Source organism: Sciurus vulgaris (genome assembly GCF_902686455.1).
Source record: "Sciurus vulgaris genome assembly, chromosome: 1".
NCBI lineage: Eukaryota > Metazoa > Chordata > Mammalia > Rodentia > Sciuridae > Sciurus > Sciurus vulgaris.
Genome location: NC_136461.1, coordinates 31,138,684 through 31,209,247, shown reverse-complemented (window position 1 = coordinate 31,209,247; position 70,564 = coordinate 31,138,684). Strand labels below are relative to the sequence as shown.

At 54.9% G+C, this 70,564-nt stretch overlaps 1 protein-coding gene across 1 annotated transcript; it reads right to left on the bottom strand.

Annotated features, from left to right (window-relative positions):
- Window positions 1-36,212: 36,212 nt before the first annotated feature.
- Window positions 36,213-57,326, bottom strand: FOXO6 (forkhead box O6). Its single transcript, XM_079139012.1, has 2 exons — window positions 56,315-57,326; window positions 36,213-38,413 (listed from the first exon to the last, which is right to left on the bottom strand). Exons 1-2 carry the CDS (start codon window positions 56,726-56,728, stop codon window positions 37,145-37,147), a joined length of 1,683 nt encoding a protein of 560 aa, XP_078995138.1. The 5' UTR covers window positions 56,729-57,326; the 3' UTR covers window positions 36,213-37,144.
- Between the last annotated feature and the right edge of the window lie 13,238 nt (window positions 57,327-70,564).

Sequence of the window (70,564 nt, the reverse complement as noted above, 5' to 3'; positions counted from 1 at the left end):
AGGTTAAGAACTTGCCCAAGGCCACACAGCATCCAGTGAGACCACTTCGGTCCCAGAATCCACACTTCCCTACCTGGACTATTTCCATGAGGGAGCTCCTGGCCTCCTCCCCCGAAGTCCACGCAGGGTTTCCCACCAGCTCAGGTCCCCAAAGACCTCACCCAGAGGGAAGACAGACAAGGCACAGAGGGCACGGGCAGCATTATGGGCCTGTAAACACAGACTCCTGATCAGCAGCACGATGCCATCGCCACTCGAGACGGCCGTCCCAGGAGTCGAGTAAGAGGGCCCGTCAGCCTTCCAGCAAGGACGCCCTCAGCCAGGGCTGGCCCTCCCCTCCCGCCCCTCACTCCTCACCCCAGACCTGGCGCCTGGCCCAGACTTCACCCTCGGCGTTCCCAGCACCCGCTGACACGCAGGGCCCCCTGCTTCTGGGTTCCGAGGTCCCCCAGCAACCTTGCCCACCTCTGCACTCTGTCCAGCCGTCCTGCCCCTGCCACGCCCTGGACACGACCTCACTCTGACTCCTGCCCCTCCGTCCCCCCCTCCCAGCCTTGGCCCTTCACCCCGACCCCGTCCCAAACCTCGCCTCTCCTCTTGGGGGCACTGGCCTGTCTCCAGCCTGGACCACTGGGGACCTTTCTGCAGCCATAGTCTTGAGCACCCATGCTGGCCCCCCAAATGTCCCACCCTATCTCCCCAAAATCCGACCATGGGCCCGGCTTCCCTCCCGCTCCCTCCTCACCTCTGCTCCCCTTCATCAAGCAACGCCCCACCTCTTGGGACGACCTTTAAAGTCTCTCCTTTACCAGCTCCCACCAGGCCATCCTCTCTTCCCAGAGACACTTCAAGCGCCACCCTGGGCCCCGTCTCCCTTCACCTGCCATTGCTTCCTCGGCCCCCTGCACAAGGGCTCTGACCCAGCCACCCAGGACATCCTGGCTCACTCCAGCAGCCTAACCAAGGCCCAGGAAGCGCTCAGTGACGGGAAATGCCCGGCTTCTCCCCGAGGCTGCCTCCCTTCCTGAACCTCATCTCTAAGAGGGGGCTGTTGGAATGTCCAGGCCCTGGGAGCACTGTGGCCAGGCCCCTCACTCAGCATGGTGGCCTTTCGGTATGTTACCTATCAGAATGGCATTGATTTATAACCCTGCGTATTGGACATAAATGCACCATTTTCCAAAAACCAAAATAAAACATCAAGACGCAAAAGGCCCAGGAGTTTCGAAGATCCCTGCAGGGTCAATTAGGGCAAAACAGCACCTCCTGATGGGACCCTGCCCAACCCCAGGCTGGCAGCTCGGGCAGGAGCGCTGTGGGAGCTCACCAAGACACCTCCAGGACAGCTGAGAGGAGGAGGGACAGGACCTTGACCCCCTGGCCGTGTGCCTCCAGTCAGCCCGGGGCCCACTCGGAGCTGCAAAGTCTTCGTCTGGAGCTGAGGTTTCTACGTATTACTCAGGCAGGTAAGTTCAGGTCCGTGGGTCGAAGCCGAGGATGGCAGGCAGCGCTTGTCATCCCCTGGGCACAGGTCCCAGGATTGGATCTCCATAACAGTGGTTTCAGTGGTTTCTGGAAGGGGGTGGGGCATGACTCCCGCTCCACCTCCCTGGAGGCAGCTCCGTTCCCTCTTGCTTGGACAGGAAGCAGGTGGAGGCCAGCTTCAGCCTCTGCCATTGCTGCACTAACTAGTCCAGCTGACCCCACTCTCCAGGTGAAGGGACGGAGACAGCTCCAAGACCCAGCATCCTAGCTTCTACCCGTGCACATGACCCAGGCCCAGCCTTGCCTATTCTGCCCTGCAGGGCAAGGCCACATCCCTGCCGGAGGCCCCATCTGCTCCCTCCATGCCCTACTGCCTGGCAGAGATCTTGTAGCCAACAAATCCAGTCTCCACTTACAGCTGGATGGCAGGAGGAAACCTGTATCCTTTCTCTGAGCCTCAGTTTGCCTATCTATAAAATGGGACAGCAATGGTAGCTGTCCCTGTGGCCTTGGGCAGATACATACTTACATAAGATGACTCAGGTACAGCACAGGTACAGTGCAGGGCCTGGAGTGAGCGCTCCATCAAATCTAGGTTGTCTGGATCCTCACGATCCATTCATGAGACGGGATGTATTAGCCCCAGTAAACTGAGCCGCAAACATTTAACCCTTTAGCCAAGATCGCAGAGCTCTGGAGCAGGGGAGCAGAGCTGGGCTCAGCCTAGGTCTGCCAGCTCCAAGAGCTGAGACGGAAGTGGGAAAGTCAGGCTAGAGCCCCAGGCAGGGAAAGCGAGACAAGGGGATAGAAGGGAGGGAGGCGCCAGGGCCCAGAGGGTGTCAGGACAGAGGTGAGCGGCTGCCTCGGGCAGAGGGTCAGTGCCTGCCGGTCAGTGTGGCCACTGTGGGTACTCTCACCCTTCCTTTGTTCCCAGTGGCCTTGCCTCTGCCTGCGTAGCCACTGGCATCCTAATGAGGTGCTGCGGGCAGAGGTTTGGGGTGACACTCTCACGTGACAAAGGCTCGGCAGAGCCTCTGGTCCCTGGGGCTGGAGCCAGGGTTCTGCGTCCCTCCCCTGGTGACCAGCAGCAGTTTGGGGTCATAGGAGCAAGAGGTGGAGCCCTGAGCAGCCAATAGCCCTAGATGACCTCTAACCAGCCCTGGTGACCTGGGGCACCTGCAGGGTTGTGGGGCCCACCCACAGCCCCCAGACCCCCTGCACCGCCCCGTCCATTCCTCCTAAGGCCCCAGCAGCTGGGAATTCCTGGTCCATGACAGAGTCGGCAGGCAGGGGCTTGGGAACCTGGCCTGGCAGCCAGGCTGGTTACAGCTCTCCTCCTCTCCCAGCCGGGGGAGGCAGGGCAGCCAGCCGCCTCCCAGCCAGAGGATCTCAGGATCTGGATCCCAAGAAGCCAAGGGTTGGCAGAAACCTGGGCTGTGGTTTCCTCCTCCTGGTCTGCAGCGGGCGTCAGAATCGCCTGGGAGAGGGGTGAAAATGTAGACTCGGGGCTCCCTGCTCCCCTGCTCCCTGAAGCTCAGGGTCCTAGGCATATGCCCATTTAAAGCAGCAGGATGCATGCGTTCCAGGGGCTTCCTGCCACTTCCTGCTGTCCAGAGACAGATGCCAAGGGATGGCTGAGCCTCCCCAAGCCCCTGTCACTCCATCTCATGGGTCTCCTCAGCACCCCTGGCCGAGAGCCGGGTTCTGGTGCTCAGCCCCAGCAACAAACCCCAGGTCCTCTAGCCAGAGGAGGCCCCGGCCCCTGCCTTCAGCCTCCCCTCCCACCCAAGACAGGAGCCTGGTTTTGTTTTCCTTTTCTTGCTAAAGGTGCAGTCTGCATACAGGGCCTGCAGTATTCTGAAGTGAACCTGGGTGTGCGGCTGCCTCCACAGCCTCCCGTCTCCTTCACTCCAGAGTATTCCAGCAGACACCGCGCCTGCCTCCCCGCCCCCATCGTTCTGACCTCTGTCCTCCCAGGAGGGGTGTGAGAGGCTTGTTTCTGGGATGATCTTTTGTCCTCATCAGGCCCCTAGACTGGGGCTTCATGGGATGGCAGAGGTGACCCTCCTGTACCCTGGTGCCACCAGGCACAGAGCAGGTGCTGGAGAGACTGTGGGAGGGACAAGAAGGCTAGAGGGTGTGCACCTGCCCCAGGAGCCCCTGGGATGAGGCGCAGGCTCCTCAGTCTGGCATTCAGGTCCCCTCTGGTGTCTGTCCCACACCTGCCAGATGTTCCCTTCCCCCACTTCTCCTTCAGCCCTGGTCTGCAGAGACCATGCTGGATCCACGCACCTAACTCTCCCAGCCACGCCCATCCCCAAGTTCATGCCCCCTTCCCGCCATGTCCCCCGACCCCACACATTGCCTCCCATGGTTGCATGGCCTTCTGGAGTTCTGGACTCACACACACCGAGGACAGAGTGTCCACTGCGGCCTCCCTCGCCCCAGGAAGCTACCGGGGCTCTCATGACCTCTCTCAACCCTGCTTCACAGACCCGGCTTAGATAAGTCAGCACAGTGACCTGAAGTCACATATTTGGCTGAGCAAGGAGCCAGAAGATTTGCTCTGCCATACAGCCACACACTCACAGGTGTGGCCTTGGGGCGGTCCCTTCCCCTCCCTGAACCTCCGTTTGCTCCTCTATAGAATGATACAATCAGGCTTGGCGGATTCTGTGCTCCTTGGGCTCCGACGTCTCCTGCAGGTGTAAATAAGTATTTGTTAGATCAACAGCTGGCCCCAAAGAGTGAGTTGTCATCGGCGGTGGGATCCCTGCAGGCACCTGCTGGAGGTGTTCCATGCAGGATCCAATGGCGCCAGAGCACTGGCTGCGGAGCACTTTCTGGGCAACACCTGGGTCTCGACTCTCTCCTCTGTAAGATGGAGAGCATAGCCGGCTGGCGAGACAGAGAGAGAGTGCACAGAAGCAGGTGCGAGAGTGCTTGACACATACTGGGCGCTCAGTCTGTAGAGTTTAGCTCCTGCTGGCCCTCTAGTGCCCAGGGTGGCTCTGCAAAGCCCTGGAGTCAATGCCCGGGATTAGAGGGCGGAGCAAAGTGGGGTAGCAATGTCTGTATCCAGCCACCAGAGGGCGCTAGGAGGCAGCCCATGCTACCCAGGTGCAATCAGGATTTCCTTACAGAGTACCCAGAGACCATTCCTGCCAGGACAGCACCAGCAGAGGATGGTCCCCCTGCCAAGTGAAGACGGAGCCTGGTTCCCTGTACAAGGGAGATCACATTAGCCTAACATTCTACTCACTTCTATCATAATCTGTGACCAACTGCAGCCCAGAGGGCACTGAGACCTTCCCACCAGAACCATCTACACCCATTTAACAGATGGGGAAACTGAGGCCCAAAATAAGGAGAGACTGGCACTAAGTCACGAAGTAAATTTTGGTCTCCCTGCTCAAACTAACCTCCTTGTACACCCCCAATAAATAAACGTCTGTGGTATTAGCCCTGAGCAAGACTGGGGAGACAGCACCCCTGCCCACCTCCAGGACTCCTTGGCTGGGAGAAGGGAAGCAAGTCTAACAGGGAGGTCTCAAGGATGGGGATAGAGAGAGGGACACAGACAAAGAAATGGGGGGAAGCAGAGGAGCATGGAGGAGAGAGGCAGGTGGGAGAGATTTGAGAGATCTGGAAGTGAATGGCAAGGGGGAGCCCTGGGGGAGAGCTGAGAGGCAGGGGCAGGGAACTAGCTCTGGAGAAGGGAGAGTGATCCGAAGGCAGGGTCGGCCTTGAAGAGAGGTAGACAAGCAAGAAGCCAGAGAGCAGGGAGGTAGACTCAGACAGAAGGAGAGCCAGGGTGACCAGAGGAGACGCTGCCTGCTGCCCCGGGCCGCCCGGGCTTCACTCTGGACTGGAGAAGGGGGATCACCACTACTCCTTCTGGGAGCACAGCCCTAGCTCTGCCCTCTCTCCTCCGCTGCACCGGCTTCGGCAGGCTTGTGGGCCAGACACCCCCTCCAGGGGATGGCGGTGGCGCTGGGCTCCCTGGGGCACCCGAGGCAGACGGGGAGGGTCCTCAGGGCCATGTTGCTAGGAGATGAGGCCACAGGGCCCCAGCCGGTCTCCTGAGCCTCCCCCAGGGCGGGGCTTGCAGCTCACCTGGGGCCCAGGCTGTTCCAGCTCCCACCTCAGCCCTGTCAGGGCCCTGGCCTGGATCCTCTGGGCTCCTGTGCAGCCAAGAGGTGGTAAAGGCAGAGGGACTTCATATCTTCCAAGCGCCAGCTCTTTGCCAGGCCTCACCAGCTCCTGGCACCCTGTCCTGTCCCAGGTCATGGGGTCTGGTGAATTCCTGAGAAACATTTAACCCTCAGGTTTGGGTTTATGTGTAGGGAGGCCTGGTTCAAATTTCAGCCTGCTCTTTACCAGCTGTGTGACCTTGGGAATGTCACTTTCCCCCTCTGAGTCTCAGCAACCTCATCTTTAAACAAGGACAGAATCTGTCTCACAGAGTTGTTCAGACGGGGAGGGCATGCTGGGGTGCTACAGGGATAGAGAAGGCTGATTTTAAGCCTGTTCCTGTCCCTGAGTGAGCAAGCAGGGGCTGCAGTGGGGAGCACCTCCCTGTCCTTCCTCCACCACCAAGTCAACCCTGTGCTGGCCTCACTTTGAGGCCATCAATTCACAGCAGACTCTAGGGAAGGCCAGACCCCTCCCCTGGGCACTTGGAGACAATGAGAAGCAAAGCCTGGGAGAAGGTAAAGCCACGCCCATGTCCCCATGTCCCTGTGTGCTGCTTGGGGGCTTCTGGTTAGAGCACATTACCTACCAGGCTGTGTTTTAAGCACCTCAGCAAACACTTTGACCCCTCCCAAGGGCTCATGGTGACCCTTATCCCCAGGGCCCCCTTAACCAGGAATGGGGAGATGGGGCTTGGACCAGGCTGGCAGCTTGAGAGTCCCCTTTCCTGCTTCCTATTCTTAACCACCAGACCCCCAAGCCTGGCAAAACCCAGAGATTCCCCTCAGGTGGAGGCCAGGCCAGGGCCCCTCCCTGGTGCCCTGCTAGCTCCTGGCCTGGCTTGGCAGGGTGGTGAGAGGCCTTGAGGGCAGTGGGAGGGCCAAGCTGAGGCCGGACTGGAGCCTGATTTACTGTCTGTGTTGCCTGTGGGCTGCGCGCTCCAAGCAGGCTGTAAATCTCTGGTTCCAGCACCAGCCACTGCCCTGGCAGGCTGCAGTGGGCAGCACCAGGAAGCTGCAGAGCATGCCACCAGGGCAGAGCCTTCCCTCACCTGGCCCTGGAAGCTGCCTTGTGGAGGAGATCTAAGAACTACCCCCAGCTAAGGTTTGGTGTCCCCAGCATCCTCTGGGCCAAGGACCCATGGCCGTGCACAGGGCTCCAGCCCAAAGCCCCTGACTCTGTGCCTGTGTCTACCCTCACATCCCCTGGGCGCTCCGCTGGGACAGGAGAGGCAGGGTGGGGGTGGGGGCTACTATTGACAGCTGTGCTGGGGCCACTCCGACCTCAGCACCTTCCAAACCAGGCCCGTGGCTATGAAAAGACGCCTAAGGTCAAGGTCAGCCCTCTCCCACCCGAGCCTCAAGGACCTCACAAGCGCCTCGCCCTTCACTTAAAACTTAATAAGATGAAAGTGGCCAGCTGGCACAAGGCACTCAGAGCCGCCCCTCCCGATGCCAGCTCCATCCATCCTCATCCTACCCGCGAAGGCTGGGTGCACACAGGCTGGTCTCGGTCCACTTCCTAGGGCCCCTGGCCCTCGGCCAAAAGCTCCCTGCCTGGTCCAGGCAGCTGACAGGAGAGAGAGAACCACAGGGCAGGGGTGGGCGTCACACATCTGGTGACCTATGTCGGGGTGGCTCCCTGACGGCATCAGCCCCCTCCCTGGGGGTGCAGCCCCTGGCCTCCTGGATCCACCTCCCACCCCTCCACCCCTCCACGCCCTCCCAAATGAGTTCAAATCCTGACTCAGGCCCTCTCTAGCATCTTATGACGCTGAGCAAGTCACAGGGCTGCGTGTGACTGATGTAAGCGTGGAGGAGCATCCAAGGTGCAGTTATGGCCCGGGGACGTGTGTGGGCTTGGGTCTCAGACTGTGGGAGAGCCTGGGGGAGCATGGGAGGGCGAGACCAGGCCAGGCGCAGGCATATGTGCACCACATGCCGATGCGCGGGGTCTCGTGTGTTCGCAGATGTGCACACACATGTATGTACATCTGTGCAGTCAAGTGTGTTTGTGCACACACCTAAGTGCGCGTGCTCCCCCGAGCCCTCCTTCCTAGACTCCTTCCCTCCTTCTCCCTCACGCCTCCTCCTCAGGCTCTGGCTCTCTGCTTCCTTCCTCTTCCCAGGCCCACAGCTGGGTATCCAGACAGCTGGGCCGGAGGCAGGGGTCAGTGGAGCTGATCACACTGCATAGCTTACAAGGACCCTCTAATCCTCTTAGCGCCCACTTAACCCCAGGTCCCCGGTGGACACAACCCCTGCCTGCTCTCAGCTGCTCCCGAGGCACCATGGCCAAGGGCTAATGGTATCCCCAGCCAGCACCCACCCAGATTCATTAGTAGCAGTAAACCCCAAACCCTCAAAGGCATTGGGAGGGACACTGCTCAATCAATGAGGCTTTTGCTACTCATTATTCCTTTGATCCTCACAGTTTCCTGTGAAGTGAGAGTTTTAATGTGACAGTTTGGGGCACCGAGGCTCAGAGAGAGACAGAGGCCTCCTTGAGGCCACCCAGCAGATCAGCCGCAGAGCTGGCTTAGCTAGGTCCCTCCCACACCTGGGGCTGCAGGGAACAGGGTGCTCCCTGCACTCTGTCCTCTCCAGGTTTCTCTGCCAGGCTCTGCTTGGCTCCCAGGCCCCAACTGCTTGCGCTGCCTGCTTTCCTCGTGGCTGCCTTCACCCACCCTCTGAGTTTCCTGGTGGCAGCCTCCTGTCTGCACTAAGGGACCTGCTGAAGCCGCCTGGGTGGTATCTGGTTGGATGCCCTTCCCCCACATTCTTCCTTTCCAGAGCCGGCCAGGCTCCTTTGCTATGCAGTGGTCAGGCTGAGACCACTGGTCAGCTCGGACCAGAGCAGTTCAGCTGAAGCCTCACCGCCCCAGTGTCCCCCTCCCACAGACCACACACTCCGAGGTGGGGGACAGGGGTATCCCTCATTCCCCACTCCACCCCATTGCCCAACGCCACCAGCCTGAGCCTTCCAGTTCCAGACCTAAATTTCACTGCCTCAGAGAATCTTCTCTGACTACCTAACGTCCCCGTTCTTCCTCTCAGGCTTCTTTCACCCCCGAATGTCTCTTCCTGTCTTCATCAGCTTCGTAGCGGCCCGCCCAACTAGATGCTGGGTGTCAGGCTTGAAGCAGACACATGTACGTGCACGCGTGTCGGGACGGCCACAGAGATGCCAGGCACAGAGTAGGTTTCTGGTAAAACTTGGTTGAATACAAGAATGACGGAGGGGTGGAGGGAAGAACAAGCAAGGTGTACCTTCTGTGGCTGCCACTGACAGAGCCGCCCTCTTCAATTCCCTGGGTTTTCAAGGAGGAAGCGAGACCCAGACGGGCAGGGATGTGCATGGAGCCACACAGAAAGTTTGGGCCAGGGCCAGGGCGACCTAGTGGAGTCTACACAGACCCAGGGGACAGGGTCCTTTTCCCCTGGAAGCCCTAGAAGGAGAGACTCCCCACCACCACCCAAGTATAAGCAATAAACCAGGGCTGCTTCTGCCAGACATAGGCAGCCTATGTCCGGGGGGAGCCTGCAGTGACTGCAGCCTGGGCCAGTACCTTGGCTGCTCAAGGGACCCTGAGCCAGAACCACCCGGCTGAGCCAATTCCTGCTCCAAGAAGCTGCTGGGCCAGACCATCGGTGTTGATTGCTTCAAGGCACGGTGTTTAGTGTGACAGCAACACGCCTGTCCTCATCCACCCTGACTGCCTTCCCCAACGGTCCGCCCCACCGGCCTTTCAGAAGCGCCCAGGTTGAGGTCTCCAGCGTCAGGCTTAGCCCCCTCCCATGCTACCATTTGAGGAAGTGTCCCTTGAAGTTCACGGATGATAAACTTTTTTAAAAATTTCTTTTTGGAGTGATGGAGATAAAACCCAGGATCTTTGCTTGCTCTGAAAATGCTCTGTCACTGAGTCACATCCAACAAGATTCAGAAACTTAATCCCCAAAGGAAGTGTTGACTGGTGGGTCCTTTAAGAGATGAGGCCGGCTCTCAGGAACAAAGGTTATCTTAGAAGTTCCTGACAAAAGGAGGGAGTGACCCGCCACCTCCCCGCACCCTGCCATGCTCTCTCCAGCACACCTGTGATCCTCCAGCCTCAGCCTCCTGAGCAGCTGGGATTACAAGTGTTTAGCCGGAGGGAAGGACTTTCTAAACATACCTGGGATGGCGTTCCTGCTCCATCACCTTTCATGGCTCCCTGTTGCCTAAGGTTCAAGTCTCTTGGGCTGACCTTGTCCTCCAGATGGCTCTCCAGCCTCTTCTCTGGCTTTCCTCTGTCTCAACTCTAATTCTCCACTGAGACTGAAGCCCTCCGTTCTCTGGACGTGGACGGTCCATGCCTCCGGCTTCGCTCACACCTGGATTCTCTCTACCCGGATTCCCCTGTCCTTCCCCCTCGTTGCCTGGAAGACTCCTAAGCTGTCCAGACTCCACCATGCTCACCTGCCATGAAGAGCTGGTCTCTCTCAGTTTTCATGTCTTGTCCCGTACTAGACTGACGTGAGGAAACAGCTTGGGTCCTTCTCCTCTCTTCCTGGCATTGCTCTCCGCAGACAGCAGAGCATCCATACAACTCCTTGAGGTTGCCCTTTAAAGGCGGTGCATTTAAATGCCACTTGGGATGGGTAAGTTGGTAAAAGGTATGACAGCCGCCCCTGACTTTCCCAAACAGTAGAAGGGGCATGATTGAACCATGCTTGATGTAGACTAGCGTCAGTACAGACGCGGAGTTTTTCTTGGAGATCGTCCAGTAGATGAAGGACTTCAGGTCTGGAGAAATCAAGTAATTTGCTCACATCCATTTGTGTAATAAACTTTAATTAACAACTGGGTTCGGGGATGTTCTCTGAAGGGCTTACCCTCCTGGTATGTTGCTTCCAATCCACTGAAGGCAGGTAAAGCAGATGCCCAAGCTCAAGGGAGCCATCTGGAAAGGAAGAGTTAGGATTCCAGACAGATCAGGAAGGCTCGCAATGGCAGTGGGGATGCTTGGGCGTGACTGTGCAGTGCCCCTGCCCCTGCAGTGCCCCTGCTGTTGTGCTCCAGGGAGGAGAGTCATGGACACAGGAGAATGGGCTGGGGGGTTCCAGATGAGTTCCCATAACAGAGAGGTCTTCCAGGCAGCCACCCACCCTGGACCAAGGACCCCACAGGGGAGCAGTAAGGGGCAGACTGGAACCATGGGTTCTATCCCCTCACACCCCTATTTGAGGCACAGTGCCTGGTTCCAGGAAGGAGGACCCTGGTGGGGGCGGAGCAGCTCTGGCAACAGTGTCCTGGGGACGAGAAGGGGCAAGGAAGGAAGGAGTCCCGGCTCCTTTATTAGCCAGCTGTTATGTCAAGGAGCAGCCAACTGAGCCCTCTGGCGAGAGTTCTAGAATCTATAAAATGGGAGTAATCCCCAGAGGATGGTACTGTAGGAAAGACAGAAATAAGTTAGTAAATTCTAAAGGGCCACACAAGGATCTTCCTGATCACCTGCCAGGCAGGTCCTGGGAACTGGGGATAACACTGCAAACACAAAGCCCATGCTCATGAGGCTATGACAGGGACAGAGACACACAGTGAGTGACAAGGGATCAAGTGATGGAGAAGACAGATGGGCAAAGCTTGGCTGCCACCCGTGGCTGAAGCCGTGGGGAGGTATTACTCACTCACACTACATGTTCTCTGGGGGGACCTCTAGGCTCTGTTCCATTTTGACCTCACCTGGGGGCCCAGGCGGAAGGGGGCTCCAGCTCCAATTCCCACAAGAAAATTATGTGGGCAATTACACCTACATTCCAAAAGCCCCCCGCCGTGGTCCTGGAAGCGACCTGTTGTCACAGGGCTACTGTGGGAAGCAGTACTGCAATGGGTAAATACACACTTCCTGGCGCCAGGTTGTCTGAGGCCTCCCCAGCTATGTGATCTTGGAGAAGCCACTTCACCTGTCTGCGCCTCAGCTTCCCCATCTGTGAATTTGGGGTAATCACCTCCAGGGTCACAGTGGTGGCAAGTGCTCCGAGCCACTCCCGAGCTTTGCGAGCTCCAGAAAGGCACTAGCCCTCTAGTCTCTGCCTCTGCCTGGGCAAGTCCCCCCTTCCCCGCGTCTCCTCTCCAGGTCACCACCAGTCCCCATCTCTAAGATGTCAGTTGTAGGTCTTATCTCCCTTCTCTTGAGTCCCAGAGCCCGAGAGATCAGAGCCTCTCTCCACCTCTCTAAGCCTTGGCTTCTGCATCTGCTAAATGGGACCAACCCTCCCCACCAACCCAGGCTGTAAAGCCTCGGAGCTCACAGGGTGCACAACCCCTCCCCAGGACCTGGGCAGCAGGTGGCACCAGGTGGATTCCCAGCCGTCTGCGCTCTCCTCCCCTCGGGGGGTTAGGGAAACTGTGTCCCCACCCCTGCGGTCTCCCACCCCAGCCCAGCTCTGGCAGCCAAGCCGATCCTGGCAGGAGCTGGCGCCTCACCCAGGAGGGGAGAGCAGCTGGGGAGAGGGTGGGAGAATTCCTCCTGCTGCTGGATTTGTAAAACAATTGATTAAAGACAATGCAATTAATTATTCTTTGATGAAATAGTGGAAATTACCCAAGAAAATGAAGATTTCGGCAGCAGAACATTAAACCCCTCTAATTATGTCATTTCTGAAAAAGGGGGCGAGGGATAAAGAAGATGGAAATGGGATGGGGGGAGGAAAAGAAGTTTAAAAATAGATGGAGTGACCCCGGGGCTCCACGCCACGCCGGCTGAGGAGGGGAAGGGTGGATGAGACGCTTCCCCAGGGCTCCACTACATTGTTCCAAAGGAAAACTGAGATAACAGAGCTCTCTGTGGGGGGCTGGAAGCAGCCTGGAGGGCCAGACACTGGGATACGTGCCTTGGGTGCATTAGCTCATTATCCTCTCACTGAATCTGGATTCCCTTTTTAGATATGACAGAATGAGGCTCAGAGAGGTGATGTGACTTACCCAAGGAGGCACAGTTACTAACTAGTAGAGACTGAGCTCAGGTCTGATTCCAGAACCTGGACTTTTTCCACCCTACCTGGCTGGAATCTATAGCAGTGGGCATTGCAGATGCCCTGGGCAGAAGCTGCTCTGTCAGCCAGCTCCCCAAGGGTCTCAGTGGCCATCAAATCTCGGGCTGGGTGTGAGAGAGAGATAGTTGCCTGGTGCTGACATTTCTGCCAATCCAAATTGGGCCGTAAGTCCTTTGGGAAGGGATCTTTCTAACTCGCAGTTCTCTGTGATCCTTCTGGATGTGTTTTGTGAGCCAGGGAGGTATGATGAGTGAGCCCCGTCATGGGCCTGGCCCAGCCGTCTCTTCCTGGGACCTCCAGGGACACTTTTGGTCCAGGATTGGGAGCCGAAGCCCTGGGTCCTAACCTGGCTCTGCTAGAAGTTGCTGGATGGAAGTTGCCCTGCTTTCCTGGGATTCGATTCCCCTCTCTGTGACAGGAAAGATCTGTTTGGTCCACTGGAGGATCCAAACACAGCCCGACCCAGCTGCAGTAGTGAACGCAGTTCCAAGAAGCCAAAATCAACACTACAGTGGGTGAGAAGAGGGTGGTGGGGAGTCCCAGAGCCCGTGAAGGAGCAGCTACGTATTCCTGCTTTGGGCCCTGGACTGGAGGGACAGGAGGAAGCAAAAAGGATCCTTTCTTGGGAAGAAGAGGAGCCTGGAATGGGGTTAAATTACCACCCCTTGGGGACACCATCCCAGAGGCCCAGTTTAGTAGAACCGCTGTCACTGATGGGACCAAATGCAAAGGACCCCTGATTCTTTATCCGTTCTGCTGAGGTTCTTTTCCGCAGCTTGCTTTCTTGGTTCTCTGTTCCTGGATCATATCTGGGGCAAATCTTATAATTTTTCTGGACACTCTCATGTATTATCAGTCTCTTTTTGTGAGTTGAAATTTCCAATCTAATCTAGCATCAGAACTCCAATTTCTCATTCAATCTTAGCAGCTCTTTCCCTCCCTAGCTGGGGCGGGACTCAGCCTGAGAAACCTGAGACGGGGAGGTGAGGCCTTCCACCAGGAAGACCAGGATTGCTTAGGGGGCCTGTGGAGCACCCCCTTGCTGGATTCTTCAAATGCTGTGTCCCTGATGTGGTCAATGGTGCCTGCAGCTGCGATCTCTCAGCTTCTGCCTCTGGAGGCTCACACGGCTCAGACTCTAGAGCCTTCCTTGCTTGGAGGATAGCCTCTTCCGTGCAGCTGCCTTGGGATGGCTGAGCTGACCCTCAGAACAACCTGGGCTTGCTCCATTGACAGCTCCGCGTCACCACCCCTCTAGACTCTTCTCAAGGCAGGGTCAGGTGCTAAGGGACACATGCCAGTGTTTCTAAGTATTTCTCCTGAAGCACTATGACCCACATCAGGAGGGTGGAAAGGCACCCCCACCCCCCCACCCATCCATCAAAGGAATCCCTGCTGCCCACTTCCCCTGCCCTGCCCTCATCCCCCTCGCCTCCCTTAATGCGGCATGGAAGTGGGTGACAAGGGCCACAGAACCATCTTGGGGTCACCATCTTGCAAGGTCTGAACTGCTCTGCACCTCAATTTAGGTTCTTAGCCCAAGAAGCAGTTCCAAATGAGCAACCCATTACCAAAGTGAGCACCTGCTTCTCCTGCTAACCAGGGCTCCTTTGACCGCATCCCCATCCTGTCACCCAATCCCACCCCGGGGCAGGACATGACAGCCTCCTGTCCACCAAGGAACAGCACCTTCTCTCCAGCCGTGCTTGAGTTCCTGGATAGAGACTGTGTGTGACCTGGGGCAGGCTAGGCACCTGTGAGTCTCAGTCAGTCAGGGCCCAAGCGGGCTCCTAACTCACAACCTTCTCCTTCTATCTTCAGCCACCAGCCCTCCCTCCTCTAGGAGGCGGGGATGAGCTGATTGGAGGGAGGGGCTGTGGCAGGAGAATCCCTCCCCCTGGAGGCACTCAAGGAACAAGGATGGGAGCCAGATGGCCCTGCTGGATCCTGGATCCTGGAGGTTCCTCTATCCAGCTATTGCTTCTGGACCACAGTTTCTCCCTCTGTGAAATGGGTGTAATGATACTGAGATTATCAGGGTCCGGGAAGAACAACTGAGACAAGGGCCTAGCCGGGTGTTGACAAAAAGCAGGTTTGTTCCCTCAGGAACCCTTCCTTAAAGAACTCTTCCCTCACTGGGCTCTACCTCAATCCCAGAGACCAATTTTCTGGCTGAACTGAGTCTCAAACTTCCCATGTGTGCCAAGAAGAGGAAGACCGTGGTGAGGCAAAGACCCCGAAAAGAGTCCTTAGAACTGGGGTGAAAGGGAACACTGGCGGTAGGGTGCGGTGGGGAGGCAAGCCTAGCTGGGGAGAGCTGCTCTTCCCACCCGGCTGCTCCCAAAGCCCTCCCACCAGGGATGTCGCTCCAGCCCCTCCCCCAGCTCCCAGCACAGATGGCAGGAAGGAAATGCCAAGGCACTGAGGCAGGGAGGGGCCCCCTACCCCCAGCGGCGCTGGCCCATGCCAAGCTTCCCACAGGAAAAAGAAACAAGCCCCCCTCCCCGCCTATGGCACTGCCCCTCCGAGAACCACAGCCCACTGATGCCCTGGTGCCTTGCATCCTGTTGTCATGGTAACCAGGACTAGCTGACGTGCCGACAGGCAGACCAGGAGCCGCTGCCACATGAATCACTTGAACTTGATGTGACAGACACAGGCGGGCAGCCTGCACTGGGGTGGAAAGAGGTGGTGCCCTGTGGGCAGGGATCCTGGCTGGGCATGGGGAGCTCACGCTGCGTCCCCAGCCGAGGCAGACTTGGCACTCCAGAACCTCGTCGGACCGCAAGGCCCCGCCCTTAGACCTGCCGCGGAGCCCTCTCCCAGCTCCCATTTCCTCCTTTGTAAAATTGGGAGGATGGACTGGGTGAAGAAGATGAAATAAAATAACAGGCATGGACTCGCTTTGTGAATTGAAGCATGACTTGAATAGGGCTGCCGAGGAAGGCCCGGGGTCCTGTCCTCACCCAGACTGGGCTTCAGCTCTGCCCTCCCACTTGCTGGCTCAGCACAGCCCTGACTTTCTCTCCTGTAGAGTGGGGCTAATTCTGCCTCCTTCCCAGATTCAACTTCCCACCTAGCGGGATAAAAAAATGCCCCAGCCCATCAGTGTACCAAGCGCCGAGTCAGGTACTAGAGACACGGTGAGTGAGGCCAACCCATTCCCTGTTTTTGCTGAGTTGATGTTGGAGTGGGAGGCGGGCTCAACACAAGGACACAGAGGACTAAAGTAACTCTGGAGGACACTGCAAGGAACACTAAGGAGGGAGTGGGACGCAGACTACCTGGGGTGAGGGCTGGTTTTAGGAAAGATGATCAGAGGATGAGACGGTGGCCTCTCGGCGGCAACCTCAGAAAGGAAAAGGGGATGGGCTCTCAGGCAGGCCACGCTAGGACAGAAGCAGATGGAGACTTTAACACGCAGGAGGAAGGACCACCGTGGCTAGCGTGGGGCAAGCAGGCATGTGTGGGGCCTACTCCCCACGAAAGAGGAAGTGTAAGGTCCTGCACCTTTAAAAAAGAAGCAGGATGCGCGTGTGTGTGTGTGTGTGTGTTTGTGTGTGTGTGTGTGTGTGTGTGTGTGTGTGTTTAGAATACTCTCCTCTGGGGCCAGTCCAGGTAGAAGGCAGTTACAGACGTCCCGAGCAGAGACGAGGGTGGTATGAGCCCAGGGGCTAACCAAAGAGATGGAAAGAACTAGACAGATTCGAGATAATTTGGGGAGACAGAATTACTAGAACTCATTCATAGTGTAGACACTGGTGGTGAGAGAAAGGGGAGAGAGATAGGAAGAGTGACGTCCCAGGCTCCAGCTTGAGTACATGGGTGACGGGTGGTTCCTAGTTCTAAGGTCAGGAAATCGGAGTGATTTGTGAATCATCTGTAAAGATGAGGCTCAAATCTATGGGGCTTACGTTATCTTTAGCTTCCTCTCCCCAGTTCCCAGAAGGCTTCAGACAGCACTGGAAGAAGGGTTTGGTGAGGTCACGTGAAAGGGGACCTCTGTCAGAACTCTGGTTTGTAAGGGGCAGAGACACAACCGACCAGGGCTTTAGAGGCATGGAGAGGCATTTATTGGCTCAAAAATCCAAGGCCACTGGAATGGCCCGGAGCGCTGCTCCAGCCCGGGCCCTTCCCATGCCAGCTCATGGCCCCACCCACAGACCTGCCTCTTTCCTGCCACGGAGTCCTCCAGAGTTTTTAAAAAACAAAACCAATTTTTTCTTTTCTTTTTCTTTTCTTTTCAATAAGGCTAACTTGGTCACTTTGGGTCTAAAAATATGAAGACATATGATAATGTAGTTTGTGAAGAGGCAAAAGACTACCCTAGAAGCACATAGATTAAAAAAAGAAAAAGAAAGATTTACTATTCTGAAAACTATTCACACACAAAAACAATCAAAATAATTTGAAACAGGAAAAAGGAAATATGAAAAAATGCATAATAGCACCCTCTCAGTTTTTATATCCTGTAACTTCTAAGAAAGACTGACTTTCTTGCATTCCCAGTCCAAAACCTTGGAGAAGCACTTTGACTGGCTGGGCTTCAATCACGCACCATCCTTGGGTCCATCCGCTATGGGCAGGAGTGGCATTCGTGAAGGAAGCTGGCAAGTCAGCTATGGCCACGGCGCTGGAGGGAGCTGGGGATGAAGGAAGGTGCTAAGCGGACAATGTGGCAACTAAATTCCCGATCAGAGATGGGAGGGAGCCCTGAAGTCAAGAAAAAGTTTGCAAAAGATTGAAATTCATAGTAGGTCCAAGAGGGGCAGCCAGGGGAAAATCTGTGACTCCAAAAGGTATCTAGTGAGAACCCAGGATTAAAAAACCCTCATCCTGACAGAGGAAAGAAGGCTTCATATGAGTAAGAGGCCAGAAAGCAGTGCCCAGGCTATCAGGAGGCTGGGTGGGGATCTAACTGAGTCCAACCGTAACATTCAGCCAAAGACCCTGTATCACTGGAGATGGGGATGGGGCCTGCGGATTGGGGCTGAACTGGAAAAGCAGTGGAGGGTAGTCACTCAAGTGGAGGGTAGTCACTCTTGCTTTCTGAAGAGTTGGTGAGTCTCCTGACACTCACTAGCTGTGTGATGTTGGGCAAGTTAGATTTCAAATCGCAAGCCTTGGCTTGCTCAGATTTAAATGATGGAAGTGTCAATTGAAATAAAGTAAAAATGAGAGGGCATCTCTCCTAAGGACCAGTGATTAGATGAGATAAAGCATGCAGAATACCTGCTACCGCACCAGCCCACAGTAAGCTCTCGACAAGGTCATCTATCATCTCATTACTACTGCAGAGGGAGATGTGGGGAGAGGGTGGATCTAGAAGAGTTCTCTTAACTTTTGAGCACTGATGAGAGAAGAGTCTGGAATATAGGAGGCTTTAATTTGTGATCAATGACTTCACCCTGGGCACCAATGAAAGAAGCTCTACTTTTTTGGTTTCTTGCTCTGAGTCAGGCACTCTGCTAGGTACTTTACTTACATTATCTCATTTAATCCACACAGCAAAGATTCATTCATGATAATGTATTAGTTAGTTCTTGCTGCCTAATAAGTTACCCCAACGTTTATGGCTCAAGCCAACCACCACTTACTTGTTAAGTGCATGATTCTATGGCTTAGAAATTCAACTGGGCTCTCCTCTTCTCGGCTGGGCTCACTCATGCATCAGACGTCAGCTGCCCGTCAGTTAAGTGGCTATGCTTCTGAGGGTCGACTGGCTGTCATCAGAGTGACGGGAGTGACCAAGCCATGTGTCTCTCTTCATCCAGCAGGACAGCCCTGGCTTGTTCACACCGTGGCTGGGCAGGGTTCCAAGAGAATCAGTGAAAGCATGCAAGGCCTCTAGAGGCTCGGGGTCAGAGCTGGCCCTGTCACTTCCACCACATTCTGTCGGTCAAAGCAAGTCACAAGGCAACCCACAGTCCAGGTGATGGGAGAAGCTACAAAGCTATGTTCCCATGGGGAACACCTCTTCCAGGGAGAGATGGAGTATTGTGGTCACGTTAGTCATCTACCACAGATAGGAACTGGTATCCCTGCCATTTTACATACAAGAAAATCAAAACCTGAGAGAGGGACCCGTGTCTTGTCCAAATTATGCAGCTAGTAAGTGGCAGAGTCAGGATTTGAACTCTGAGGTCTTATGCTTCACTGCACGGTGACAGTCAATCCCATTCTCTCAGGGGAAATCGGCAGGGCCCTGTCTGGCACAATCCAAAACAGCCCAACAGCCGCTAGTGAGCTTGGCTGAGGTGAAGACAAGGCAGGGAAAAAAAAGTTGAGTCTGCAGCAGGTGAGGACCGGGGGAGAGCCTGCAGCCATGGCAAAGATGCCAGTTTTGGAGATGTGGACTTTAGCCTGCCTCACAAAGGCAGGTAACTCTACTGGGCCAGCCAAAGCTGACCTTCCTCCAGGCAGAAACCTCGTCTGGGCTCAGGCTGGCAGCATCACATCAGAACCAGGACTGAGAGAGCCGCCTCTGGTGTCTGCTACTGAGCTTCCAGGCCACGGGTGGTGACAGGGCAGGCCAAAAGATCAAAGAGGTGTCACAAGGTGAAATAAAAGATCTGTCCTCTGGAAAAAGCTGTCAGATCATCTGTGCCTGTAGCTAGGGTGAGCAGAGGGCATTGGGCCTGCCAGAGGACTGCCCCACCTCCTCACCTCTGCTGCCACCGCCCCTCCTCCACAGAGACACCAGAGCCATGAGCACAGCTGTGCCCAGCCAAGCTGCCGGGTGCCAAGACAGGCCTGGCGGGCTCCCTCTCATCTGTCTCTCTTTAGCAGGAACAAATGGGAATGAGGGAATCAATTAACAAGGCTCCTTAGCCAAAGGACTGCTGCTCCCTCCTCCCCCACAGGTTAACCCTTTGCTTCCGGGGCTGGGAAGGGCTGCTGGGCTTGTCAAGCATGCAGGCCCCTAGAGCACCCCAGCTGGACACCGCACTCCTGCCTTGTCTGTGCCAGATGCCACAAGCAGCTGCCAAGCTGAGAAGCCAGAGCCACACATGAGCACCTTTGTTCCACCTCAACAGAATTTGGTGCCAGTCTCAGAGGAAACTCAAGGACTCTGGCCCACCAGCCAGATCTGCCCCTTTCTTTTCTCTCCAGGGACCTGAGACCCCCTCCTTGCTCAAAATGCCCTAAACAGAAGGCAACAGGCCTAATAGTGGCCTTCAGCCTGGGAGGGTGGGTCACAGACAAGCCCCACCTGGTGCCCACTCTGGTTCTGGGAAAGGTAGGGGCCCAGGGGACAGAACAGGATGCATGAAGTCACATTGAGGAAGCCCTGATAACTCTCACTTTGAAAACAAATGGTCAGCACTAAGAATTCTCTCGGGAGAATCCAGAAAGGCAAACGGAGGGACCTGGGTTCAAGTTCCATCTCAACAACTGACACGTGGCCTGATGACATTTTGAATTATTAACCAACAGGCCACTCTCTGTCCCACTCACTCTCACCAAACAACTTTACTCTTTGTCCAGGGTCTTTCCCCAGCCTTGAGCCCACTACATTCTGCAGCTCAGGGGGAGCCAATCATAGCCTGTTCCACCATATGAAGAGACACTGGGGTCACCCTTGCCTCCGATGAGAAAAACAAAGGCATGCACGCTTGACAGTGTGTTCGAAAGATGCTCTTCTAACTTAAGACAAAGGCAGGCAAGAAGGAAGGAAGGAGGGAAGGAAGGAAGGAAGGAAGGTGGGATGCAGCTTGCGTTGAAAGAGCCACTCACCCCCACACCCAACACCCTAGACTGGATAAAAGACCCCAAAGGCAGGAGATGGCAAGAGGAAAGATAGAGGTTCAGACAGCAGGGAACACCACCTGCCCAGCCCCACCCCCAAACTCCAGGGGAGGCACATGGGAACAAAGTGTGCCCCAAGACGATGCCGCTCCACACCGGGGAGCAAATTCGGCGGCCCCACCGTTCATTCCTTCATTCCATAAGTGGACAACGAGTACCTACTGTGTGCCAGACACCATTCTGGGCACACTGAACAGTGCGCAGAGGCCCCGGGCTTGGGCCACGTAGGGAGGAGGACTGCTCTGGGAGTGCGGTCGGCCATTCACCAGTGGCCCAGCAGGAGCGGGTGGCCTAGGCCAGCTCTTGGCTCCCCTGGATCACCCAATGGTCATAGCCTCCTATCGGAGGCCTAGCACCCCCTCTTCCTCGTGACTGGGGGACTCCTTCCACTGCTCTCCTCCATCCAAGGCCCTGCCCCGAGTCCTGGGAAGAGCACATGAGCAGTTGTCCAGAGCAGGCAACCAGAGTTCAGGTCCCAGTTCCAGCCGGGCGATCTTGCCCAGACATCTTAACCCCTCTGTGCCTTAGTTTCCTCGTCTGTAACAATGGGATGGACAATGTCAGAAACTTCTCACAGGGTTGTTGTGTATGTGGTGTGGCACACAGCGAACGCCATGAAAGTATTAGCCATTCATGTTATTAACACTGCTGGCTCCAGTTCCATCCTGTTGCGGAAATGGCATGGCCAGGCAAGAGTGAGCTGAGTGCTGGGACAGAGCAGTAAACACGACTGTCTGACGCCGTCCCTGTCCTCCTCGAGCTCCTGTCCCGGTGGGGCAGACACACCAGCAGGCGACTGCAACGTAGCTCCACACAGGAAGTCTGGGATTGCGCAGCCAGAGTGGTCCCTGCCACAGACGGGGCCAGGCAGGCCGCAGCAGAGTCACGTCTGGGCTGGGTGAAAGGGCGAAGGGTAGGGGTCCAAGCAGAGGGACCAGGCAGTACGTGAAACTTGCCTGGAGAGTCACTGGCAGGGGTGTGGGAGGGACAACAGTGGCTATTCTTGGTTCTGGTCGGGAGACTTGGGAGGGATGGGCGTGGAGGGCATCCAGGTGGTGGTGACTTGGGCTGAGTGTGAAGCCTCAGCACCCACCTCTCCCTGGACTATGTGCCTATGTGTGATGTGGAATTGGCTGACGTTGTGGGGGTTTGTAGTGGCTGTTTGTGGGCTTGTACCCGGGCAGGATTGCATGCGAGGGTGTGAAACAGTGTGAATTTGGAAGGAGTTGGGGCTGGGTATGCCTGTTTGAGAGAATTCAGGAGGTGATATGACCACTGTGGTGAAATGTGCGTGCGTGTGTGTGTGCGCGCGCGCGCGCCATGGGTGTCCCTAAGACGATGATAGGTGGTTGTATATGGCTGTGCACTCCCTGTGAGTGTGTCCTTCTGTAGGCATTCGTGTCTGAGTGTGTATGTGTGTGAGACAGGGCACTGAGAGCTGCTCCCCCTTCTTCCAGCCCTGCCGCAGACACACACACACACACACACACACACACACACACTCTTGGGGCTGGGAGGGGTGGCTGCCCGTCACTGCCACAGCCAGTCAGAACTTGCTAATTTGCATGTTAATGAAGCCCGGGGAGCTCTCCAGCTCAAGACTGACAGGAGCCCCGGCCCCCCATCCTCCCCTGACAAGCCTGGGAGGGGGAGCAGGGAGGGCTGGGAACCAGCTCAGGGAAGGCGAGGAGGCGGCTCTGGAGGAAGCTCCCTTCCTCGCACCCTCACACCCAATCGGCCCCACCACTCTACATCCTAGGCTCCGTGCTGAGGGAGAAAGGGACAGGCCAGGTCGGAGCCCCGGCCAGGACAGGGGTGAAGGCCCAGGAGGCTACTTAGGGGGTTCTCACAAGCTGGAATGCCTCCCTGCCCCTATGTGGGACACCAGCCAGCCATCCCTCACCCTGAGACCGTGTCCAAGAGCAGTGCGCCCACAGGCAGCGGGCCTCTGCCCCTGCGCGACTCCAGCCCTGCCTAAGGCGCCGGCTGCGTGCTCTGCAGCCTGCATCCCAACGGGGAGGGCTGGGCCCTGGGTGGCTCAGAGCTTCCTCTTCCACCCACCACCAGAGCCCTGCCAAAAGGGGCGAGGTGGGGCAGGGAGAGGGCTGGGGTGGGGGCTCTGAGGATAGGGTTCCTAGGGTAAGAGTGCAGGGTGCCCCCCCCCAGGTCTGAGTCCCCAGGGAAGGAAGGGTGGTGTGGGTGGGAGAGCAGAGCCCCCACAGCCCTGAGCAACAGGTCGGTCCTGCTGGGCCTGCGGGGCTCCTGCTATTCTGTTCTCAGGCTCCTGGCCCTAGCTTTCCAGTTCAGTCCCCGATCTGTCACCCTTCCCATCCCCCCACGCCCCTCAGACTCCATCCCTTTCTCCTGCTCCTTCCTTTCTTAACCAGCCGCATCCCACCGGAGGCTGGGCTCTCAGGGGAGCTCTCAGCAGCAGGCTCCTGAACGCACTGGCTGGGTCTGTCTCCGAGGGGTGTACCCTGCCTTGGCAGGGGGACAGTCGGGCTGGGGGCCCTGGCTCCTCCCTCTCAGCCTGGCCCCATCAAGCACCTTTCTTGCCTCCCTCTTCCTCTTCCTGATTGTCTCTTCCCCAGGTCTGGCCAACACCCTGGGTCTCTACCTCTCCCTCTTTCTTTAACCCAAATGCTCAAATATTCATAGTATTCATTCTCTCTCTGTCTGCCTTGGCCTTTGGGCCCTGGGCACCCACCCCTGTCCCTGCCCCATCCCCTGTGGCCAGGCCTGGTGTCCAGATGTGCCCTTGCCAGAGCTGGGAGGCAGCAAGGTGAGGGCACCCTGGGCCCTGGGTCTGCAGGTGAGGAGAGGCCCTCGCTGGTGTTAATTGCAGGGAGGCTATCTGGCAGAAATAAGGTGGGTTTTCTGCTTCAGTGACGACTGTTACAATCAAATTGTCCACAGACAATTAACGGAGTGGGAGAAATAAGAATTAGATTTCTAATTATTTTCCCAGTAAAAGCCACCCTGGACCCTGTGGGTGAGGGGGAAGGGCTTTTCAGTGGAGCTCGAAGGTGCTTTTGTGGGCCTAGTTCCCTGAAGCTGGGGTGGGGAAGCCCCAAGTACTAGGTGGACACTGAGCCTGGGGCCCCAGCCCAGCCCTCAGCAGCACCAGGAAGTGGGAGGGAATGGGCCAACCTTGCTGAGCCTGGGGCTCTGGAAAGAGCCATTGTTCTGGAGGCTTGGGTTCCAGTACCCGCCTCAATACTACTTAACTGTTGTCACCTTCCAGTTTTGACCCTCAGTTTGCTCATTCTGAAAATGGGGGCCAACAATTCCTGGGGGGAGAGTTGTGAGGAATCAATGAGGCAAGGGGGTCACAGAGGCTGGCAAAGGCCAGGTGTCCTGTCAGGCCCCCACCTGGGTCCCTGGCCGCAAGCTCACACCACAGAGTGTGCGCGCGCGCGCGCGCACACACACGCACCTGTGTGGATGTGTGAGTTTTTGTTGATGTTGTTGTTGTTTTTCCTCTCTCTCTCTCCCATTCTGCCTCTCCTTCTCACCCCCACTTTGTCCCTGGATGCCTAGGTCTGTGGCAGGACTCTCCGGGAAAGGCAGGTGGAACCCAAATAGTCTGGGTGCAGAGCCTAACTCTTACCAAGAGGCTCTCCCTCCTCATGTGAGCCTTAGTTTCCAAACCCATCAAAGGAGGCTGTCATGGCGTCTACTGCAGAGGGCTGAAGTCGGGGTACAATGGTACCTGTGTAAAGGGCATGATTCTAGCCCGGCGCACAGCATGGGCTCAGCAAAACATATGAAAATACTATCAAAGGTGTTCAGCCCTTGGCCTTCAAGGCTAAAGATGGAAGGCAGGGGCTTTCTGGAGGGGATGGGTTAAGGAGGCTGAAGGGAGAGATGAGAATATATTTACCAATCCTGGCTGAGCACAAGGTCTCAGCCTTCATCAGGGCCCCAGATGCTCAGACAGAAGACAGCATGAAAGGGATCCATGGGCTGGAGTAGGACAGTCCTGGGTTCCTGACTGGCTGTGCCAACCAGGTCACTTCCACTTCCCCACGCTGACCACAGTTTTCCGCTCTGTAAAATGGGGAGAAAAGCGGTGGCTCCCTCCTGGAGCAGTTTTGCAGCTATGAGGCTGCTCTTCACCTGGCAGTGCAGTTGAGGGCACAGGGGCTGTTGGCACACTCCCTCTGACTTGGACACTGGCACCACACATGTCCCGCAGGAAGACTTGGGGTCTGCAGGCGGGAGCTCCAGGCCACCCCAACACCTTCCTGCCTGACTCCACATCCAGCAGGAGGGACAGCCTAGCTCTCAGATGTCCTTCCAAGAGCCCAGCCTAGTCACAGCCCACCCACCTTCACACAGGTGTCATACAGGTGCCTCCCATGGTCACTCACTGTCACATCTGTTCACACACGCTCACACTCACACACATCCTGGGCCAGCCCCCTCCCACGCCCCCAGGAGGGGCAGCCAGGGTGTCCCCAAGTGAACCTAGAGGAAGCTCATGGCCACACCCACCGGGGCTGTGCAGAGGGAGGCAGCTGCAGCCCAGCTGTGGGACTGGCGTGGGGTGAGGGGAGCGGCTTGGAGCCCCAGCTGGGAGTCAGGCAGTGTCCTGCTCCACTACATCTTGTGCTTTAGACCACCTTCCTGCCTCTGAGGTACCTGGCTGGTTTTGGCAGGGAGGAGGTCACCTACCTGGAAGTGGTAAGCGCCTTTACCTGTATTGATTCCTCTGCCAGTTGCCCTTCACCCAAATGACAGTGACCCTGTGGGTGATGCCCCTGCAGCCCTCCCCAACCCTGGAGCTGTCTCTGTCTTTCCCCCTCCCCGTCTTTCCCCCTCCCCATCTCTCTCTCTCTCTCCCATGTCTCTCCCTGGGTCCCTGGGTCTCTCCTCCCGGGCCTGGGTCTCCCGCCCACCCCGCCCTGGGCTATGTAAATGTGGTATTTCCTTCTCATCATCGGCCGCCTGCCTGGCTCACATTTAATTTGATCCGCAGCGGCGCCTCTGCGGAGCCACTCATCAAAGTGGGAAGACAATTAGGTGAATGTCAGGGTGGCCTGGGCCCCACAGGGGCCACCAGGGCCTGAAGCTGGGGTGGTGAAGGGTGGGTGTCAGGGGCCTAGCTGCAATCCTGGCCTCTCTCTGGACTGTCCCCACTCAGTAGTCCCATGCCTAGCAGTAACCTGAGGTCCGAACTGCCCAGTGAAAACCAGGCTCCCCTCTGCCCAGGACCCTGCTTCAAGGAGGATTCTGGAGTCCCCACAACAGAGGAGGGGCTTGACAGACCCCTCCTGCCTCCAGCCAAGCCACCGAAAGCAGAGACCCAGACAACTACATGGGCTGGGCACTAGCTGGGTTTGGGGAGGACCCAATTCTGGACCCAGCCAGGGTCCCCTGAGAAAATCACATTCTTTTTGCAGTCCCTCCCTGGCCCTGCCCATGGCGGCTCCCTAGGAGCATCTCTTGAGCCTCATCTCAGCCTTTTAACCCTTCTCTTATCTCTGCCTCTCTCCTGTGTCTCTCGTCTCTGATGATCCTAGGTGCACATGCCCCTGTCCCCCTCATGCCTGTTGCCCCCTGGCCCTCTTCCTGTCCTGCACCTCCTATCCCTACCCTGTCTCCAGGAGCCCTGTGACCTCAGCTGCTTCACCATGACCCCCATCTCCTCCTCCATGACCGCCACCTTCCACGTGGCCGACCCTGCTCCGCTGGACCCGCCTTCATCTCCTGCCTGCTGCCCCCCACTCCCCAGATCCCCCCTGAACAAGCCCAGCTTTCCCACCTAAACCTCTGTCTCCCTCCTCTTGTCTCCTTCCAATCAGGGGTCAGCACCTTCAAGTCTCTCCCTTCTTAAAAACAATAATAATAAAATAATTTTTAAAAATACTTTCTTGGCAGCCCCACCTCTTCCACTCATCCCCGCACCCTCCTTGCCCTCTAGGGAAGCTTGTGGAGAGCTGTGTATTCTGGTTCTACACCCACTCTAGTCTGGCTTCTACACCCATCATGCCCTAGAAACCATCCTCGCCAAGGTCACCAGCAGACTTCTTGTCACTCTGTCCCTGGCCTTACCTCATCTGGATGACAGGACAGCTTTGGGCAACTGACCTGGCCTTTCCTCTTGGCTCCCCACTGCTTCCATGACGTCTCTTGGCTTTGCCTCTACTCCTCTGGTTGGTCCCTTTCTGGACTCCTCCCTGCCCTTGCCTCGCGGGCTGCTCCTGAGCTCTGTCCCAGGGCCCTCTTCTCTGCTTACTCTTGAGTGATTTACTCCCTGCTCAGGCCTTCCGGAGCCACCTGTGAATCCAAGGCCTCAGATCTTCAGTTCCAGCTCAGTATTTTCTCCTGAGCTTGGGACATCACTGTCCTCCGCCTCCTGGATGTCCTGTGCACGTTCCATGGCAACATCAAACCCCACATTGTGCAAACCAGGCCTTCCCTCTGACCCCACACTCAGCCTCTCCTCCTGGGTTCCCCAGTGTGATGGTTGAATTTCCATCCCTTAGCCTCTGGAGCCAGAGCCTAGAAGTTAAATCAGAGACCCCTCTCCCACTACCTCCACATAGGGGTATCAAGGGGCTGCAATTAGTCTGCCTCTGAGATTTTCTCTGTCTCTAAAGACCTTGAGCTCCCTGCTCATCATTCTTCCTAGACAGACTCGCTCAGGCCAGAATGCTGTGCCCTGGACACATTTGCTCTCTACCTTCAGGTGTTTGTTTATCCTTCGTCCGCACATGGAATGGCCTCTTCCTCCTCTTGGCCTGTCCAAATCCATTTTGCCCTCCCCTTTCTTAAAGCCAACCTCCAACCCCCTCTTCAAGGAGCCTCCATTCCCTGCCCGCCTGGCAGAACCTCCTCTCACCCTAAGCTCTGGGGCCCTTCTTTTCTGGCCCATACCTGGGTACTCAGCAAAGTCACCTCCACCTTCCTCCCATGTACACGGTCTCCTCCATGTCCCAGGCTCCTTGTTGTGGCCCATGTGACTGTGGCTTGATTCCTTCCTGGTCAAACTGCAGAAGACCTGTGCGTGGCTTTCCAGCTGCTGTAGCAGCCATGAAAGCTTCTTTCGAGATGGTGGATCCTCAAGATCAAAGCAGCATAGAAAGCTGAGTCACCCCATGAAGGACAGCAGCTCTGGAGAGATGCCTGGATCTGCAGCAGACTTGGTATAAACAAACAACAAACTTTTGTTGTGTGTATTTGTTGAGATTTAGGGGTTGTTTTTTTTACCACAGCACAGCCTCTCTTAGCCTGATTAATACAGCCCTCTCTAAGCACTACTTTTCCCATCTGTGGTCTAAGAATAATCATTAGCACCTCACGGGTTGGTTGTGAAGCTTAATTATACAAAGGTCCAGCACTCAGTTCTCAAGTGCCTGCTGCAGGCCAGACTCATTGTAAGGTACCTGACTATGAGATGTTCTAACTAGGCAGGGTTCCAAGGAGAAGAGAAAAGGAGATCCAGCTGTTCAAGTTGGGCACTGAACAATTCTGGGCACTGGTAAAGTGTGGTAGTCACTTCCCTAGAGTTGTGAACTATAGTAGCCCTATACTATTCAGTCATACACGTAGACACTCAGGTTTCATCCCTAGATGAAGAAGAATTGAGGATCTGAAAAGGGCATGGAAGAAACAAGAACAATGGTCAGAATAGCCTAATATTAGTATCATAATCATAACACCAGAAACATCCATGTAGTGCTGCTGTCTGCCAAGTATTGCTCCAAGCACATTACTTAGATTCACTCATTTTTTTTCTCATAATGATAACCCCATGAGGTAGAAACAATCATCCCCATCTTACAGATAAGGAAGTTGAGGCAGGGTAAGGTAAGTTACCCAACATCATGTGATTTATAAATAGCAGAGCCAGGATTTGGATTCAGGAGTCTGACTGCTCTGCTCTGAACCCTTCCACCATCTGTGTTCCTGGAGCTAGGATGGCACAGGGCCCCTCCAGACCCAGCACCTGAGCCCCCAGGCTTAGGGTGAGGGCAGAAGATGAAGAAACTGATTTTATAAGAGTGTTTGAGAGATGACCCACAAGCCCACCCTTTGGGAGGGCCCCAGGTGACAGAGACACAGAGTCAAGCATCCACAAAGCTCCTTCTACCCTCTACCCACCCAACCCTGCCCCTTGGCCTTGATGCAGACTCCAGAACTTCTCTGGCATCCAAACAGCAGCAGATTTGGAGCACACCCAGAGGCCACCCCTTCAGCCTGGCATGGGTCCGTCATGGTGGGAGAGATGGGTGTGGAGGCTTCTCCAAACATGCTCAAGGAGAGCAGATCTGTAAAAACAGGAGCTTGGGTGGAACAGGACAGAAGCCTGGGTGGGCTCCTCTAATGAGAGACAGGCTTGTGAGCCCCCGTGAGAAACGCTGCCCAATGCCCAGAGCCTGCCCGAAAGGGAGGGTGCTGTGCAGAAGAGTCCAGGCCGCGCGGTGAGCATGGGGGGCTGACCTCGGAGCACTGGAACATAACAGGAAATGTAAATGTGACCTCACTTGTACACACAGGTACCTCAGCTCCATGACACATCACAGCAAAGGTAAGAGCTCAATTAATTCTCACATCAACCTACTTTACTGATGAAGAAACTGAGAGTCAGAGAAGTTAATTGCCCAAGGTTGTTCTGCCACTAAGTAGCAGAGTCTGGTAGACCCCAGGTTCATGCACTGTTTACCTCTCCAGCCACCCCCAGAAGTGCCAGCCCTCCTGAGAGAACTCCCCATGGCCCCCAGGATACCTCCTCCTGGGAACCAGGTTACCCAGGTCTCCTGCAGCCTGGTGGAGGTCTGTCTGCCAGGGTGAGCCTCTGCCTCACCCGCCCACCCGTGTGCTAGGGACAGAAGGGGGACTTTATGTGCAATCTGCCTGACTCTCCAGAAAGCACTTAGGTTTACGATGTGCATGAAATTGATCGCCAGTTGGCGCGGCCCCCGCTCGCTCAGTGCCAGCCTAGCGCTGGCAGGAGGCTATTCCCCACCCCCCACTTTCAAGGAGCATCAAAGCTGCCTGCCAAGGCCCCTCGTGAGGGTCCTTCTCCAGTAACAAGTGTAGAGTGGAGGGGGAGTTCTGCCCAGAGGCCTTTCCACAGTGCACACCCCCGCCCCGGGAGAGTTAAATAGCGCTGTGTTTTATGCCAATTTCAGCCTCTTCTGCTTCCCCTCTAACGAGCCGATGCTTTCAAAGGCCCCACTAATTGGTGTTTGCGCCTCACACGCCACGACACTTTGATAGTCATTTAGGACGTGGCCATCTATCAGACCCAGGGTACAGGGAGGATGCTCACCTTGCTGCACCAGGGTTCCCAGGCCCGTGTGCCCCTGTGCATCTGCACAGTGTGTGCACACTTATGCACACGTGTGTGCAGAGATGCTCCTCTGAGGGAATCCCTTGTGTACCTCTGTGTTCGTATGTCAGTGCATGTGCCTGGTGAACACTAGCAGCTGAGCACATGGGGATGTGCGCACACTTTCCTGGGTCGATGTATTTGTGCGCACAGGAAACAGTGCTTATGTTTCGTACGTCTGCCTGTGGGCACACACACAACAGTGTCCACAGGTCTGCTTAGGAGGTACGTACTCAGGTCCTGCTGCATCCGTGGGTGTGCGGGCTTGTGTGCCTTGGCACCAGGAGTCTGCGAACGTGCATCCGTGTGATGAGTGAGTCTCTGTCCCTGTGCGTATCTTGGTGTGTATGTGTCCGGAGGTGTGTGTGCACATGGGCTTGTGCATGACATGCAGAAGATAGGCATAACAAGGGCCCTCTGGCTGAGGATTTGAGGCCTGGCTTTGCTATTTTCTAGCTCTGTGACTCTGGGTTAATTGCATAACCTCTCTAATCTTCAGTTTTCTCATCTGTAAAGCAGAGGCAACAAGGGCACATGCTTCGTGTTGTTGTGTGGGTAGGAGGGAAGATACACACAAAGGGCTAGCAGGACGATGCGGGCACAGGGCATGCCTACAGGCAGAGGGGACCAACACTCCCTCCTCCCTGGGAACACCCAGACACCTTTCCCCAGCTTCGCCACACTGCTGGCTGCCTGAAAGAGACCTTATGGGCACCTGGGGAGAGAACCAGAAACATCCTGGCAAAGGTCTGGTAGGGCTGGGGTTACAATGACAGTTGTGACTTCTGAGTCATATCCAAAGTAAGTTCACACTTTTTAACCTCCTGCCTTGGACAGGTGGGAAACTGAGGCGCAGAACTGGTGCCAGCTGGTGACAGGGCAGGAATTTGCTATCAGAAGAGATAGCCTGTAACTGGGGCTGGTGGGAAACCAAGCCACCCCTCTGATTCCTGAGGAAGAAGGTGGTTTCAAGGGGACCTTGAAATGTGTACCTTCAAGTACTCCACAAATAAATATCCAGGCCTGGAGCAGAGGACTCCTTGTCCAGGCCCTGGCCTCAGGCTGTGTGGGCCACCCCTCCAGGCCTGCCCTTCTGCCAACAGAGGGTGAAGACACAGCTCTGGTCTAGCCCTACCACATACACACCGAGAAACAGGTCCAGAGAAGGAAATGTGTTACTGAAGTTCACAGGTCAGGAAAAAGCCATAGTAGAGGTCCCTTGTGCCCCAGAACACGGTTCCTACCTTGTTCACCACACTGACGCTCAGTTGGTATTGACCTTACTGGTAGATGGTGGCTAGGGCAGGTCCTGAGCTTTCAAGCCCTCCTGGTCTCCTCAGAGAGTCTGCTGTGTGGCCGTTTGGGAGCATGTAGCCTCTAGACCTGGGCTGCACTGCCCCCACTCAAGATTGAAACTAGCAGGTGTCTTTTTTTTTTTTTTGGGTGCTGGGGATCGCACCCAGGGCCTTGTGCTTACAAGGCAAGCACTCTACCGACTGAGCTATCTCCCCAGCCCCCCCCCCCTTTTTTTTTCTTTAAATTTTGGAGGGCAATTTTTTATGATACTTTTTAAAAATTTTTTTTAGTTGTAGATGGACACAATACCTTTATTTTATTTATTTATTTTTATGTAGTGCTGAAGATTGAACCCAGTGCCTCACAAATGCTCGGAAAGCACTCTACCACTGAGCCACAACCCCAGCCCTTATGTTACTTTTCAATTTAAATTAAGATTTTAAAAATCACAATCAGCAGCAATAGCAGTGCCACCTCACAGTTGACATTCCCATTATTCATTAGCACCACCAACCCAAAAGGCACCATCAACCCAAAAGTCACCACTCTCCCCAGCGTCAGGGTATGACTGTACTCCAGTCTCACCAACTCCCAACCTGCAAGCTTATGTGCTCCCCACTCCCCAACCCTCCATAAATGTCTCCAACATGGCCCCAGAATCAAGTAGAAATATGGCCCCAGAATCAAGTAGAAATGGTCTTCACCATCAGCATTTCATTTCTGTCCCCAAGTCTTACCCTGCTCCGTGTTATTCCAGGATCCTACAGCTGTCCCCAAATCTGTACCCCTCCCCTACTCCCAAGATACCTGGGCCTAGTCTGTCCTGCAGAAATTCTGGGCTGGGCATTGGCCCAGGAATCTTCACTGGGACTGGCAGCCAGTAAGGGCAGCCGGGAGGGGCAGGAGGGATGAGCAGCCCCCTCCTCAGGCCTGGCGCCCCACCCACCCAGCCGGCGGCCTGTCTGCCTTCCTGAGCTCATTAACTGCAGGTCACTGTTCAGCAGGAAAGACAAGGCGTGGGTTCTGCGGGCGTTCATTAGCCGTGAGAGGAACAGTGTGTGTGAAATTAGCAGTCACCTGAGGACCTCGATAATTTCATAATTAGGAGGCCTAATGGCTCCGGCTCTGGATGCCAAATGACTTAACCCCTCGCCTGCTGGGCCCCCAACCCCTGGCCCATGGCTGCGAGGGAGGGTCGGCTATACCCGCTCTGCTCCAGTACCCTCTCCAGGGCCAATCACATCCATTTTTGCCACCCCAGCACCCAGAAAGGGCTGGTGCAGATGAGGTGCAAAAGTTAAGTTTACAGAGTGAATGAATGAACACGGGAATGAATGAACAGGTGTCTGAATGGGGAAAGAGCTGCAGTCCCCGCTGCAGGTGCTCAGGGGAGGAACATTCCAGGAAGGGGTGAGGAAGGGTTCTCCATCTGCATGAGTAGGTGGTGGCTGAGCACACGCCTCTGCGTGGTGTGGTGTGTGTGAGTGTCGCGCGTGCATGCACGTGTGCGAGCATGCAGACTTGCGAACATGAGTGCACACACACACACACGTGGATCTGTGATGTTTGCTTCTAAGAACCTTGTGTGTGTCTATGTCCAAACCGCCATCTGTGAGCATTTTCTGCTGCCTCCTGTCTCTGTGACGGAACCCAGGTGCCTCCCTTAATGCCAGCCTCTCTTGGCACCACCTGAATCATGGTGGCTCTTAGAATGCCTACACAGGGGAGCCTTGGCCAGGAAAATGGTCCTAGGGAGCTTGCTTTGAATCTGCGCTTGCATAGCAAGTATCCTCTTTTTACTTAGATTGAACGTTTATTTGGGATCCTGAAAAACTGAATGGGGAGCTGAAGTCACACCCCTTAGCACAGGGGGAGCTGGTTAGGGCAGCCTCCAAGACCATCCGCCCCTTCTCAGCCTGTCCCCTCTCTTCCCAGTTTTCCCATGATACTCAAGAGGGGAAGGCTGAAGGATGGGGTCCAGGGGGCTCCAGACCTGGCGCAGGCCTTCCACATCAGGGACAATTGGTTCTGAACCTCCCTGGACCCTGCCTCCCTCCCTCACTCCCCTACGTAGAGAGGATTTGGGAGGAGTTGAACAGGGAGAGAAGGTAGGAGGCTGAAGGGAGAGAGCAGAGGAGATGAGGAGAGAACAATGAAGAAACAGAGAGGGGAAAGGGAGGGGACGGGGAAGAAATGGGAGGAGGAGAAAGGATAGGAAGTCTGAAGGAGGTGAGAGAAGGGGAGGGGAGCAGGGAGGCTGAGAGCATTATCAGCACTTAAAAAGCGAGCAGCTCAGTTCTTCTTTGGCACAAATAATGGCTTTTTATGAATAAATCATGTGTCAGACGCCTCCCAGGGAGTGGGCATGGAGGGGGGCGCGTCTGCTGGGCTCCAAGGCTGGCGGCAAAGGGCCAGTGGCAGACCCCCAGCTAAGGGGTGTTGCCCCCTTTCTCCCGATGGGGCCCAGCAGGGCAGAAACTGTCTCTGGAATTATCACTGACCTGAGTCAGGCAGAGCTCAGTCATTACTCTGAGGTGGTCTCTTGCACCCTACACATGAGCTGGGCTGGATCCCAGGGCCTGGATGGTCCCTCTGCTCCCCTCCCCTCCCCTCCAACAAACAACACAGCAGCCCAGAGGACCCTCCTGGCAGGGGAACACCAGCCTGATGCTCCTGAGAGAGAGAGCTACGTGCCAAGACAGGCAGGCACACCCAGAGAGGAAGCCACACAGTGCACATGTGGAGACCAGGAGAGCGCTGGCACAGGCATGGCCTACACAGCCCCAGACACACGTGTGGGCACACTCAGAGATGGACACACCACCATCTCCCTCACATACACACACACACACACACACATATACACATGAGCCCACACAGACAGATACATATGGGGCCACACGGACACACACAGACCTGTGCATGCACACAGCAGCCCACCCTCCATTAGCCTAGGGCGGGGGCAGCTTTACAGCCCATATGGAGCCCAGACCCAGCTGGGCCGTCTCCGAGTCTGGTTATGGGGTGGGGCTGGGGCATTTGTCCCAGGGGAGGGCCTGTCAGTCTCTCCGTGCTCCCCACCCAGCAGGGATAGTCACACAGCACACCAGCGAGGTCTCAGTCCCCCAGCTCTGATCTTGAACCTGTGCAGGTCTAGCTCCCCTGCCTACAGTCACTGCCTCAGAGGCAGAGGCACCACAGGACAGCTTACAGTCAGGGCCAGGGACCCGGGACCCTGGTCTGTCCCTTGCTAGTAGTGGAACCTCAGATTTCCTATTTGCTCCTTGAACAAATCTTCAAGACCAGCGCTACTGCCTCATCTTACAGAAAAGAAACTGAGGCTCTTGGAGGCAAAAGGACTGGCCATTCCTATCTAGGGCCCATTTTCTTTACACAAACTTTAGGCCCCACTGTGTCCTGTTTTCCTTCTCCTCTCCCCGGTCCTCCTCAGCTGCTGGGTTCTTCTTCCTTGTGTTAAGGGGTCCTAAGGTGCAGAGCAGAGCTAGGTTCCTTCTCACCCAACTCTGTGACGCTCCACTCCCAAGCCACTCCCACAACCACCTCTGTCTCCCGATTCTCTAACTTCCCTCTCCAGTCCAGATGCCTTCCTAGGCTCTGAACCCCCTGACTAGGTGAACATCAGGTAGGCCAGCATGTTGCCCGATGTCAGAGAACGCCATTTGTACAGTAGAAATGTCCCTAAGCTGCCATCCTCCCTCCCAAATCCCAAGGAATCACGTAGCATGTGACTCAAATTGAGCCTGTCTATGGCTGATGAGCAGGCCCTGTCCCAGGGCTCTCTCTTCCTTGATGGTCCCCATGTCAGGGAATGGCCTTGTCTGCCCAAGTACTCAACCACCACCGACTCCTCTCCCCAACCTCCCGTGTCCCATCCACAATCACGTCCCAATGAGTCTACATCCAAAATACATGTGAACTCATCATTTCCTGTCCAACCCCACTGCCTTCACCCATTCCCTGGTTTGAGCCACCATTGGCACCTTTTGCCTCTCTCACTGATGCCCCTTCTGGCCCATGTGACTCCCTACCACCAGCAATCTTTCCACTTCTGGGCTTTAGCCACAGTCAACATCTTTTGCTTATGGAAGCCACGTGCTTTCTCGGCTCTGGTTTTTTCTCTCTGACTTCCTCCTCTTCCCCAAATCAACTCATCCTTCAAGGCTCAGCTGGGCCAGCTCCCCTTCCAAGGCTACCTGATCACTGCCCACAACAGCAGACCCTACTCCTCCATCCATCATAGCTGCCATCCATCGTTGTCTATCTACCTGTGTCCCCCATAAGCCTCTAAGTTCCTCGAGGGCAGAAATTGTGCCAACGCTGCTGCCTGTGGCAATCCCTATGCTTGATATAAGAACTGGCACCTAGTAGTTGCTCACTAAATCATTCTTGAAGGAATTTTTGAGTGTAGGACCTGCGCTGTGTACTTTACACACCTTTCTCATTCACTTGAGATGGGGGCTACTATGTGTGCTATGATTTAGACCAGAAAAAAAAAGGCTGCAGAGGTTGAAACTGTGCCCCAGATATACACAGCTGGTATACTAGAGGACTTCAACAGAGGTCTGCACCTTCAAAGGATTATCTTTCCCCCATTCCCATCCCACCTTCCCAAGTTATTTTCCTTCTCTGACCTTGTTTTCTCATCTGTACTACGAGAACAAAAACTGCACCCAACACAGAGCCTGGCAGAACAGGTTCTTAGTAAATACCCGTCCCCTCTGTCCCAGCCTCAAAGGCTTAATTCAGGGCAATCTTCCCACATCTGAGACTTCCTGCACGTGTTCACCAAACAGTTGCAGAGCTCCACAAGGTACAGTCCACTGTCAGGAATTCAGTAGGCGCTTAATCAACGAGTGCTGAGCAGAGCAGCACCAGCGAATGCTGATGTGCACCCAGACCAAAGCCACAATAAAGGCAGGCAGGCACAGGAACCCTCACCTTTCCCATCCCCGCAATACTTTACAATTATCCTCCGCCACCGCCGCCGCCACCCCCCCTGCTAGCCAAGACGCGGGAAATATTTAAAACAATTTTATTCATGAAAATATGCTGTACAATGCACTCTACACGGCCTGGACACGGCACACACGCACACGCACACGCTGACGGCACGGCCACAGTACACTGCCTACGATACGCGCCGGGGACGCCGCGCCCACCGCCCGCCCCGACGGGACACTTATAAATATGGGAGAGAAGGGGCCAGGACTGGCACGGAGGAAGGGGTGTTGGATGGGGTGGGATGGTGGATCTGGAGCTGAGGCCTGTTGATGAGACTGAGACCAGTACTGGGGATGTGGGGGTTGAATAGGGGGACAGACTGCCATAGGGTGAGGTTGGGGATGGGGGCGGCTGGGATGTGAGGGAGAGGCTGAATCATGGGGATGGGGGTCTACGGAGGGCAACCTAGGGCTTGAGGAGGACTGCTGTGGGGGAGGGGATGGCCAATAGGTAGGTGCGAGTGAATTTTCCGGAGGGGGTTGCTGGCTTCCAGTGGTGAGGCTAAGACCAGTAGGGCAAAGTGTCAACTGAAAATCAAACTAGAATTTGGGGTGGGCTATGCATCACATCACCGCAAGGGCTCCACAAATGAAACTGAGGATTCGGAAACGCCCCCTGCCCCATTTCCTAGTTGGCCTCTCCCGCCAGCATCCAAACCAGGCGGCCCGCCTTGTTCCTTCCCGCTCCCACGGAGCCCAGATTCCAGCTTCCTCTCCCAGGCTTTCTGTCCTGGGAGGAGGGGGAGCGGGTCTCAGGAACTGGGGCAGGAATGGTGGGGTGCCCCAGCCCCTACCTCTCACTTCCCTCTGTGGTCAACTTCCGAGGGATGTCTTTAGCAGGGCTGGGGCTGCCTCCTGGATCTTCCCATGGAGCTGGATTGGGGCTGGGGACCTGGGGATCAGGATGGGAAGAGAGAGGCCCCCTGGGGAAGGGACCCGGGCACCCAGAATGCGGGAGGCGGTCCTCAGCCCGGAACCCAGCTCTGGTTAGGAGGCGGGGCCCCGGCCAGGCCGGGCGGCGGTGGAGGCAGGGCAGAATCGAAATTGAAGTCCATTTCGTCGCTGTCCATGAAGTCGTTGAGGATGATGGACTCGACATCACACTCAAGACTCCCGCTGAACATGTCGAGGTCCAGGTCCGCCGGGAATCTGTCGGGCGCTGCACCCAAGGGCCCGGCGGCTGCGGCCGCATAGGGGCCGGGCAGCGCGTCCAGCAGGAGGCCACCGGGCGGGCCCCCAAAGGCGCTGGCGTGGCCAGGCGGTGCCAGGCCTGTGGCGCCCGCGTCTCCGGGCAGCGTCATAAGGCTGATGGGGTGGGCTAAGGCACTGCGCGAGGGCGCCGGCGGCGCGTACGGGGCCGCCCCCTTGCCGGGGTAGGCGGCTGCTGCACCTGCCAGCGCCATCTCCCCGGGCGCGCCCAGCACCGGTCCGGGCCTCGGCGCGGGCGGCGGCGGCGGCGGCAGCAGGGTGGGCAGCGCTCCGGGACGGAAGGGCGCGGCGGCCGGCGCGAAGCTGGCCTGCTTGTTCTCCTGGATGGTCTGCATGGGCAGGCGCCGCAGCGCGCCCAGCGCCGGCGGCCCGAAGCCCCCGCCCCCGCCGTAGGCACCACCTTTGCAGCCGCCGAAGTAGGCAGGCGTCCCGGCGCGGGCCCGCGGCCCGTACGCGTCCTGCGCGCCGTCCAGCAGGGCCTCGGGCAGCCCAGCGCCGCCGCCGCCGTGCAGGCCCAACGGGCCTCCCAGCTCTGCCAGGCGTGGCAGCTCCCCCGGGCAGCGCGCACCCAACGCCGGCGAGAGCGCGCTCGCAGGGCTCGGGTACATGAGTGGCGATGACGGCGCCAGGGCCTCCAGGGCCTCGTCGTCCTCCAACTCGGCTGCCTCTCCGAGTAGGGGTCTCCCGCCGCCGCGGAAGTCGGCCCATGCCTCGTAGTCATCGCTGGCATGAGAGGCCGGGCTGGCGGCCCACTTGGCCGCGACAGGCACAGGCCCTGGGGCAGGCGCGCCCGGAGGACTGTCGTCGGGGCTTCGTTCAGGCGCCTGCAGCTGCTTCTTCTTGCTCGCCTTGCCCTTGATGCGAAGGAATTTGGCCCCGTTGTCCATGGACACAGCCCTGCGCCGCGGGGTCTTGCCCGTCTTTCCACCCTCAGGGTTCAGCATCCACCACGAACTTTTGCCAGTGCCCTCGTTCTGCACGCGGATGAAACGGGTGTGCAGTGACAGGTTGTGCCGGATGGAGTTCTGTGGCCAGAAACAAGGGCATGGGTGGGAAAATGGGAAGTGAGGAGGCCGTGGGAAAAGGAGGGAATGATGGGGATGGGGCGTTGGGAAAAAGTGAGAGAATAAGAGTGGAGAAGAGTTGTAGGGAGAGGGGGAGGAAATAGGGGAAATAAGGTCAATGGGGTGCAGGGATTGGGAGAACAGGGGGTGCAGGTGTAAGTACCAGGTTGGACAAACCCAGAATACCCAACCTCTACCCTTAATTGCACCTGTGCACCCCCAGACACTGCCCAGAGGGTGGGGCTGGAGTCCTGAGCCTAGCTTTTTCCTGGAGCTGAGGGTTACTCAGTGTCTGCGGGATCCCCCTCTCCCCCAACTCTGCCAAGCCCCTCGCGGGGCTAGCCAAGCTGCCAGGGCCCCCCAGCAGATTATGTAAGGGCTCATGCCGCCGCGGCTCATTTGTCCGCCCCCCTCCCTTCCCAGTCTGGCATGGTGCCAGGAGCCCGAAAACCCAGGGCTCCAGAAATCAATCTCGCGGTGACTGATTAAGCCCTGTTTAGAACTAATTGCTCTTTCGTGTGTGGGGAGAATAAATTACCTGCTTTAATTTCGTGTCTTTAAAATGCAACTGCAGGTAGAGAAGACTGTTAACCCTTTGCTGGGAGTGCTGGGAGGGCCTGGCCAGCCAAAGCAGAAGAGCTGGGAGTCCCCAACCAGGATATGGGCCTAAGACTTCTCAGAGATTTCCCCCAGCTCCTCTGAACTCCAAAGAAACTGGATCCTACTAAGCCCCTCAAAGGACAACCTTTGGCCATGGAGGCCTCAGGACCGGCTCCTGCTCAGTGCCTTTTTTCAGACTAGCTCAGTTCTCTTGCCTCCCACCCCTCTTGACCCACCTGCCAGAGGTCTGCCCTCAGAGTCTTTTTCTAGTGGGGTCTGTGCACAATGCCCACATATTCTCCCGTCAAGAAGACCTGGGCTCAGAAAAGTGAAATGGCTTAAGGCTCCAAAGCCCTTTCTGCTGTCTCTGGGTACCTCCCTGGCTTCACCTTTGTTGCCCTTGCCCTTATTCTCTTCTTCATTTCTGCTGTGCCAGTCAATAGTGCTCCCCAGGTCCCTGCCTGCTTTGGCCAAACCTGTCCTGGGACAGAGGAAGTCAGAGTCCAGAGCTCCACTGGTCTGGCTCCCACAGGAATCTGGAGGGGCACTTCCAGTGGGTCTCCCACCTGGCTTTGGCCTCTGCTGTGGAAACAGCATGAACTTGGCTATCAGAGGGTTGGGCAAGAAGCCAGGTTCTTTGGCCACCTAGCTGTGTGACCATAGCTATGTATCAATCTCTGAGCTACTCTAAAACAACGGGCCAGTCATAACAACTTCATAAGGTTTTTAGATCATTACATGAGCTAACCTGTGGTCTGGTGTTGGGTGAACACTCCAGGAACTCATAGATGTTGATTAAATCCCTCACTCTGGTCAGAAGATCTCACCTCAGACCACTCAACAGACCTACTCCGTCTCCATCTCCTTCACATCATGTCCTGAGTGCAGCTATGCTGGGCACCAACCACTCTTGGAAAGCTGACATTCCCCCATTTCATCTACCAGGCGACAGAGGCCCAGAGGCAAGATTAACTTGCCCATAGTCCCCCAGCCAGACAGTGGAGCCAAGGACCCCAAATCTGCCTAGGTCACAGACTTGCTCATAACCCTTTAATCTGCCCAGTTATACTCAGTCACTGTCTCTGTGAGAGTACTCCCTCCTGCCTCCTCTCCATGGGTCTCCAGGACCCTTCCTGCTGCCCAGGGCACCTTCCACCCACTGCTCCCCCAGCTCCAGGTCTTGGCTCACTCTTCAGGGTCCTGGGCTCCCTGTCTCTAGCACTCTGGAGTTGGGTGGTGACAGCTGGGGCTTTCCAGCCTTGCCCTGCCTGGCTTCTCCTGGGGCTTAGAGAGGCGGGAAACCGGACCCCAGGGAATGGTATTCCCTCAAGTAGATACCCACTTCCCGTCCCGCCCCTACACCTGGCTCCCAGGCCCCTCCCCTACACCTGTGTTCAGGGTCCTCAGGAGGCCTCAGTTTTCTTCCCCAAAGGATTGTCAGCTTGCCAGAGGTTGCACTTCCCACCTCTCTACTTCTCCAGCTGGAGGTCCATCAGGTAACACCTCTTTATCAATGTCATTATGTGCCAGCCCAGCTCAGAATGCTGGGGGGAAGGACACCATCAGGTACCAGCACCTGGGCAGCACCAGCCTGTTCAGCCAGGTGCTCTGAGCACTTATCTCAGTACTTACCATTATGTCAGACTCCACAGAGTCATGGATTGGGACCCCTACCCCGACATGAGAGAAGTGGGCTCAGAGACTCTGAGTGACTGCCAAATCACACGGCTTGGTAAGCACAGAGCCCGATTTTGATTTCAGGTTGGTCTTACTGAGTCTAAAAGACATTACATTCTGGCACACGATAGGGAATTCCCAAAGAATCTTAGGAAGTTAGTATCCCCATGCTCCTCAAACTTTCCATGTAAGCTCTCCCTATAAGTCTGTGGGCCTAAGTGTGCTGGGGGTATGTTTCAGCAGATCCACATTATTTTCTTGTTCCTCTCTCTCAGTGCTAGGATTCAAACCCAGGGTCTCACAAATGCTAGATAAGTGCTCTACCTCTGAGCTACTTCCCAGCCCTCCATTTTCTTTATAAACAGTATGAAATATTTCAGATTACCAAGACATGTTCCAAGCCTACAAAGGTTTGCATTCTTCTCCCCTCGGTCCCCGACCCAATCAGGTACCTGGAAGGTCAAGCCCAAGTCTGACACCATGGCTGGTCCAACCCAGGAAGAAGCAAGGACTTGCCCAAAGTGGTCCAGGACCTGTTGTCAGAGTAAGGATGTGAGCCTGACCCCTAGCTCAGTGCTCTTCCCACTTGCTTGACTTAGGGCAAGTTTCTCCTCCTATGCAGGACTGTTTCCCTACCTATTAAATGATAACATGGGCCAGTGGTACTTTGGGGACCTTTCTGGGAATTTTCAGTTTGACACTGAAAATCCTTAGTATCATCCAGCTCAGAGGTTTTCAAACATTTTTCTTAAAGCAGTGGAATTCTTTCATAAGTAAAATTCTTTTTGTAAATGGAATCTAATGCAAAACTTAAGTGTTACATACTCAAGCCAACAGGGGTGGGAGGGATAGCCTGGAGCCCTGCCCACTCAGCACCCTCTCTTAGAAAATGAGGCCCGTGGGGAGGGATCCTGTAGGCCAGGTGGATGGAGCAGCTGAGACCTAGAGGGGTGCCCTGCACTGCCCAGGGTCATGCAGGGAGGTGGTTCAGAGCTGAGTAAGGACCTAGGCCTCTGACTGCTGATCTGGGCTTTGTACCAGGCATGCACCAGGGCTGTGCCCCATGAGAGAAGCCCAGGCCCTGCATCCCAGTGTGGTTCCTCAGGGCCCAGCTACCTGGTACCAATCAGAGCTCCCAGCCAAGATCCAGTGGCAAGCACTGATCACAACTCTGGCTCTCACAAAAGCCCTCCTGGGAGGCCAGAGGCCATGGAGGAGGTGAGGGAGGTAGAGGAGGAAGATGCCTCTGCCAGGCAGCAGTAACCAGGGCTCCCTCTTGGAGTTGCCTAGCAACCCACCACCACAGCCACAGCCCTGGCATGCCTGGGTTCCCCTGATGCCTAGAGCTGGGCCATTTCTGGTGCCTCACACCTCCCACACCTACACCTACACCTGGTCCATGCTCCTATGGGAGATAGGACCTCCCTGATTCAAGGACCCAGGGAGACCACCTTGGGGCAGAGGGAAAGGGACAGTGGGTAGGTGTCACCCCATTTACACCCCATTTTCCCTCAGAAACTGGGTCAGAAAGAACAGCTCCCAGGAGCCTCACCCACCAGGGAGAGGAGGCTGGTGAAGCTGGTACAGGGCAAAGTGCATCAGCGCTGGTCTTGGATCTGGATACTCCAACGAACAGGGCAACCCAGGGGCAAGGTGCTTCGACGCTCCCATTTCTCCATAGTCACCTGCTTCCACCCTCACTGCCCTGCAGCACTGCACGCAGCAGCCAGTGTGGTCCTTTCCAAAACTGAAATCATGCCCAGTCCTCCGAGGTCCCTCCCACAGCCTTGGTCTTATTCAGAACCGCAAGATCCTCTGAGACCTCACAGCTGTCCTGCTCCATCACTCCTCCTGCCCCTCGAGCTGGCTAGACAGGGTACCACCTTTCCACAGATGTCCACAGAGATCTCTCATCTCCGTCAAGTTCAGACAGTACCTTCTGCAACAAGGCCTGTCCGGACCACTCTTTCAAATACTGCTCCTCTTCCCTGCCATTCCTTGGCCCGCTCACCCTACTCAGAATTTTTCTAAAGCATTATCACTTTATAAGTTAATAGGTTGAACATTCCAAAGCCAAATACCCTAAATCTGAAGTGCTCCAAATTCTGAAACTTTTCAATGTCATGGCACTCAAAAAGTTTCAGATTTTAGACCCTTTTGGATTAAGGATACTCAGCTGGTGAAATCTATGCGAATATTCCCAAATCTTAAAAAATCTGAAACCCAAAACACTTTTGGTCCCAAGCATTTCGGATAAGGGATACTCAACCTATACCTAATTTATTTATCTTCTTTCAACTTTCATGAGGGTACCGTTTTTGTCCTTGTTTTAAAAACTGTACCCCATATGTTTGGCACATACTTTAAGCATTTAAATGTTTGTGGAATGAATGAATGCTAGATGAAAGCAGGGGGAGAGAGAAATACTGTATTTTAAGGGGAATTAAATGAGACTGCCTTGGCAGACACATAGTAGGGCTTATTCAAATTGGGCCAAGAAGAGGACACAGGACAGAATGAGGAACAAGCAGGGAGGTAGACAGGTCATGAGTGGCAGAGAACCGAAGGAGCCACGGTAGGAGAGATGAGGAATGGCTGGCAGGTGCTCCAGGCAGCTGCCCTCCCCAGCCCCCACACTGACTTGGGTTGGCTCACACCAGGGTCTCCCACGGCTCACACCACCTGGGCCACAAGGCCCCCCAAGAGCCTCAGCAGAGACAGAACCAGCTCGACCTTGCCCACAGTGCCTCTCTCGTGGACAGGGTCTGATCCATTTGGTGGCGGCAGCTCATCCATCCGGCAGGACACCCTCATCTATTCCCAGGACACCCTTCGCCCACGAGCGGTAATGCATTCATCTGACAGCACAGCCCCATTTATCCAGCACACCAGTCCCATTTATCCAGCAAGTACAACCTCATTTGCTAACAGCACTCCATTCACCTGACGGGCCCCCTCATTTATCCAGCAGGACACCCTCATTTATCCTGGAAGTCACACGCGCTCCTTCCTCCTGTGGTGTGGCTGTGTTCTCTGATGGTGCAACCCGACTGATCCAGCAGGACATCATCTCTCCAACAAGTACACTTCATCCCCTGACAGTACAGCCTCATTTATCTCATAATGCAGCCTCACCTTGCCTCCAAGTACCACCTCAGCCCCTCACAGTACAACCTCGTTTATCTTCCAGTACAGCCTCATTTCTCCTCCCAGCACAGCTTCATTCTCTGACAGCTCAACCTCATCCAATCTCACTTCCCCAGCCAGGGCCTGCCAGATCTCTGGGGGCGGGAGGGGCTGTGGAGAGAGAAGAGGTCCCCATTCTCTGTCCCCTGCCTGTACGAGTTGTCTGGTGCTACAACTGTATCCAACTTTCCCAAGCTCAGAAGGGACCTTAGACTGTGTCCTGGGTTGCTTGGCCTAGCCAGAGTCCCACCATTGCCCTGCCTCCTGTTTTGTCCTCAGTTGAGCTAAAGAGAGCTCACAGGAAGAATTCTGGGACATGGACTCCTGTGCTCTCTGTTCCATCTTTTGATCCTGTACCCTGGGCAGGGGCACAAGGAAGGTTACCTTTCCTGGGTGCACCTCCATCAGGGTGCTGGTAAATGTTCAACTGTGGGGGAAACCCACCTGATTGGATTGGTAGCTTCTGCTGATTTCTGTGGTGTAGATACTACTACCATCGCCCATTTGAAGCTGCCAACATGATGTCATCAAGTGTGGAACCAGGAAGAACTGTGCCCGATTGGCTCCATGAGCCAGTGTGAACCAGCTCTGGCACACCACTGGCATGTGCTTTCAATACTGAGGCAGGAGGAAGGCACCACCTGTCATGTGCCAGATGTAAGCCAGCTTCTTTTATTCTAGTAACCGTCCTGTAAGTAGGGACTATTTTATAAGGGGGAAACTGAGGCTCAGTGGGTTACATGACTCCTGAGGCCTTGAAACTGGAAGTGACAGAGCCAAGTTTGGATCTCTGGGCCGTTGATTGCCGAAGCCAGGGCTCTTCCCACGCCTTCCTCCAATGTGGCAGGGGACACTCTGCTGCCCTCCCCAGCAGCCATCCCTGCCTTGGCTTTGGAGCCCAAGTTCTCCTGGCTTTTATCAGATATGAACATTGTGCCCCACTCACCACCGAGCCTGTGCTACCTCCTTGCCTCCCTGGACCTGAAGGCGTCTAGGGTCCTCCAAGTTCAGACCTAGGTCTTGTGTCCAACCACCCAAATCTGAGAGGTCAGGCATGGATGCCTCTCCATGTTCCATCACAGTGAGAGTATCTGCCCAGCTCTTCCCTCAGGATACTACCGTGCCTGCTCAGTGGGGACTGTGACCCGGGTCCTCTCTTTAGTGCCTACCCAGGAAACAGACACTGTGGGGCTATGGCAAGAGAGGTCTGACCCCCTCCAGGATGCTCATCTTCTTTCTCCTTCCCTCTTCCTGCATGAAGAAAGACTAAAGTCAGGTTTGGCATTCTAACTTCACCTATATGACCTCAGACTTCCCCTGTTAAAGGGACAACACCACCAACAGCCACAGGGAGCATCTTACATGTCAAGAATCTCGTCTCCTCCCTATCTCAGGGCTCCAGGAGCAGCCTCCATCCTCCCCCTGTCCTTCATCCCTCTCTGGGATCCCAGCCTGGTCCAGGAACATCCGTATCAAACAATGTCACAACTCCCAGAGTGTCCCATGTCATGCTGCCTGGGATAAAGTTGGGGTGCTCAGTCCAGATAGCCTTCTGACAGAAAGGATAACAGGGATGACCTCAGGGTCCTGAGGCCATGTGCAAATCCTTGGCACAAGGGTCGGCAGTGGGAGGGGTAAAGGGGTATGGAGGCATATGACCATGGTGCCTACAAGTGAGTGGGCTGTCAGGTCCACAAGGAATGGAAGGTTGAAGCAAGACATTAGGTCAAGGGTAACGCTGTGGCAAATCCCCCTTCCCGGGAGAGTGCAGAGCCCTAATACCTAGCCATTGCAGCAAGCAAACCAGCAACAGGAGTCCAAGCTTACCCCTGCTCAAAAGTCCATGGTCCCTTATTATTCATGGGCTTGGTTCCAACTCCAGATAGATACTCAAGGTTGGTGCCTTCCAACCCTGTCACCCCTAAACCTTCAGGTCCATCTGGGCCTCCAACCACCCTAGATGTCCATCCCTCTGTGCATCTGCACTCTGTTCCTGTTGTTCTTGCCCTTCTCGCTGTTCTACCAGCTTCTGCATCCCTCTGCAAACCCCACTGCAGTGCTACTGCAGATCTAACTGGAAGCCAGAGTCTGCATATGAGTTGGCCTGCCTACTTGAACTTCATGGGGCAATTCTTGGCTCACAGGCAGCCAACAGATCGGATGGAGCCCTCAACAGCCTGAACCACTCAAGACTGGCATCTCTGTGCAGGTTCTGTTCAGCAAATTCCAGGCCAGTGTTCCAGGCCCTGCCACACCTGGCTAGTGTCCTGCCTGAACCTCTGGTCTCCTGATTTCCCCTGTGCCTCCCTATGACAGCACTTCCTGGGTCCCCATGAGAATTTGGCAAGGTAAAGGGAGTGAGGACTACCATTTATTGAAGCTTTATCGTGGGCCATGCACTGACACCCAACAATCACTATCTTACTGAGGAATAACCCTCTGAGTTGGTTTATTATTCCCACTTTATAGATGAGAAACTGAGGTCACATAGTATAAGTGGTGCAGGAATTTGTGAATTCCTACCCAGGGCCCTTGCTCTTCTTCTTGCCTTGAGACACCTCTAGGAAGGAGCTGAGGCCTGCAGGAACTCCAGGGGTGGAGCTGTCCACAGGCTCAGCACCCCTCCATAGACCCTTCACCACCCCTCACCCAGAATTAAACCAGAACCCCTAGAGGCAAAGCTGAAAATTCAGACCTCTCCCTGGTGCTCCTCTCAGGCGGAGCCCCGCCCTTCCCCGGCAGGCAGAACCTCCCACCCCTGCCCCAGGCCCTGGGAGCAGCTGCGCTGACCTCACCCATCCCTGCCCTAGGCCTGGCTCTGGGGAGGGCCCGGCAGCTGTGTCCCAGCCCTGCAGGCTGGCTCCTAAGGGAAGAGGAGGAGTGGGCATAGTGCCAAAAGAACCATCTGCTCTCCCAGGGGCACGGCCACCCGCACAGACACGGCCTTGCCCCAGGGATGGCCCATGGCCCTCTGTCTCATCCAGGGGGGTACTCCTGGAACCCAGGGCAGGCCACCCCAGACCGGAGCACCAGCCTCATCTGCCACTGTCTTCTTCAGAAGACTCAAAGGTCCTTCAAGACATGTTGGAGTGCCGTGACAGTCTGCTGAAAACGGACAAAGTACTCAGGGTGAGCTCCAGGGGGCAGAGGCTAGTGGCCAGGACTGGATGTGTGGAGTGTTGCCTGCCCAGCCTGGCCATGGTCTCCCGGCTGGAGGCCCTCTTTCTCCTCCTGGGGCCTCCATCCCCTCACATCTGCTCAGCTGGCAGGTGCCTCTGGCAGAGGGCAAGCCCCTTCCCCCACAGCCCAGCTCAGGTTACAAAAGGAGGTGGTGGCTAGGCCAGCTGAGGACAGGGGAGGGCACAGGGGGAGTAGGAGGAGACCTCACCAGCGTCCCAGAGTTGGGGAGGGGGAACTGGGAGCCAGAGAGGGAAGGCTGTGCCCAAGGTCACACAGCCTGCCAGTGGGGCAAAGACGAGCCAAATTCCAGGGACAGCCAGCCATAGGCTCAAGGGGACCTTGAACGAATCATTTCCTTCATCTGTAAAATGGGGATCCTAAAACCTGCTCTGCTTGCCTCCCAGGACTGTAGGGAAGGCTCTGGAGACTCCAAAGCAGCAAATCAAACAAGAGCAGGAGGGAGCTTGGCCATCTCCAATCCCTGGCTCAGGGACCAGAAAGTGAAGCATTAGAGAGGGGATTCCTCCAACATGTATGCATGCACACTCACACACAGATTTTAGTGTCTTAGGGTCAGGCCCTACATGGGGAGGTGGTTCCTTTTCTTTCCTGAAGCAAGTAGTAATAGTAATGACACCTGGTTAGACTTCTTGGGGACTGGACAGGTATCTTTCCTGTAATCCCATCTGTAGAGGAGGAAGTTGAGGTTTAGCTGCCCAAAGTCCTGCAAAGGGTAAGTGGAAGTGGGCTCTGCTTGTGCCATTTGCCTCCCAGGCTCCTAACCATACAGCTCGATCTCACCTGAGAGTCTCAAGGTATCAGAAGGTGCTGTGGAGGTCTCAGGTTGGCATTGTGGACTCTTCTGGCCTCCACCCTGTCTCAGGCTCATTTCCTTCATTGCATTCTAGTACCAGATCCATACCAGGTGTCCAAACCCTCCCCGTCCTGTCCTCTCTCCACAAGGTCCTTGAGGTGAGCGTTCTACCCCTCATCCTATCCTCACAGCTTAGAGTGGTCTCCTGGCTGCCATTCATGGCTACTCTCTTGCTTCTCCCTGCCCTGATCCCAATGGGCTCCCATAAGGAGGTTCTAGCTCCCCTTCCAAACTCTGAGCACCCACAGCTGATTTTCTGACCTTCTATTCTGACCCTGAGAAGTTTCTATTCTGAATCTAGAGTCAGGTCCTCATCTTATCTCCCAGCTGACCTGCAGGCCCTTCAAGATCAGGGCCTACTTCCCTCTGGGCAGCACCACACAGCAGAAGCCCGCTGGGCAGAGCCTGAGGGACGACCGTGAATGGAGGGAAACTGTCCTCCTTGGGGCCTGCAGACCAGGTGAACATCAGGTTGGTCTGTCCCTCCCCCAGGGAGTTCTCGGGAAAAGGAAGGAGGACCCCAGAACCACTCCCCAGCTAGAAGCCTCAGGGCAAATCCTAAGGGAGACAGAGACAATGAGGGGCTGGGGAGGGAAACAGTGGGGAGGGAAGTGAGCTTGGAATAGCCGGCCAGGGCCCTGGGTAGGTAAAACTAGCTGTGGGGCGTTCACTTCTGCTACTCATCCTGGGATGCACTTAAAGTCTCTTATTACATTTCCTCATCTGCAAAGTGGGGACAAGTAACAATACAGCATCAAGAGTGGCTGTGTTTCTTAGTTTTTATTTTTATTTTTTTGTGCGGGGACTGAACTTGGGGGGTGCTCTACCACTGAGGTACATCCCAAATCTTTTTACTTTATTTTGAGACAGGGTCTCACTAAATGCATTGGCCAGCCTTGAAACTTGTGATCCTCCTGCCTCAGCTCCTGAGTCACTGGGGTTACAGGCATGTGTTGCTATGCCCAGCTTGGCTCTGTGAAAATGCTGTGTCAGCACATGGCAGGACGAATCCCTGAGCTGGGACAGGGTCCAGTGTTGGTTATAAAGCAAGGATCAGAAGACAGGAACGTGACTGGAGGGTTGATGGGCTGGGAGCTAGGCCTGGAGGTATCACACAAGACCTGAGGTCTGGATGGAGCAGGTCTCTTCTCTCCTTCAACAGTTCGGGCTAGCAGGACAGGGGTTGTGATTGTCAGTTCTTCACCACGCCAGGCCCAGAGCAACATGCTGAATATTTACTGGCACTCCCGCCACCCTCCATCCATTCTCTCCATCATGACTTTTAGGACTTAAGGGTGGGCTCAGGTGCTGGAGTGGTGACTCAGTCCCTTGAAACTGACTGCATGGAGTTGGAACCTTTGGAGGACCCAACAGGAGTGAGGAGAGGAGCGGGCTCAACCTAGGCAGGCTACTTAGAGAAGGAAGCTCAGGAACACAGAAAGAAGGAAAGGCGGGGCTCGCAGGAGGCTGGGAAGCCACCATGAAAGGAAGGCATCGTATCTGAATGATCTGTCACCAGACATGCTTATTAAAATATAGATTCTAGAGGCCACCTGCTAAGAGTCTGACAGAGGGTTTGAGATGGGGACTAGAAGCCTGTGTTGAAAAGTGTCTAGGTGACTCTGATCATCAGCCAGGTTTGTGAACTAGTAAGGATTTAAAGCAGAAACTTTAAGGAGACATGCTGGGCTCCAGAATCACCGAGAGGGTGGGTCTTCAATCAAACCACCCAAGCACCCCACCTATTTTCTGAGGTGTGTCCCAAGGGATCAGCCAAAGAGAGCTGCTGCAGTGAGCACATGGCAATGGCAGTGGTGTGGGATGAGAACTTCAGTGTCATGTGTGAAGGTGGCAAAGCAAGAGCACCTGGCATCAGAGGCAGAGGGAAAGTAGAAAGGGGGGCAGGGCCCGGACAAGGCCAGGAGAGGGCCCAAGGGTCCAAACAGAGAAGTTTGGGCTTGGTTGACTCCCAGGGTAACTGAGGAGCCCGGGAGGGTTCTAGAGGAGGAAAGGACCTTCAGGCAGGAGGGCGGGCTGGCTGGCATGTAGGGCTGAGACGGCACTGGCATTAGCAGGTGGAGAAATGTGGCAGAAACAGAAAGGTCTGCATCTAAATCCAGGGTCTTCCTGCCTCAGCTTCCTCAACTGTGAAATGGGGCTATTAATGTATACCTGGCAGGACCCAGGGGGGTGCAAGGAGAAAATGAATGTATTCAAAGTGCCCAACTGACTGCCTAGCACCCAGACATTAATCTCTTAATTTTCATTCCCCTTCCCACAAGTGGCACCCCCCTTACAGACCATAAAGGTTTCTCTCTGCAAAAAGGGAGGCCCTAGGGGGAGGGTGTGGGAGGCCCCTCCCCCACACACCACCTGGACCCCCTCCCACCTCCACATATGGGTTGGGGGGTGGGGAGAGGCAGCAAACAGCCAAACCCTCCTAAACAGGAGTTGGTTTCCATGGTAACCAGGGTGCCAGGAGAAGGGGGGCACTCCAGATCCAGCTGTCCCCCTGAGCACCCTACCCAGGCCCCAGAGCCTGAGCTAATACTCACCCAACACTCTGAACCCCCCCATCTGCCTGATTTGGGAGCCAGCTGGGACTGCCATGAGCACTCTCTTCGTTGGGGGAGAATGCTTACCACTGGGGTGCTGCCACGGACAGGGCAGGCATCTCTAAGCATAAGTCTCAAGTTCAAGACCATCCATGCCTATACTCACGTGTCCACCGTGAGAAGTTCTCTCAGTACTAAGTACCCTCTGTCCAGAGAACCCTCATGGCGCCTAGAACCAGAGAGTTTATAAGTCACAGCAGTGAAAGACCCAGTGGCTGAGTTAAGGCCCTCTGGACACAGATGAGGACACTGAGGACTGGAATGGGAGAGAGAGCTTCACTCCAGCCCACACGAACGCTGGCTCAGGTTGCTGCACAGGGGCTCTGCCCACCCCCACCTAGCCCTGATCCCACAGATGACTCCAAAGAGACCCCAAAGTATTGCACCAGGACACCCTGAGTGATGCTCCAGGAGAAGGGTCATTGCTGGGGAGAAGTTTGTCCTTTAGCTTTAAGACACACTTGAGCAACAGAGTGGGCGGAGAGGGGTTCCCAGTCACTGGATGGATGTAGATTGAAGGAGCTGAGCTGGGGAAGAAGGCACAGGGGGTTTCATGCCCTTCCACCTCTTCAGAGACCCAAAGCCCCATCTGGAGGTGGAGGTTTGGCCTGCCCCACGCTCCCGGCTTCTCCAGGTGCCCAGCCTAGAAGTGGGAGGCAGCCCAGAGCTGGAGTGGGGAGGTCATGACAGTCAGCTGGGAGGTCAAGGAAGCAGAACCCTAGGGAGGGGCTCCCCTACAGCTGAAGCACGGGTATCCCAGAGGCTCACAAGTCACAGTTCAGGACCACCTCCAGTCCTGGCAGACCAGACCACAGGACCCCACGTGGTAGTATAACTGGCTGCCACTCAATGACAGGGGAAGGTAGGCTACACGGAAAAAGGCCCCCATCCTTTCAAAGTCCAAACCCAAGCCCTTCTCTCCAGCCCCCATCCCCGCCCCAGTCCTACCCATTGGCATAGAAAAAGCTCTAGTGGGAGGGTTGTTAGAATAGGGTTCATTTCCTAGGTCTGCCACTTCCTGGGTGTGTGACCTCAGAGTAAGTCATTTTCCCACCTTGAAATGGGAACACTAACCCACCAGGAAGCAAGGTGTGGAGGGTTTGATGGACCAGCGCTTGGCTAGTGGATGCCTCTGTCCCGCCCTCTGGCCCTCTTGCCCTCTGGCAGGGCTTCTCCTGCTCATCAGCCTCCCTCCCCACCTACCCCCAGTGAGTCCCGAGGCTGGAGTCCTCAGGGATTGCATAGAAGGAGCCCCCCGAACCGCAGAAAGTGGGGGTTGGGGGCGCTGAACTTTCGAACCCGCAAACCCCCCGCGCCGTTCATTACCTTAACGCGAGTTAAAAATAACCGTCTCATCTCTTTAAATTAGTCTGTCTGCAATTACCGCCTGGCACGGCGCTGCCCGCCATCGTCCCGCTGGAGCGGCGCCAGGTGGCAGGCGGGGCCCTCACCCTGTCTGTCGGTCTGTCTGCCTGCCTCCGGTCCCCTTCCCCCGCGGCGCGGCTACCCCGGCGGCCCCAGCTGCCCCGCCTCCCGAGCTCCCCAAGTTGCGCGCGGCTGGGGCGCAGACGGGGGCCACCGGGCGGGTGGCGAGCGAGGGGTCTGTGGGGAGCCGGTGACTGGGGTGGCGGCTCGGGCCCGGCGGCGGGGGAGGGGCTCCGGGAGGCCCGGGAGCCGGAAGGGCCCGCAGCGCGCCAGCGCTCGTGGGTGGGTGTGAGCAGGTGGCCGTGGGAGTCTGCCGGGCGTGCCAGCAACTGTGCCAGGAGCGGCTGGCACGGGCCCGTGCCCAGGAGGCGGGCAGCTGCCAGCCCCTCGCTCGTGTAGCGAGGGGGGTGAGGACACCCCCCTTCATCGGGGCTCACACCGCCTCCTCCTGCACCCCCACCAGCCCTTGGGGATGGGGATCCCCGAGGACAAAGGAGGAGGGAGCCCCGCTGGAGCAGGCTGGAGGGGAGAGGGAAGGGGGCGCCCTACATTCACAACCACTGCTCAGAGGCTGTAGCAGGACCCTGCTCCTGGCCCCTCAGATCAGTCTTTCCCTTCCTGCCCCCACCCCACCTGGAACTTACAGGCCAGGGCTGGGTCAGACTGAGGTAGCACCAGCCCTTCTGATCCCACCCCTCAGAAGATAGGCTGCTCTGGTCCCTGAAAGAGAAGGGAAGCCCCCATTCACTGTGCTCCTCCCCACGGGACCTGGGGACAGGAATGGGAGGTGCCCAGGCCTGGCCTGGGAGCTCCCAAAGGAGCTGGCAGCCAGGAAACACAAAAGGAGGCAGAACAACTCAGGAGCTCTAAGTGGAAGGAGCTCCAGGACTCAGAACAGCCTGGAAGGCTTCCCGGAGGAGTCCAGAGCTCAGGAAAAGTGGGACTGGAGAAGCCAAGAGGGAGTGGGAAGCTCTACCTGAATATCCACACTCTTGGGACACCAAGGAAAGAGGGGGACCTCCTGTCCAACCCCTGATCCCAGGCCTGAGACCCTCCACCCCCAGGAGAACTTAACCAGCCCGCTGGGTGAGATTCCCAGCACTGAGCACAGCCTCTCTCTAGGCTTTGGCCTAATCTGGGTGTTCTGAGCCTGCTGCTGATCTGCCTCCAACTTCTGTCCTCGGCACACCTTACTACCCCTCCATATCATACGGGGTGAGGGCTTAGCACATCAGCCTTTCCTGATCTGACTCCCCCCACCACCACCACTTTTCCCATGCCACCTCCCTGCCACACCTGGGAACCCTAGGTTCCAGCCTGGCACACCTGAACTATCCCCTTAATCCAACATGAACAATCCTACCTCCCTGCCTTTGGGTATACTCAACACCCCGCTTCCTCCCCCACCCCAGACTATCACTGAAATTCTTCCGTCCCCAGTGAAGGAAGATCAGATCAAGTGCTACCTTCTCTGTGAGGACCTGCCTGGCTCCCTAAGATATCTAACCCACCTTCCAGGAACCCCAGCCCCACCCCCAGCCTTTCCTGCCTGCAAAACTCAGGGCCTGGGTGTGGAACTGGCCCAGTTCATTGCACCCTGAAGATTTCCTCACTCTATGGAATGCAGGGTTTGGTACACCCTAGGGATTCAAGTGCAATGTTTTTGTTGGGATGAGGAAGGGAGGAAGGAATAATGGGCCCAGGCCCTGGCACCTGAGGTATATTGCAGCCTCTGTCAATGTGAGAGTAGCTGAAACTTGGGGATAGCTCCTCCACCAGGCCTCTGGAGGAATTCATTGGAAATGGGGGAAGGGGTGCAGGGGCAGAAAGCTCCAGGAATGAGAGGAAAGGAGGCTTCCTGAGAAGCTAGGCGGGGTACAAGGGACAGCCACTGAAGGGACAGTATGAGGCAGGTCCCCTTCAGTATCTGGGTGGTCTCTGCCAGGGCCTAGGACAGAAGCCCAAGCCTGAGGCTCCTCCAGTTTCCAGCCCAGGACTGGGAGCCAGGTACAGGAAAAGCCAGTGTGCCCCCAGCAGTGTGGTGCAGTGGAAACCACATCCCATGGGCAGGAGGGAGACTGGACTCTGGTCCAGGGCCTGCCACTCACTGACACACTCGGTAGAGTCCTGTCCCCTTCAAAGGCCTCAGTCTCACCATCTGAGAAATGAACTTTCGGGAATAAACTATCTTCAAGCACACTTTCACCTCATTCTAGGATTTATACCTGTACCTGCTCAAAAGTCTTCAGCACCTCCCCAACCTCACCCAAGGCTACCAGCAGACACTGTTCCAGAGGCTCGGTGGGACCCTGGAAGGAGACACCCCTGGGCTGGAGTTTGGCTTTCCCATCTTCTTAGTGTATGACCTTATACAGTTGACTTCTCCACTCTGGGCCTAAGTGAGCTCCTCCAATAATGATCAGAGTAAAACCCACCTCAGGGACTGCTGAGAACATTAAAGATATATGCACTGCCTGCACAGAGCTTGGCCCCAAGACACTCAATGAACTGCAGCTCTCTCCTGGCTTCCCCTCAGATCCCCTTCTGCCCAACTTTCCCTAACCTCCCTCATCCACCAAGCCCAGCTGGAGCTCCACCTCCTGCAGGAAGCCTTCCTGGCCTACTCTGACCCACTTGACTCTCCACTGACTCCAACTACACACCCTCTGCATCATCCACTCCTCTCTTCACTTTTTCATTACACATCATTAATAGCTTCTTGGTGCCAGGCTTTATGCCTGGTACTATAGGCACAGAATGGCTCTGATATTGCCACCAAATTCCACAGGAGAGATAGGAAAGGGAAATAAGACAGGATACAAATGACTAATGCCCAATGCAAGTGTGGAGAGGTTGTCCCAAGCTAGCTAAAAAAGAGTTAGAGGGAGCTTCCTGGAGGAGGCATCTGAACTCTGTGCCCAGAGGATAGTGAATATCAATGTGTACAGGGAGGAGTGGAAGGTGGGACAGGGCATGGGGAGCAGGGAGGGAGGTAGGAGCAAAGCTGAAGGGTAGGGCACACTTGGGAGGATGTATTCTGGTGGGGCTTGAACTCAAGGGTTTCAGAGAGGGGATGGGGAAGGAGACTCATGTCTACTCCTCTGGTCCATGTCCCTGCCCCATAGCGGCTGGAAAGAGACAGAGAAACTGCCAGCACAAAGCCTGAGAGCTCTGGGCTCTCAGGTCAGTACACCCTGATCCCTACAATGCTGCTGTGGGCATCTGGAGCTGCATGTCCACTGGCATGCCTCCTTCCTTGGACTCTGCTGGCCGCCACTACAGAGTTTGGCCCCCTCCCTGGATATGGGCATGCCTTCCTCACAAAGGCCCCTCTCCCACTGAGAGTCTGACAGCTCACCTCTTAGGCACAAACCCCCTCCAGCCTCTTTACCCCAAAGGCACAGACAAGATGGCCAGAGGATAGCTGGGTCTTGCAGCCACAATTCAATCAAGCCAGGACCCTGTCCTCTCCTAAGATGGCTCCCCCCTTTCCACTGCCTGGCATGGAGGCCTCCCTGGGGTACCCCAGCCCCTTCCCCAGTCCCTAAATGCATCTGGACTTAGAAAGCCAGGGAGGTGGAAGACAGGCTACCTGGCGTGGGCAGGGACAGATCCCTGGCACTCAGCACTCTACCCTGGCACCAGCAGGGGTCATCACCAGCCCCCCATGCTGACCCAGGTAAAGGGCCAGCAGCATTTGCCCCATGGAGAACTCACACCTCAGGTCACCTGCCAAGCTCCTCATCCCAGGCTGGTTGGTGCCCCAGGGTGAACTCCTGGCGCCAGAGAGAACTGTGGGCCATGGTCTGCACTCCTCACCCTGGGACTGGTTCCAGAAAGGGCAGTGGAGAGATTTGGGAGGGAAAGCAGCCACTGGCCCCAAGTCATTATTCTAGCTCTTTAAAAAGGGTGTCCTAGTGGAGAGGGTAAAACAAGAGTACAAAGCAAACTCGGGGAAGCAAGGGGAAGTCCCCAATGTCCGTGGCCTGGGAATCCACTCCTCTGCCATGTCCCCAAGGATGGGGTGGGGATGTTCCTGGGGGACGCCTCAAAGCTGCAGTCCCTTGTCACCCTACCAGACCTCCCACCCCGCATCCTTCCCCGCGAGGGAGCATTCACACAGCTGCTCCCAACACGCCCCTGCCTGTCCGCTGGCCAGCCCCACGCCCTGGGCACACACTCCGTGACCCCTGGGGGTGCCCCAGAGCCCCCTCCTGACGGCCCGCTGGGAGCCCAGACCCACCTAGCAGCCAATGGAAGCCCCAGTCGGCATCCCCAGCCCCCTCCCCAGCCGGACGCCCCCACCTTCCAGCCTGCCGAGCTGTTGCTGTCGCCTTTATCCTTGAAGTAGGGCACGTAGCGGACCATCCAGTCATAGATCTGCGAGAGCGTGAGCCGCTTGTCCGGGGCGCTCTCGATGGCTTTGGTGATGAGGTCGGCGTAGGACAGGTTCCCCCACGCGTTCCGCCGGGAGCTCTTTGCTTTCCGCAGCGGTCCGACCTCCGCGCCCAGCGGCGGCGCTGGGGCCATTGCCGGGGCCGTCGCCCGGCGCTCCGGCCCGCAGTCCTCAGCGCCCTCGGCCACCCCTGCGCCGAGCGCTCTGTCCTCGTCGCCGGCCAAGTCGGGCTGCGGCAGGGGCCAGGTACAGGAGCGCGGCCGGCTCTGCGGCGCGAAGTCCGGGTCCACGTCCACCTGATGCGCTCGCAGCTTCGCGGCCATGGTCCCGCCCGACTCGGGCGAGGAGGGGAGGGAGGCTCCGCGGAGGGTGGGCGGGCGGCTCCGGGATCTGCGCGCCCCGGGGAGGCCCACGGGAGGGGTCCCTGGCGGCGCCGGCTCAACCGCGGGGCGCCATGGGCCGGGGCGCGGAGGCAGGGGGCTGGACACACTGGGGAGCACGAAAAGAAGGACAGACCCGGACAGTGAGGGGGCGGCGGCCCGGGAGCCCAGCGGGTACACACCTCGCCCAGCCCCGCTTCTAGCACCTGCCGCCTGCCTGCTCCTGCAGCCACCACCGCCACCGCCGCTGCCGCCACTCCCCGGGCGCCGGCCCCGCGCGCGGGCCCCGCTCTCCCGGGACGAGGCTGGATTGCACCATGCCGGAGCTCGAGCCCGTGCCGGAGCCTGCGCCGCCGCCGCTCCGGCTCCAGCGCCAGCTCCCGCGCCTGCCGCGCTCAGCGCCGGCTGCACCTCGGGACGGGCGGGGGACGGGGTTGGGGCGGGCCCGGCGAGGGAGAGGGCGGGGCGTGTTCGCCCGCGGCCGCGGAATCCTCGGCCTGCCCGGGTGCCCCGCCTGCAGGCTGGGGCGGGCGCGCGGAGCTCCCAGCTCGGGGCGATCCCGTCTTAGCCCCTGCACGCCACAGCGCCGCCTACGGAGCAGGGGAGAAGAGGCGAGCGCGACCCCGCCCCCTGCTCGGAGCTCCGGGAGGTGGTGCGGGGGCGGGGCCCGAATGAGCCTATTGGTCCGCGGCAGGACTGCCCCGCCCACGGCCTCGACAGGTTCCCGCCCAGAAGCGCGTCAGCGGGTTATTGTTACAACCCGGGGTTTCCCAGGGCAACGGGAATGGGGCGGGACTCAGAGCACTGGCCCCGCCTTCTCCCCCAAGGAATGCCCCGCCCTCTGTATCTAAACCCTTGATGTTTCTAAGTCTTGGTTCCAGGGACCTTGGCCCCTTTCCTTTTCTTTGCGCCTTTAACTGGACTGGGAGAAGGAATGGTTCAAGAATACCTGGGTTCTAGGCCAGGTTTTGTCACATACTGGCTTTTCCATCTGCAGATGGGGTCTTCACGGATGCTTATGGTGCCTGTGGGTAGTTTTAGAACTCTAGTTCTCAAAGTTCAACGTGTACCAGAATCATCCTGGAAAGCTTGTTAAAACAGATAGGCTAGACCCCAGCCCCTGAGTTTCTGTTTCTGCAGACTTGGGTTGAGCAGAGACTGCATTTCTATTAAGCTTCCAGTTGATGCACCAGGGACCACACTTTGGAAACCACTATCTCAGAGTCTGTGGGAGGTTATAAAGCCTGTTGAAACAAGTGCTAACCCCAAAGTTTAGAGCATTTGGGGAAGAGCTTCTCATTCGTTTAACCAATATGTATTGAGCACCTTTGACGCACCTGGCGCTGTCCAGGGCACCATAGCAAAGAAATCACAAATGAAATCCATACTGTACAGACTAGTGGAGGAAAAAGATGTTAATCAGATCATCACTATGACTTCAGAAGGGGGAGACTAGCTGAGAGGCCGGGCAGTCAGTGACCTCTCCCATAGGGTGATAGGCTAAGTTCTAGCCACCGCTCCACCTACCAGCCTTCCCTTAGGGTACGCCCTCTGCTTAGAAAGCACTTTCCCCTTCTCACGCCCTCAGCAGCCTCCCATTCTTCAGAACTCAGCTCAAACATCAACTTAACCTTGACACCTCTAGCCCCAACCCTCACATGTCTCTGTTCCTTGCTTGCCCAGATGAATTGCTGCTCTGTTAGCAACACCTGGATCCCTTCAGCATAATATTCCTATTTTGCCAATCAGGAACAGGAACTAAGGCCAAGTGGGAAGATGACTTGCCCAGAGAGAATGACCCGGTCTAGAATCCCAAGCTCCTAATCCTCTCCTTAGCCAGTACCTGATTCCTGGAGGAGCTGAACATGCGGAGTTCTCTGGGCAGTAGGAGTGCTGTGCCCCAACCATGGCCAATAGTCCTCTGGAGAATTTCTTTCTTCCAGCTTAGGACCCAGAGAGTAGGGCTAAGAATGAGGATGGGGGTGGGGCTGGAGGGGCTCCTCCTCATCTCCCAGAGTGGGAGCAGGCCCAACTTGCAGATGCCTGGCATGGCATCTGCCTGAGTCACATCCCAAAGGCAAGGGTGGGCATGGAACTATTGGCTGCCCCCCTATACACACACACATCCTCCAGGTGGTTCTGTTTAAATCCACAAGGGGCTGAAATCACTGCTGGACCCCCTTCCACAACTCTCATGTACCCTCCCTGCCTGGGGGGGGGGGGTCACATTAAGGACTGTCCCTTGGGTACCCTGGAGGCCAGGCAAGCCTCCTGTCAGCCTTCATCCCTGGCCCAGCTTTAAGCATGAGATGAGAGCTTGCTTGGGACCACACCAGGGCTGGGAGGAATCTTAGCTGGGGGCCCTGGCACAGCCTGCCACCGCAGGGCTAGGAAGCCAGGTTGGCAGAGATGCCCTGGTGGCTGACTCAGGCTTTGTTGGGCCCCTGCCTTGCCCAATGTGCACAGCTGTTGCCTGGCCTCTCCTCTGGGGCCACGTCTGACACACTCAGCTCTTTCACACACACACTCAACACACCCCCTGGTGTGCCATCACAATTTGGCCCCCGCTCACACATCATCATGAGCCAGTCTAATAGTGATTAAAAGTATGGGCAAGTTGCCTAACTGCTCCGAGCCACCAATTCCTACTCTATGGGCGAGTGTCACAATAGCGCTACCTTCACAGGGTATTTGAAGGATGAAATAAGATGTCGATTATCAGCCCCAAGCTCCAAATAAGTGCTAGTTGTTTTTATTACTATCGTTCATTCATATCTCCCTTCCTGCTCTTACCATGCCCTCACTCGTATCTACTCACACTTGCTTTCGCACTCCCATGTTTTTCTTGACCCCCTGTCCTGCCCTCCCCTCCCCCATGGGTGCTTTCCAGCTCCCATGTAGCCTCCCCGCCACTCACTCCCACATTCATTCCTGGTCACCAACAAGTCCCCACTTGCTTACCCTTTCACTCCTCCTTCCACACGCAGGCACGCTTGCTTCCACACCTTCTGAGCAATGAAACATGCATTCCAATGCCAGCACACTTGTTTTGTGTGCCTTACCCACTTACTCGCATTACAAAGCTCGTACACCTCCCCGCAAACTAGCCTAACTCACTCCTAGCACCTCAGGTCCACCCCACCCCAGGATAAGCACACAGGCATGACTGGGACTTCTGCCGACGCACACGCCTAGGCAGACACCCCTGCCACCCTGGCCACAGGGCCTCTCCCCTCGCCCTCAAGGACTGTCTCCTCCATGTTCTTTCCCCTCCTCCCATTTCAGCTCCTAGTCCCTCCCAGCTCTCAGAATAGACCCTGCCACCACTGTTGTTGCCACTGCTGAGCTGTCAGGGCCCGCCAGAGCCCAAGTCCCCAGTGCTCAGTGCCAGCTCTCCCGGCTCACCCAGGGCAAGTGAGGACAGGAGGACAGGTTTCTCTGAAGCCTGAAGGTGGGGCTTCTCTGGACCCTACCACCCACTTCCAGAACCCACCTGGAAGACAGTTAACTCTCAGGGTTGGTTGCTACCTCTTGCACAGGATTTGGAGATATCCCCTGATCCTCATCCCCCACCCAGTGAAAGCAGAGGGCTGCCGCCCTTCCATGGGCTCAGAGAAGTCAAGGTTTGGGAAGAAGAGCTTTGCTGGGGCAGAGCCAGACCTCTCTAACCCAATCATTTCTAGCCTCTCTTGGGAGGGCTCCAGAGGACCCTCCCCTAAACCACATAGTTATCGAGGACCCCATCCTGCTTCTGAGAGCAGAGCCTGATTGACATTTGATGCCACAATTATCAGGGTAAAAAGAATAGCACAGGGGTGATGTCTAGGGACACCTCTGGAAGGCAGGGAGAGGCTAGAGCCCCAGAGGAAGCCTCTGGGACAGAAATGGGGAGTGTCTGCAGAAGCCAGAGGGGATATCAGGACAGCTGGGAGCATCTCCAGGGTGGCTCAGGCCTGGCCCAGGCAGGGACAGTGTCAGGAAGTAGGTGGGGCTAAGCTGCAGAGGCAGAGCTAAAGGGACAGTGTAGCAATGAGGGCCCCCAGGAGAAGACCCTGGGCCCCTCTAGCTGTTTCCACAGATGTGCCTAGGGCATAGAGCTCTGCCAGCTTTGTGGAGATAGCTGTGAGCAGCCACTCCTGGGTGCCCAAGGTCATGGGGCCCAGGTCCAAAGGACTTTGTGTCTTGGTCTTCCTTAGTCAGGGGGCTATACTACCCCTGACTGGGATAGAGATGCAATGCCCTTCTTTAGGGACAAATCTGCTCCATGCACTGTCTTGCTCATTCCTAGGTAAGTGCTCCTCACTGGGCACTCACCCAGTACCGGCCCTGCAGAGCACTTGACAGAGAATCTGGCTCCTTGGAAGCAGGACTTTGGCCCATCCTGTTCACAGCTGTGTGTTCCAGGGCCTACAGGAGGGTCTGGCACAGAGGAGACCTTCAGTAAGTAGGTGTTGAATAAAGAAATGAACTCATTTCACCCTCGCAACCACCAGGAAAGCAGACACTGTTATTCCCATTTTCTGGATGAGAGAAGTGAGGCTCAGAGAGGGGAATTGAGTAAACTGTGTCCCGGAGACTCCAGCTAGGGTGTAGATTTGCTCCTTGAACAGAACCCAGGGACAGGGGAAAACAAGCTTGGGGGAAATGATTTCCTTCTCTGAACCTCACTTTCCTCGTGTGTGAGATGGGAATAGCAACACTTAACCAGCGGATGATCAAGGTCCCCTGGGAGATGTCCAACACAGAGTCCACCTTAAACAAGTGTGTGCTCCCTTCAGCCTTCACCTCTGCCTTCAGTTTGCCCTGGAAGTCTAGATTTTGGCAGAGCCACACCTGGGATCCATGATGCCTGTAAAACCTTCCTCTTTCTGTGCCAAGGAAAGGAGAAATATTCATTTGTTAAGGCTGCTGTAACAAAGTGCCACAAACCGGGTGGCTTAAAACAATGGGAATTTATCATCTCACAGCTTTGGAGGCTGGGACTCTGAAATCGAGGTGTCCACAGGGCTGTGCTCCCTCTGAAGGCTCTGGAGGAGAGTGCTTCCTCACCCCTGCCAGTTCTTGCTGGTCGCTGGCCATGCTCACTTCCCCTGCCTTAAGATGCATCGCTCCAGCCTCTGCCTTCACCTTAAGTGACGTGGTGTTCTTCCTTGTCTGTGTCTTCATATGGCTGTCTCCTGTGTCTGTCCTGTGTCTCTCCTCTTCCTATAATGACACCAGTCATATTAGATTATGAGCCCACCCTATCCCTGTATGTCCTCATCTTAACTTAGCTAATTACATCTGCAAAGACTGTATTTCTAAATAAGGGTCACATTGTGAGGTTTTAGGAAGGGTGTAAGTTTTGAGGGGATGCTGCTGAACCCAGTATCAGAAATATAACAGGCAGGTCCAAATTTGAATTCCGCCTCTTTCACTAAGAAACTGCCTGACTTTGGATCTCTCTGAGTCTTTTGTCTCACCAATCTCTTGGGACGGTTGTAGGGAAAATACAACATGAAGACTTGCTGACAGTGCCAGCAGAATAAGAATTAGCACGTGCCCACAGCCTCACGACCCTGCCATTTCCTGCCCTATCCTGCTCATGTGACCTCCCCTCTGAATGATCCTGACCCCAGATTTCTCATCTCCCTGATCCAATGCAGCTATCAGAATACTGGCTGCTACCTTCTTGGCTAAGTCCCTTCTCTCTGGGGCTCCGTCGAATGGGTGGGTGGGCCTGAAACAGATTCTCTCAAAGCTTCCATCTGAGCCAATGTTCACAGAGCCCCGAGACTTACTTGTAAAATACCAAAGTAGTTTGGAACTCTCAAGAGCCAATCCTGACTGTAAGGAGGAGGCATTGGAAAGGGCCTGAGGTTTCTAGAAGGTTGGTTCTTCTCACTGCCTCCCTCTCTCCAGATCCCCAGGCCCAACAGACCCATGGACATAGCAGATTTTCTCAAACCAGTGAGACTTTGTCTATGGGGAGCCTCCAGATGTCCATCCATGGTATCCAGGTGGACCGATTGTTCCCCCTCCCCGCACTGCCTCAGCATCCAGCACTGAATGATAGGTAGCTATGGAAGGAGGCAGCAAGTACCAACCCCATCAAAGCTATGCTGCGTGACCTGGATTGGTCACTTACATCACTTTCCCCATCTGCAAAATGGAAATCAAAACATCTATGCCTCCAGAGTGGTACAAGAAAGAGAGGAGATCACATGGCACAGAAAGAGCTGTGTAACCTCTAAAGAACTGTATTTCTCTCTCTGACTGACAACTTGACCTTGCCCTGCATTCCTGAGGTATGTGGAAAGTATCAACGCCTCCTCAGCCTGACTCTGGGTCTCAGGATCTTATTGTCTGAGGAATCCTGGCAGAAAGGCTGCGGGCTCCAGTGAATTGGGTAATTGGAGCAACCAGCCCAATGCAGGTGGCGGACTGGAGGAGGAAGGGAAAGCCTGTTCTATGCCAAGCATGGCACCATGTGTCCTCTCACTTAATCCTGAAAGCCACACTCTGCAGTACTTGGCACCATTCCCATTTTGCAGATGGGGAAACTAAGGGCAACTTATGAGGAAACCTCACAGTGCTATTGTACAGATGATGATGATGATGATGATGATGATGATGATGATGATAATGACAGCTGTGGCCTGAATGTTTAAGTCCCCCCAAAGTCCCTATGTTGAAATCCTCACCCCAACAATGATTGATAATGTTAAAAGATGGGGCCTGTGGGAGATGATTAGTCACTGGAATGAAGCCCTCATGGATAGGATAAGTGCCCTTAGAAAAGAGGACTGAGAGAATGGCAGTCATTGAGAACACGAATAATAATAAATACCAGCAAGGTTGTGAGGAAAAAGGTACACTTGGACATTGTTGGTGGGACTGCAGACTCATACAACCACTCTAGAAAGCAGGATAGACATTCCTCAAAAAACTAGGAATGGAACCACCCTATGATCCAACTATACCACTCCTCCATATTTATCCAAAAGAACTAAAATTACCATACTGTAGCTATACAGCCATCTCAATGTTTACAGTAGCACAATTCACAATAGTCAAATTATGGAATCAACCCAGATGCCTGTCAATAGATGAATGGATTAATAAATGGTGGTATATATACACAATGGAGTTTTACTCAGCCATAAAGAAGAATGGGATCATGGAATTTGCTGGTGAATGGGTGAAAATGGAAAACATCATGCTAAGTGAAATAAGCCAGTCTCAGAAAAATCAAGGATTGAATATTTTCTTTCATGTGTGGAAGTTAGAGCAAAATAAGGGAAAGAAGGAGGAGAGGATTGGGTATCATAAAGGTATAGCAAAGATCAGTAGAGTAGAAGAAAAAGACCAATAGAGAAGGAGGGGGGATGGGAAAGGGGAGGAAATACGAAAGAAATTAAAAAAAAAAAAATCATGCTATGTGCTATATAAATGCTATATAAATGCTATATAAATATACCAGAGGGAATTTCACCTTTATGTATAAGTAGAACCAATCAAAAATAAATAAATACATGCATGAAAGAAAGATTAGCAGAGTAGAAGAAGGAGAATGGAGGGAGGGAGGAGGGGAAGGAAAAGTGGGGCAACATGAATTGAAATTGAATTCCATTCAGGTATGATTTTGTCGAGATGAACCCAACTTCTATGTGTAACTATGATGCTCTAACATAAAGATAAATTAAATTTTAAAAAGAGGACTGAGAGACCTCTTTTCCTTCCTGCCATGTGAGCTTGCAGTGAGAAGTCAAAGTCTATGAACCAGAAAGTAGGTCCTCGCCAGACACCAGATCTGCCAACACCTTGATTTTGAAAGTCATAGTCTATGAGGTTTTATTATATCAGCCCAAATGGAGTAAGACAATGACAAAGATAATAATATTTACCAAGTGCTTACTAAGTGCAGCCTGTATGCTAAGTGGTTTCACAGTTCTCACTTGATCCTTAATTAACCTCGAGAGCCTGGCATTATTTTAGAAGGAGCAGCAGGGGCTCAGAGATGTGAACGCACTTTCTGCAGGTCACGGAGCCCGGCTCTAAGCCAGGTGGCTCCAACCACTGCAGCTCCCTTCTCTCACCTGATTGCTGCCTACACACATCGGTGGTGTCAGGTAGGGGTGGCATAGACAGCTCGGGCTAAGTGTGGCTGACAGGGTAGCAGGGATGGGACATGCTATCTTCTCCCCAGAGCATTGTATGAAATGTGCTCAGACCACACCCTTAACCACCTCCTTATAATCATTGCAATTTAATACTGGAGTTAGACTGAATGAGGACAAGCATGAATGTGGTCCCCCATACTGTCATCTTACCCTTTCTAGGTTCTTAACACCCAAGTGCAGAGAGATGGTCCCTCAGAGGGCCCGACCCTGACTGGAGTCCTGAGAACTTGGTCCAGCCTCTGCTCTGTGGCCACTTCTTACTCTTCCTTTAGGTGCTGGCCATGGCCTGAGCCTGGCCCCAGCACAAGGACCATTCCTTCAGCTGCAGGGCCCAGGCCCACCCTGAGTGTCCAAGTTCCCTCTGCAGCTGCCTTTCAAAGGCCTTTTACCCAGTGAAGAGCCCTAACACCATATACGCTTATCCCAAGCCTGGCTGCCTCCGTCTGTTCGTCCTCAACCTTCACTTCATGTCCTGGCCTCTGTCACTGAGTGTGGAATGAGCACAGGAATTGAACTGAGTCAGCCTGGTGAGAAACCTGGCTCTAACTCAGGGCCCTGGGGTGTGTCACTTTCCTGAACTACCCTCCTGAGCAATGGAGCAGCACTGACCATATCTACCTCAGGAGACTGTTGTGAGGAAGATGAAATAATAACGATGGAGAGGATAACAGCAACATTTCTCAAGGACTGATAGAGCATGCCCTCCTTGCCAAGTGAGTCCATGGCTCGTCGAATCCCTAGTCAGCCTGGACAACTTGGGTTGACTTCATTGTCATTCCCATTTCACAGAGGAAGACATGGTGAAGTAAGTTCCTGGCATACAGTGGGCACGTGACAATAGCTGCTTCTCTATGACTTTCGGTTTTTCAACAGTTTAAATTCATAAATTAATCAGCTATATTCAAGCTGAGCCAGAGTGAACAGCAGCTGTTCCCACCTGAGATACCAGCTTGGTAAACTGATCACATAGGATGGTTCCTCGATCTGAGAGATCTTACCCTAAGCTCTGTCCCTACCAAACTGGAGAGGAGGCTGTGCTGGGATCAGGAGATGTGAGCCCCTAAGCCAAACTGGCCAGTGTTGTGCTTCACTCTTCTGAGGCTCATTTTCTCCTCTGTTCATGTCACAGACTGGGGCAGTTGTGAAGGGATGACATACCGTAGGTGCTTCCAAACTCTTGTCTCCATGACCTTGCCATCCAATTTAGTAACAATTCAAGATCTACTCAAAACACTGACTAGTTGTGTTAGAAGGTTTTTTTGTTACTGTGACAAAGTACCTGAGATAGTCAACGTATAAGAAGGAAAGGTTAATTTTGGATCATGGTTTCAATCAGTGGTCATTTGGCCTGCATGTCTTTGGGCCTGTGGTGAGGCAGCACTGAAGGGCAGGGGGTGCATGTCAGAGGAGGCTTCTTACCTGATGGTGGATGGGAAGTGAAAGAGAGGAAGAAGAAGGGCCAGGTTCCTAATATCTTCTTCCAGTGCACACCCTAAATAATCCAACTTCCTTGTTCTAGGCCCCACCCTCTAAAGGGGCACCACCTCCAACAGTGCTGCGGGCTGGGGCCAAGCCTTCAACACATGGGGCTATGTGGGACATTCAAGATCCAAACTATATGACCAGCCATGAAGCCATGACCACTCATGACAAAGGGGCCATGAACAAGTGAATAACCCAAGGGCTAATAGAGAGGGGGTGAGTGGCATGGGATCTCGTGGCGGCACCTTGGTTCATAAATTGCAGCAGGTACACAATGGCGCTTTCTGCCTGCTGGGAAGCATAGCGCTCAATCCGTGTATTCAATTGCAGTAACTATCCTCAGTTTAGGTTTATGGCTCATTCTCTTTTTCTGTTTTATTACAAAACTCTTACTCCTTTTCCTCGCTTAATGCTCCTATTGTTATGTATGTGTCATTTTATAAAAATTAGAATCTAACCCAAATCCTTTTTTTCGGAAGTAAATGTGGCAGGAATGAAGAATGCGGGAGAAAATCCCAGATGCAGAAAGTATATCACATGTAGGGGAAGACAGCTCCAGTGCAGTTCCCTCACACACAGGATAGACTCTTAGTACCCTTTGAAACTCAGCTGAGTTGTCTGGACCTATTTGGGTATTGTACTAGTCAGAATTCTCCAAAGAAATAGAACTAATAGGAGATGAACGGATGGATGGATAGATAGGTAGATAGATAGATAGATAGATAGATAGATAGATAGATAGATAGATAATGAGGAATTGGCTCCTGCAATTTTGGACATTGACAAGTTCCACATCACGGCTGCATGCTGAAAACCCAGGAGATCCAGTGGTGTAGTTCCAGTCCAAGCCCAGTGACCTAAGAACCAGGAGAACCCATGGTGTACAAATCCTTGTCCAAGGGCAGGGAGGTCCCATCTCAAGTGTGCAAGCAGGAAGAGGCCAAATCCTCCCTTCCTCCTCTTTTGGTTCCATTCAGACCTTCAACAACTTGGACGGTGCCCATCCATATCAGGAGTGCAATCTCCTTTCCTGAATTTGCCAGTTCAAATGGTGACCTCATCTGGAAACACCTTCACAGACACACCCAGAAATAACATTTAATCTGGGCACCCACTGGCTCAGTCAAGTCGACACATTAAATTAACCATCAGGACCTGTCAGTCATTCCTCCTTTGTTCCTTGTGTGTTTTTTTTCTTTTCTACATTCTCTGTTGCAATTTTGTTTCCATACCTGCTCAAGTACAGGGTCTTTGTCTTACTCACTTCTTCCTCAAGCCCAGCTCAGGACCTCAGGAGAATGGGAGGAGGTGGGGAATGGAATATAAGAGACTTTGCAAAGGTAAAGAATTTGCGTTGGATTTTCCAATAATTTTCTGAGCTCCTACAGTATGTCAAGCATGAAGTATTGAAGAATAAGAATGACATATTCATAAAAAGGTGTATGTGAAGGGCCTGCTCCAGTGACAGGCACATGATAGGCACTGAAGAAGTGATCCTGGGTGGAATATAAAAGCATGGAAGTTCATCTGAAGATCATCACGTGGCATAATTACACAGAGGAAAGCCATGTAACTCTCAAGGGAAACAAGGTAGACTTCCATGTGCTAACCCAAAGAAATAAGATTGCGCCAAGCAAAAAAGAGATGACTACCTGCCAGGCACTGTGTGGCATATGATTCCATTTCTGTAAATACCTACATGTGCAGAATATTTATAAACACATATACAAGAATTTCTAGACTCCCCCCAAAATGTTTAATTAGTTCTAACTAAGAATGATACTAAGGGTCAGGGGAAGCTGCCCTTTTACTTTGCAAGTTTTGTATTGTTGACTATGTTAACAACAAATTTAAAATAATGAAAGACAAAAGATGGGAGTTGCTAGAGGCCTGTCCTTGAGAAAATTGTTTGAGGAATGAATGAATGAGCAGGTGCCAACAGAGTCCAGCTGAAGCACACAGTGGCTTGGTGATGTGTACGTTCCCTGCTCAGCCTGATGAGTTCAGAGGGGGTCCAAAAGCACTGAGTGCTCAGGAGGGTCTTAGGGAAGGCTCCAGAGGCCTGGTAGTCAGTGAGTCAGTGAGGCCTCCACGGAGGAGCATGCCACTGGTGATCCCTCTGGAGCCATAGGGGTGACCAGAGATGCATGCATATCAGCCCCAAGCTCAGATGTTTGGTCCTCTGCTGGAGTTGGGCCCTGTCCTCTGTGTGGATTTTGTGACAGGGTCATGCTCTCAGATAATGAGGGAGCCTTAGGCATCACTAAGACCTTCCCTCTCCACCCATTGTGTAAGCAGGAGCTGAGTCTCAGCTGGTGTAGGGAACCTGGCAAGGGCAGGACTGACCAGAGAACAGACATCATAGTTCAAATGACAGCTTTTCCAGGCTCAGGGCTTCCTGGTAGGAGTGCAGTGGGTAGAGAGGGCATGGATCTTGGAGAAAGCCAGATCTGGTTTTGGAGCTCGATACCCATCCTGTGAAACCCTAAAGACTCAACTGTCAACTCAGAAAAATAGAGACAATAATGCCTACCATGAAGGTAATTGTGACAATTGGAGATTAGGTGCAAAGTGGTGGAAGGAAGTCCCCAACTGACAGAGGGGACTTCGGTAATCCACAGTGTCAGATGAGTGTAAGTGGTGTCTTTAAGAAGCATGGGAACTTAGGGACAGGGACAGGGACAGGGTAGCTAGAGTTTTGGACTCTGATCTTCAGAGTTCATGGCATGATATACCTCAGAGGAGAAATCTACACCCAACCCAGACAAGAACAAGTGGAAGAGGGCAGCATATGCAAAGCTCTGGGTTCCATCCCCAGCATGGCAAAAAACAAAACAAAACAAAAAAAACACTTAGAAGAATCCACATCTGGAGTCTGCCTCTGATGCAAATTTCAGTTCCCAGTTCCCTCAGTTCTAATTGTGAGACCTCTTGAGGCCTCAGATTCTTTGTCATAAAAATGGGGATAATAGTTGCTCCTACTGCCATGTTTGTATGAGGATTAAATGAGTAATGCATGCAATTCACCTGGTACAGTACCTGACACTGTTAGGGGGTGTGAAGCAGAGGGGCTAAGTACTTTCCACCTGAGAGAAAAGGATCCAGAGTTCTCAATGGACCTCAGGCTTTGGCTTGGAGAAGAGCCTGTCAGAAGGAGGGGGAGTGTGGCTTTGGCAACCACAGTGTGGACTGGTGCAGAGGACAAAGGCCTGAATCAGACAGTTTCTAATGGAATACCACATCGCCACTTTCCAACTGTGTAACTTCAAACATGTTACTCTATTCCTCAAAACCTCAGTGTCCTCATCTGCCCCTAACATCATGGAGTTCGTGCCTGTCTCTACTCTTCCAGAACACAGTAGAGGAAAACTCCAGACATTACAAGCTCCTCTCCCTTCATCTGCATCCTAGCCAGTTCCTCATTCTTGACCAGTCTCACAGGAGGTCTGAGCACTGGGCTTGGTGTCTCAAAGACGCCTTCCAATCCTAAGGCATCAACTGTCACATGTGGGACTTTAAGCAAATGACTGTGCTTGACAGAATCTCCCTTGCCATGTCTGGGATAGGGGAGACTTTCCCCTTCACACTCAAGGATGGCGGGAAAATAGTGGTAACAGTGCACTGAAGGTGCCTGGTCCCGGGTCCGCAGCACGCAAGCCTCTGAGTGTGTCGGCTGGGGCTTGTTCTACCGGCCTTTTCTTTTTTGATGCCTACATTTTACAAGTCATTTTAAGAATGACTGAACTTTACTCTCTTAAACCAATTTGACATGGAAAGAAACTGGCTTGAGCTGTGGCCTTGGTTGCTTTGTCTCTCTGAGCCCCAATTTTCTTAGCTGCAAGGTGGCATTGATAATACCTACTTTGCAGGGTTGTTGTTAGGGTGACAATGACAATGATGGTAAACAAAACAGGGGAGGAGCCAAGATTTGGCCTCACAATCAGCCACCATGTTGGCATAGCTCTGGAGTGACAGGCCATGTACTTGGGTAGGTGGAAGCCCAGCACACTGCCACCTGCTCAGCCACCTCAAAACATGGCCAAGGCCTGTCCTTAGGCTGTTACTCCAGGGAGGAGGCAGGTGTGAGGGCAGCAGGTCTCACACTGGGCTCCGGGGGAACTCTCTGCACAGCTTC

Bases quoted from the DNA above. Each gene is read 5' to 3' on its own strand.
- FOXO6 (XM_079139012.1), bottom strand. From the start codon at position 56,728: ATGGCCGCGAAGCTGCGAGCGCATCAGGTGGACGTGGACCCGGACTTC. The intron at 38,414-56,314 runs GTGGGGGCGTCC...TTCTGGCCACAG, and splicing joins ACAGCTCGGCAGGCTGGAAG to AACTCCATCCGGCACAACCT.